Source organism: Arachis ipaensis, chromosome B9, assembly GCF_059453495.1.
Source record: "Arachis ipaensis isolate K30076 ecotype BB chromosome B9, ASM5945349v1, whole genome shotgun sequence".
Lineage (NCBI taxonomy): Eukaryota > Viridiplantae > Streptophyta > Magnoliopsida > Fabales > Fabaceae > Arachis > Arachis ipaensis.
This window is the reverse complement of record NC_142444.1, coordinates 60940577-61012665: the sequence shown is the minus strand read 5'-3', so window position 1 is coordinate 61012665 and position 72089 is coordinate 60940577. Positions and strand designations below refer to the sequence as shown.

The window sequence follows — 72089 nt, the reverse complement described above, 5'->3', positions numbered from 1 at the left end:
TAGTATCTTTGTATTGTAAGTGTTGATATTTAATCATGGGTTGTTTATGATTGAATTTGAGCATTAATTGTTATAAGCTTGCACATTGCATACCACATGTTTGATTAAATGCCTCTATGAATATTTTGTTTGATTCATATGACATGGCCATCATATGTGTTCAATTTATCTCTTGTTAGGCATATTGTATGAATTGTGCAACTTCAATTATGACTTTTAATAGTAGTTAAGTGAATTCACCAATGCATTTCCTTGTTTGTTGATGTGCAATTTTGGTTACAAATGTATTGTGTTGTGTTAAACTCAATTGTCATTGTTCATCTCGGAATTTTGATTCGGTAATCACTTTACAAATGTTCAACTTTAGATGATGTCTTGATCAAACATCTTTTGGCCTTAACCTAGAACATGGCACATGTGGTTACCACTTCTTGAGGATGAGCAATTGACACTTCACTTTGAGTGAATGGTTATTGTTGTTGTACACTCTTTTGCTAATGAAATTTCTTGCCAACAACCTCAATGATCATTAAATTCAAAGTGTGTTAATGAATCAATTGGTGCGAGCTTAAAGTTGCTTTAATGTCCATGCTTTAGCCTTGCAACTTAAGCACTTATTTGAGAAGCAGTGAGTTTTGACCGATAAATAGTGTGGTTGCCGTGGTATCCGGCCGGTGTGTGTGTTCCAACCGCGCGCATCATTGGAATATACACACTGTGTTTTTTTTGTAAATCACACTATTTTCAGAGCTTCTTTTAATCTTGTTAGTGCTTTCTCAGTAATTTTATTTTATTGTTGCCCTATGATCTCGAAAATATTTTATTTTATTTTCATTATGTGAAAGAAGGGGAAGGCACCGGTTACTTTGCCGGTTGAGCAAACTACCGCTTGCTCTCCTGATATTTGGTGGAATCACCAAGGTGATAAACCGAATACCTTGGTTAACCAAAGAGCTAACTCTCAATATGAGGCTATTGAGAAGCGCACAATCCATTGGGAGTGGCCGTTGAAGGTTCCAAGCCAGTACAAGGCGACTATTCATCAAAGGAATGCCTCGCTTCAGTGGGAATTTCTTGAGCGAGAACCCATTGAAGTCAATGAAACTATGGTGCGGGAATTCTATGCGAACTGCCAAGATTGGGAACCGAAGTCAGTATTCCTCCGGGGAAGGATGTTGGATACGTCAAATCAAGCTATAGAAGCTATTCTGAGCATCCCCCACATTCCGCTTGACAAGGATGATTATTTCAAGATAAAAGTGGATGTATTCAAAGGAAAAATATCTCTGACTCCCATTCTTGAGAGAACAGGCCGTCCTGGTGCATCTTGGAAGTATAGCAAAGGGAGAAATTCTGTTCCCACTAGTATTGCATACTCTGATTTGAATGACGAAGCTCGTATATGGCATCAGATTGTGGTGGACTACATCATCTCGAGCCCACACTACCCATGTCAAATTTAGAACTGCTTTGCTACTTTGGGCTATTATGGAAGGGAAGCATATAGCCATTGTACCTTTGTTGCGCAAATCGATTTGGAAATTGGTTGAGAAGAAAAATATCAACATTCCATTTTCGTCGATGGTGATGCGCTTAGCAAACGCAACAAGGGTAGAGAGGCTACCAATGGATATCATGTTCGAATTTCTAAGAGGCAACAAGTTCATTCCGAGGGGAGAATTGGATGGATCATTAGAGAAGACACCCTCGAAGAGGAAGGCACCCGTAGCACCACCGTCAAGTCTACCAACCTCATCGACTCCTTTACCGGCTCTCCGATCTCTTTCGGATTTATTCCGAGACATCTTGCACGATATCCACCACATGGAGTAATTAGAGCAGAAGCGTTTCGAGTGGATAGCAGCAAAGCTAGAAGGAAGAGCTCTCGGCCCAACTCCTGAGGCTTCATCCGAGCTAGTTGGAGAGGAGCATGATAAAAGTGACCAACCCATTCCTGATACCACCAGCTGAAGTGGCCTTGAAGTTCTCATTATCCCGGATCCTAAGCAGGCATGGAGGACCGTGCAAGAACTAAGTGTGGGGGAGGATCGACTTCGTGGGACTAAAAAAATTTCTTTTCTCAAAATTCTTTGCAATACTCTTTTAGTTCTTTTTTACTGAATTTTAGTAGCTTTATTTTTATTGCATCTTAGTTGGTTTGTTTGTATATATCCCTTTAGTGTTCATAGTTATATGGTAGTTAATGTTTGCATGTTGCATGATAGAATGAATAAGTTTGGTGAAACACCAAGGAATTGCCATGAAATCTTTCTTAGGGCATACCATCGGTTGAATTGAAAAAAAAATTGTGTTTTCCAACTTGCTTGAAGTTTTCTATTTGTGAAACATAGAAAAGAGCTAGAACAACTTACCTTGTAAGATTTGAGCCTTGATAGATGGTTGCATTTCTCAACCATAATGTTTGTTCTGGTGTGATTTTACTCCTTTTTGATTGTGATAATTGATTTGTATGATTCTTTATATCCTATATTTGTTGTTTGGATGCATTTAGCATGATTGAAGCCATTTTTGATGTTAAACTCTCCAACCTATATGGCCAACCCATGTACTAACCATTGTGAACCCCTGTTGATCTTGTAATTCCCTTTTGTTATGATTTTAGCACATTATTTCCCCTTAAGCGAAAAACCATTGATGTCCTTGAATTACTCTTTGATTAGCTTGGGTGGATTAGTGTGTATATTCTAAGTGTGGGGGGAATTGTTGGAAAGCATTGGTGATAAAGGCATGGAACTCATTGTGAAAAATTGGCAATTGAAAAATGCTAATGTGTTCATTGTTTTAGGTCATATGCATCTCTTGTGCTAACAAAGGCAAGAAATAATTTAAAAAAAAACTGTGCATAATAGAAAGTGAAATAAAAAGTTGAAATAAAGGATGCATATGTTCATGTTTTGAAAAGAAAATGCATGAGTAAGGTGAGATATGAGGAAAATTGGGTAGCTAGGTCGCATTGTTATGAGTATATAGGTGATATAAGATTAGGTGGACACTTAAGCTAATCAAAGAACTAATTCTTTAAGTCCTCTTAACCATATTTATCCTACCTAAATCTGGCCCCATTACAACCCTCCAAAGACCTCATGATATTTGTCGTTCATGCATCAAATACTAGTTGATTGTTAGATAAAGTGCAAATCTTTGAAAAGCATGATAAAAGAAGAATTGAGTGATTAAGCCCTAAACACTGAGCGAATTGAGTGAATACACATCTGGTGAGGGGTTTGATCGCTCAATTCTATGTTCTTGCATCTCATGTTGTATCTTCTTGCAAGTTGTTTGTTGATTAGTTTTGAAAAGTTCAATTCAATTCTTTGGATAATGATTTTAGTGCATAAACTCTTTGCATTTGCCCCAAAGCCTTATTGTGATGGATTGGAATTTCATGATTTGTTTTACTAACTCTTTGCGTAGTATATATTGGTAGTAATCTTTAGGATAGTTGCATACATTTAGGTAGTACCTAGAATAAATCGTTTTTCTTTCATCTATCTCCTTTGAGTGAGTTTAGCATGAGAACATGCTAGTGTTTAAGTGTGGAGGAATTGATAAATCCATATTTGATGATGATTTTTGGTTGAAATTAATGGATTTCATCATATAAACTTGTACTTATTCCACTAAATAGTATGCATTTGAACTTTCCTCCTATTTTGTGCTTGATTATGAAAACATGCTCTTTTGTGCCTAATTTGATTAATTTTATTCCATTTACCTTCCATTCGATGTCTTGATGTTATTTGTGAGTGATTTTAGAGGTATAAGGCAGGAATGGCTTGGAGAAAATGGAAGAAGAGCATTCAAAGTGGAGGAAGCATGAAGAATCAAAGGAGAAGAGCTCAGCCTAGTGTGCGTACGCACAACCATCTGATCAGAGCCACGCGCATGCGTGAGCTGCACCGTGCGCGTCGCGCATTCATTCAAGCATCACCTAGTGTGCGTGCGCACAACTTCCTGTGCGTACGCACGGGTAGAGATTTTCGACAGAGTGCGGACGCACACTTCTGTATGTCCGCACAGGTGGATGCACATGCCTTCATTAAAATCTCACATGACTCACGATTTTGGTGGTTTGGAGGCCCATTTCTGAAGCCATTTAGCTGATAAGTCTAGAAAAATGAAGACCATACCATAGCATAACATTAGTGTAGCTTAGGAGTAGTGGTAGATAGCTTTAGTATAGTTTTTCTTTATGTTTTTCACCATCTCTACTAAGGTTTATACTAGGGTTTTTACATTCAAGTGCCATTTCCATTTTATCTTGGATTTTTCTAATTTCCATTGTAAGTATCTCTTTGTTACTACTCTTTATAGTTACATTGTTCTTACTCTTTCTTATAATTCAAGTTATAGTTCAATTTTACTTCTCTCTTGCAATTTCTATTTCTTGTTGATGAATTTGATTATTGATGATTGTTACATGCTTTCTTGAGTCTTTATTATTGATTGAGATCATTTGTTGCTTTTGGTTTCAAGATTTTTCTCATTTTTCCCATGTTTAGAGTTCTTGCCCACCAAGTGTTTGACAAAATGTCAAGTATAATTTTGGGCTAGTTTTCTATCTCCTGGCTTGGGGAAAGTGAGCAATTGGGTTCCTAGAGTTGGAATGTCCAACATTTAGTGTTAATTTTGGATTGTTAATTGTTCTTGTTCCCACTAATGCTATGTTGTTACTAAGGCAATTAGCAAGCAATTTAGGATTTGTGGGTTAAGAACACTTATGCTCATTTAACTTACTCTTCAATGTGAGGGTTAATCAAGTGAGATTGATCCATTCTAGTTGTCATAGTTGTGGTTCCAACAAAGAAAAGACCCTTAGCTCACTCTAAGCCAAGATATCTTTTATGCTTCAATTTCTTCATACACGTTTACATTAATTCCTTTTTACACTTTACTTGTCTATATTTCACAGTGGCTTCATTAATTCCTTTATTAGTTTATTTATTACAATTTTCCATGTTCTTTTATTACTTTATATGTTTATCCCTTTATTGAAAACCCCATGATCCTCACAACCAAGATTGCACACTCATTGATCTCAAGTGTCCTTGGGAGACGACCCAGAAATTAAAACTCCTGGAATTGAATTGGTTTTAAATTGTGACATTATTTTGAATTGAAACTTTGACTGTGAGAATTATCCGTTGGCTTGGACTATACTTGTAACGGAACTCAATTTGTGAAAAATTCTAAGCCGACGGTTTGGAATACGTTAGCCGTATATGGGGTCTTTTTTTTCAATACCTTTGTAACAAAGATATTGACTTGCAGCTCCTTAAGGGCTGCTGGGAAATGAGCCAACTGCTCATCTGCCGGTTCTTTCTGCACGGCAAAGAAAGATAGCTCTTGAGGTTTTTTCACCTCTGCAAGGGCGTGCTCTATGGTAATCACAGGCTCCTCTTGCACGCCTACAGAAGAATCAACTTGACGTTCATTCTCTTCTGTAGGGGCATACTCAGGGGCAGTCTCAGGATCCTTCTGGTCTGTGATTGCCTTAAGTCCCTCAGTAGCATGCTCCTTAGGTTCGGCCTCCTTGGTAAAGACTACTGTCCCACCTTCTTTTACTGTCTCCATGTCTAGAACTTCTGTCCTAGCTGGAGTTTTCTCATAGGAGTATAAGTGCTGGTTACTGGCAGCTATCTTAATGAGCTCATTTGCCTCTTCATGTGTCTCTATAAAGTACAGAGGACCGTTTGCAAAGTGATCTACTGTCTTCCTAACTATCTCAGAGATTACTTCATAGAAGATCATTGTCTTGTCCCATCCTGAGAACATATAGGGAGGGCAATTCCTGAATATTAGCTTGTACCTCTCCCAAGCATCATGGAGAGACTCGCTCTCTTTCTGCCTGAAGGTATGAACATTTGTCACCAGCTTAGTTAATCTCTATGAGGGAGAGAACCTGTTCAGGAATTTGTTAACAACCTTATCCCAGGTGTTCACAATTCCTCTAAGTTCCATATGCCACCATTCATTTACTTGATCACTCAGAGCAAATGGGAAGAGTTTTAGCTTGGGGAATTCAGGGTTCACTCCATTAGCCTCTATAGTTTCACAAAACTGTAGGAAGTCAGAGATGAACTTACTAGGGTCTTTCTGTGAGTGTCCATTAAACTGAAATTTTTGCCATAATAGCAGGACCTGGTCTAGGTTGACCTTAAAGTCATCTAAGTCAATAGGGTGTCAAATGTATAGGAGCCCAGAGGTCTCCCAATTCGTATATTTCTCTTTGGATCCATAGTGACTCCAGTGTCTCTACATACATAAATAAGAGACAAAAAAATAGGAGTCTCTATGTCAGAGTATAGAGAACTCCCTGTAGATATGAAGAAGAAAGAAGAATGAGGGTAGAGAAGAAGAATTCGAATAGAAGAGAGAAAGAATTCGAAAATTAGAAGCAAAATTAGAAACTAGAATTGAAATATATTTGTTTTTATTTTATTTATTAATAAAATAAAGGTTAATGAACCAAAAAGATTTGAAAATTTATTGATGATTTTCGAAAAAGAAGTGGGAGAAATAAAGAAGATATTTTCGAAAATAGAAGAGAGAGGAGTTAGTTAGGAAGTTTTGAAAGAGAAGAAAGAGAAAACAACTAACTAATTAAGAAAGATTTAAAAACAAGATTAGATAGAAGATTTGATTTTGAAAATATTTGAAAATGTCAACAAGATAAGATAAGAATTGAAAAGATTTGAAAAATATTTTGAAATTAAAATTTAAAAGAAGATAAGATAGAAAAGGTTTTGAATTGAAAAGAAGATAAGTTACGTAAGCTAAGAAAGATAAGATAAGGAAGTTGAGAAAAGATAAGTTTAAATAAAAAAGATTTGAAATCAAAATCAAAAAGTTAGTTTCTAATTTAAAAAGATTTGAAATTTAATTGTAAAAGAAAGATAAGATAAGAAAGAATCAAATTTTAAAAGAAAAGATTTGAAAAGAAGTGGAAGAAGATAAGATTTGAAATTTGATTTTTGAAAAAGATTTGATTTTAAATTTTGAAATTTGAAATTTATATTTTAAATGTTGAAATTGTATTTTAATGAAAGATAACAAAAGATAAGATAAAGATTTGAATTTTAAAATTTAAAAGAAAGATAAGATAAGAAATTAAAGAATCAAATTGAAAGAAAGATATGATAAGATATGAAAAGATAAGATTTGAAATTGGATTTTTAAAATTAAGATAAGATAATAATTTTGAAATTAAAAATTGAAATTTTTGTTAATATTTTCGAAAATAATTTTGAAATAAAGATAGAAAAGATATTTTTTTATTTCTTTGAATTAATGAAGAAAGAGAAAAACAACCAAAAGACACCAAACTTAAAATTTTTAGATCTAAGACTCTAAAATTTCAAAAATTCAAAGAGAAAAACACCAAAAGACACCAAACTTAAAAATTTAAAGATCAAAACAAGAAGAAAAACAAGAACACTTTGAAGATCACGAAGAACACCAAGAACAAAACTCAAAGGATTCAAAGAAAACAAGAGCATGAAAAGGACACCAAACTTAAAAATTTTGAAAATTAAAGACGCAATTTTAGAAAATTTGCATGAAAAACACCAAAAGAACTGCTGATGGCGGTGGCAAGGGAGGATGACGTAGTGGAGGATAGAAGGGTAATTTCTAAACGTATTTTGAATGAGTGGATCAATGTGACTTTAATTGACAATCAACACAATCATGTAACATTCAAATCAAGCATTGAAGGTATTGGAGGGCATGCGGATTTGGTGGGGAACGCTGATATGGGGAGTAATGAGGATTCTGATAGAACCATTTCTTAGGAGGTGGAGGATTTGGATCGTGGGCTGCTAAGGGGTGCTAGAAGGAGTATAAAAACAAAAAAAAAAAACACAAAGGATACTTTGCCCAATGAGAAGAGAAACCGGTTTGGGCCACCAAATGCTGTTGCGCCAGCACTCCTCGTAGGGGCAGCAAGAAAGAACGCGGAAGCAGCGGTTGACAAGGCTGGACCGGGTCAGGATGAGGCGGGTCGAAGGAAGCAGAGCTCGCCATGGGTCTGCACCCCTATTATTCATCACGAAACTACCACAGGAGCGATGCAGGGAGATCGTGGTGCTGCTTCCCCCCTGATCCCACGAAAACGAGGGGCTGGAGGCTTATGTGAATCCCATGCAAGCCAGGGACTTGAGGGATGGTGTGTGATTGGGATGGCTAACGGGGATGAGGGTGAGCCGACTATCAACGGCAGAGGCGGCTGCGCTGAGGTGGTTGGGTGTGAGAAGTTGATGGCGAATCCGGAGGAATTGGACGATGGTAGGGTTCCGGGGATGAACAGGAGTGTAATCCCAGGCCTTCGGTCAGTTGCTGGCTTAGGAGTTGCTGGGGATATGGTAGGCATACATGGCGAAAATGGGGATGTTAGTGACGATGGCAACCTTGGGGACATCGACGGGGGCAATAATTCAGACGAGGAGAACAAAACCACTGGGAAAACTGAAGGCACAAGCTCGGCTAACAGGATAGATGCGGTTAACGATGCTGTAAATGTCTATAATGGTTCGAAGATTGGGCCGGGGAGGTTGATGCCGAGTGGAGATGGAGCTGAGATTACTACTAGGAAGGGTGACGGAGATGAATATGAAGATACTGGTGACAACCAGAGTTCAACGCTGGACGAACAGATGTTGGAAAATAGGAGGACATGGAAAATAGCTGTGGAGTCTGGAGCCATGCTGTACAACAAAGAAGACGATATCATGGCCACCCTCCAAGCTCAAAATGAAGAAAATGCTCAGAAAAGAAGATTGGCAAAACAAAAGGCGAAAGCAAGACGATGCAGACCTAAGAACAAAAGCAAGGTGTGTAATAATATTTTAAAATGATTTTTAGTTCATGAAATGTGAGGGGATTGAGGGGGGATGGCAAAGTGAGAATGATAAAGGATATGAAGAAAAAATATAAACTAGGCATGTTAGGTCTGATTGAAACTAAAAAGCTTGCAGTAACTAGATTTGATGTATCAAGGTTCTGGGGACAAGGTAGTATTGGGTGGGAATTTGTTGAGTCTCATGGTGCGTCAGGAGGCTTGTTGTTAATGTGGAATGAAATGAGGTTTAAAATGAATAATTGTTATAAAGGGGAGAGGTGGTTATGTGTAGAAGGGGTAATTTTGAAGAACAGCTTTAATTGTGCATTTTTCTTGATCTATGGTGCCCATACTAGAGACGAAAAACTTATTGTTTGGGAAGAGTTGAGCTATACAGCTGGATTATGTCAGGTACCTTGTTGCTTCATGGGTGACTTTAACGAGATTGTCCATATAGAAGAAAGGAAAGGTAATGTCAACTTATCAATTTCTGTCGAAGAGTTTAAGAACTGGATACAAGATATGCATCTGGTGGACCTACCGCTTAATGACAGGAAGTTTACCTGGTTCAGAGGATGATCCTGTAGCCGGATTGATAGAGTCTTGGTGAATTTAGAATGGGTGGAGGAGTTCCCAGAGATTCGCTTGAGAGGAGGACCACGGGCTTGTCAGATCACTGCCCTATGATAGTAGAAGATACTAGTTTGAGATATGGGCCTAGGCCTTTTCGGAGTCTTGACTCGTGGTTTACACATGAAGGCTTCCTAAGAATGGTCAAGGAGGAATGGAGGGGATTAGGGAATATAAAGTTCACAGAAAAATTGAAGGCCTTGACAAATCTGCTGGGAAGGTGGCACAGAGATAATTTTGGAGACATGGATAAGAAAATTATAAAGTTTGAGGAAGAGATAAAGAAGATAGACGACATGGTAAGCAATGATGTATTTGATGGAACAGTGGAGGCGAGAAGGAAGGCATTGGTGACGTGCTGTAAGAAGTGGTATGTAAGGAAGGAACTGCACTGGAAACAGATGTCGCGATCCCGCCTCGCGAAGGACATGGACAAAAATACCAGGTACTTTCTCAACGTAGCTTCAGCTAGAAGGAGGAATAACAAGATTGATGCACTGGTTATTAATGGAAGGCTAGTCAGGAATCAAGCAAGGATAAAAATTGCTATCAGAGAGTTCTATAAGAAATTATATTACCAGGAGGAGGCTCCTATGGTGGGCTTCAGAGATGAACTGCTAAATATGATAGATGTGGAACATGCTGAAGCATTGGAGGTTTTGCCATCGCCTGAGGAGATAAAAGACGCCGTGTGGGACTGTGAATCATCTAGGGCACCAGGAAGTGATGGTTACAACATGAACTTTATTAAAAAGTATTGGGAGGAAATTGGTACTGAGTTCACGGCAGCGGTGCTAGGATTCTTTCAAACCTCTAGGCTACCAAAAGACTCTAATCTCACATGGGTGGCATTGGCGCCGAAGTTTACTGGTGCTAAGGAGATTAAGGACCTTCACCCAATTAGCATCGTTGGTTGTGTGTACAAGGTGATTTCCAAGGTATTGGTTAGCAGGATGAGATCAGTGATGCCAGGTCTGCTTGGAGAGACTCAGAGTGCGTTTGTAAAGGGATGAAAAATACATGATGGGGCTCTGATTGCTTGTGAAATTGTACATTAGCTCAAATCAAGGAAGAAGGAAGCGGCGATAATCAAACTGGATTTTCAAAAGGCATATGATAGGGTCAGGTGGAGATTTGTGGCCATTGTCCTACAAAAGATGGGATTTGGCCTTAGGTGGAGAGAGTGGGTTATGGAGTGTATCAGCACAGCCACTATGTCAGTATTGGTAAATGGTTTGCCAACTAAACCATTCAAGATGGATAGAGGTCTGAGACAAGGTGATCCTCTTTCTCCGTTCCTATTTGTACTTGTTGTTGACGTTCTACATAGGATGATTGGGGAGGCAGTTAGAAATGGTCAGATATCCCCTCTGTTCGTGGGAAGAGACAATATAGAATTGTCACATGTCCAGTTCGCTGATGATACTGTGTTGTTCTGTCCGCCAGAGGAGGAGTCCGTTAAGAATTATAAAAGGCTTCTATGATGCTTCGAATTGATGTCGGACTTAAGCATCAATTTTGAGAAATCGAGTTTAATACCTATAAATTGTGATCAACAGTGGATTCAGAGCATGTGTAGCTTGTTGGGGTGTAAGGAAGCTGCTCTTCCGGTTAAATACTTGGGGATTCCTTTAGGTGCAAATCCGAGGTTGGTGAAGACTTGGAAGCCAATAATTGATAAAGTAGAGGACAAGCTCAGTTTATGGAAATTCAAGGTCCTTAATAAAGCGGGAAAATTAGTTCTCATTAAAGCTGTCTTAAATAGCTTACCGGTATATTATTTAAGCTTATACAAGATGCCGAAAGCGGTTGCGGAGAAACTTATTTCATTGTAGAGAAGATTCTTGTGGGGAAAGGAGGACGGGAGGTATGGCATGGCCTTGGTTAAATGGGAAGTGGTCTAAGCTCCAAAAAGGTTAGGTGGACTAGGAGTTGGTGATGCGATGCTTCGCAACACAGCTCTGTTATTTAAGTGGTGGTGGAGATTCTCTAAGGAGGAGTGTCCGTTGTGGAAGAAAGTGGTCTATTCATGTAATAATCTCTCCCCTAACCAGCTCTTATCCATCCAGGATTTACCTACTAGAGGGGGGCCTTGGAAAGATATTTGCCACCTACAGATAAAGGAGCAACCTATACGAGAAAAGATGATAAGTGGCTTGTCAATGGAGATAGGTGACGGAAGGAGAACTCACTTCTGGGAAGATGTCTGGTTGAGTTGTGGTTCCCTGAAGGATAGGTTTCTTAGGTTGTTCTTAGTTTCAACCCAAAAAGGCTTTGTCATAGGGGTTTGTGGGTTTTGAGATGGGCTTGAGTGGATTTGGAACTTCCAATGGAGGCGCAAGCTATTCCAATGGGAGTTGGAACTTGTGAATCAACTGCATGAAACCTTGAGGCCGGTAAAACTAGCTCCTGACAGAGAGGAAAGAGTTGTCTGGAAGTTTGACAGGCAAGGTGTGTTTTCTACTAACTCCTTTGTGCAGGTACTACAGGCGGAGACGATTCCGGAGGAAGTAACAAGCTATAGTTTCACCAAGACTATCTGGAAAGGCTTAGTCCCTCCAAGAGTTGAGCTATTTATATGGTTTGCTTTAATAGGCAGAGTGAACACTAAAAAGAGGCTGTGTAGATTTGGAATTGTCAACCAGGGTGATACTGTGTGTCTTCTATGTAATAAGGAGGTTGAAAACGTCTACCACTTGTTTCTTGGTTGTGATTTTACATGTCAGGTGTGGTGCGCTTAGTTTTCTGATTTTGGCAAAAAATGGACTACTCCGGGTACTTTAAAGGAGCACTTTGTAAGCTGGACAGGTGTCACAACTAGGAAGGAGGAATGTAAGAAGTGGTTCATAAGCTTCTTCGCGATTATTTGGAACGTCTGGTTGGAAAGGAATCGGAGATTATTTCAGAATACAGGAAAAAGTGCTGACGACGTTATCAACATGACTATGCAAAATTACAAAGAGTGGAGGTGCCAGGATCCCTTTTGTTGTTGATGGCAATGCTGGAGATGACATGGGATATGTATTTGTGGAGCGATCTAGGTGGTAACAATAGGTGTTTTTTATTGTTGTTTTTGTTTGGTTTTCTGCTGTTTATGTTTCAAATGCTCCACGTTTGTGTTGAGCTCTTCTTGTTTCAAAAAAAAAATTACCAAGAATAGTTCGAATATCAAGAAAGAAAACCAAGAACAGGTTAAAAGAGATGAAAACTAAAGTGACCAATGGACACCAAACTTAAAAATTTTTGAAATCAAAGCATATAATTTTCAAAATTTTGAAAAGGAAAATCATAAAGAGACACCAAACTTAAGGATTGACACAAGACCCAAACAAAAGACACTATTTTTGAAAATTTTTCAAAAAAAGACTCAAGATAAGAAAATCAAAAGGAAATACAGAGCCAAAAACAGAGAAAGGTTTTTGAATTTTTTTTTTATTTTTTCGAAAAAAGAAGAAGAAAATAAAGACTCAAAAATTAAAGACAATACCTAATCTAAGCAACAAGATAATCTGTCAGTTGTCCAAACTCGAACAATCCCCGGCAACATCACCAAAAACTTGTGGCACGAACTCCCACACTTCGCACAATTGAACCAGCAAGTGCACTGGGTTGTCCAAGTAATACCTGAGCGAGTCAGGGTCGATCCCCCGAGGATTGTGATTTGAAGCAAGCTATGGTTATCTTGTAGATCTTAGTTAGGCGAATAGAAGAGGTAGGTTTGTTGTTTTAAACGCATAAAAGAAAATAAAGAGAATTTAACTAGGTTGATATGCTTGCAATGATAAGAAGATTGTTAAGGCTTGGAGATGCTTTGATCTTCTGGATAACTTTGGTTTTTCTGTCACTTTCAACTATGAATTATTTCTTCTATGGCAGGCTGTATGTGATCGACGCTGGTTGAGAGGTCGCCAATGCTCCTCCAGATCTGAACCCCAGGGTTAGTGTGGATCCATTCTGATTGAGGGTGAAGCTCCTGTACTCCATTCTCCTTAATGATCCTACTTAGAATGCCACAGACAAGGTCGAATCTTCCGGATTAGAGAATGCTACTCCTTTGGGCTCTAGCCTCTACTACAAAGACTCTAATCTTTCCATACCTCGGCTGAACTAATGTTTCGAGAAGTCCCCAACGAAATCGTGGATTAGCCGTCTAAGAGATGTATAATCAAGCTAGTGGTTCTTCATGGTTTGATGAAAGACTCACTCTGAACCCATGTTGAATGAGATAACCTTGTTCCAGTTCAACGCATTCATAATGATGAAGAACAAAGATACATCTTAGAATAGAGTATCAAACACGGATTGAAATAGAACAATAATACTTTTATTAATCCATAAAACTCAGCAGAGCTCCTTCCCTCAACCTAGGAGGTTTAAAAACTCATACTGATAGAAAATACAATATAAAATTCGAAACATGCTGGAAGAGATCTCTAGCTATATGATCTTCTCTCTTAAATACTAAACTAATGACTAAGGATTACATAAAAGGGGTAAAACAATCTTTTAGTGCTAAAATCCACTTCTGGAGTCCACTTGGTGAGTGTTTGGGCTGAGCTTGATTGAGATCCACATGCTAGGAGGCCTCTAGGGTGTTGAACGCTGGCTAGGGGGTCCTTTACGGGCGTTGGACGCTGGCCTCTTCTCCTTTGGGCGCAGGACGCCAGAATAGGGCAGGAGACTGGTGTTGAACGCCAATTTTGGGTCTTCAATTCTGAAGTAAAGTATGAACTATTATACATTTCTGGAAAGCCCTAGATGTTAGCCTTCCATAGCCGTTAAGAACGCTCCATTTGGACTTCTGTAGCTCCAGAAAAGCTCTTTCAAATGCAAGGAGGTCAGATCCGAACAGCATCTGCAGTGCTTTCTCTATCTCTGAATCAGACTTTTGTTTCAGCTCCTCAATTTTCGCTAGAAAATACCTGAAATTGCATAAAAATACACAAACTCAAAGTAGAATCCAAAAATGTGAATTTTGCACTAGAACCTATGAAAACTTAATAAAACTTAAACAAAACATACTAAAAACTATATGAAAATTATGTCAAAAAGCGTATAAAATATCCGCTCATCATGACGCCTTGTGTGCTTATAAAACGGCGTATAAGAATTTGTTGGGGATGAGTGATGAGCGGATAATTTATACGCTTTTTGGCATTGTTTTTACAAAGTTTTTAGTATAATTTAGTTTGTTTTTTCTATATTTTTATTAGTTTTTAAACAAAATTCACATTTCTGGAATTTACTATGAGTTTGTGTATTTTTCTGTGATTTCAGGTAATTTCTGGCTGAAATTGAGGGACTTGAGCAAAAATCTGATTCAGAGGCTGAAGAAGGACTGCAGATGCTATTGGATTCTGACCTCCCTGCACTCAAAGTAGATTTTCTCGCGCTACAAGAACCCAATTGGGGTGCTCTCAATTGCGTTGGAAAGTAGATATCTAGGGCTTTCCAGAAATATTTAATAGTTCATGCTTTACCCGAGTTAGATGACGCAAACTGGCATTTAACGCCAGCTTTCTGCCTTATTCTGGCGTTAAACGCCAGAAACAAGTTGCAAAGCAGAGTTAAACGCCAGAAACAAGTTACAAACTGGTGTTTAACTCCAAGGAAGACCTCAACATGTGAAAGCTCAATGCTCAGCCCAAGCACACACCAAGTGGGCCCGAAAGTGGATTTCTGCATCATTTACTTAATTCTGTAACCCTAGTAACTAGTTTAGTATAAATATAACTTTTTACTATTGTACTAGGGGTCTTTTTTCCTATTTTTTAATTCATATGCCATTTGGGGAGGCTGGCCATTTGGCCATGCCTAGACCTTGTTCTTATGTATTTCAACGGTAGAGTTTCTACACACCATAGATTAAGGTGTGGAGCTCTGCTGTTCCTCATGAATTAATGCAAAGTACTATTGTTTTTCTATTCAACTCAAGCCTATTTCTTCTCTAAGATATTCATTCGCACACAAGAACATGATGAATGTGATGATTATGTGACGCTCATCACTATTCTCACTTATGAACGCGTGCCTGACAAACACGTCCCTTCTACATGAAAGCAAGCTTGAATGCATATCTCTTAGCCTCCTGATTTATGATCAGAGTATTTGTGGTATAGGCTAGAATTATTGGCGGCCATTCTTGAGATCCGGAAAGTCTAAACCTTGTCTGTGGTATTCCAAGTAGGATCTGGGAAGGGATGGCTGTGACGAGCTTTAAACTCGCGAGTGTTGGGCGTAGTGACAGACGCAAAAGGATCACTGGATCCCATTCCAACATGATCGAGAACCGACAGATGATTAGCCATGCGGTGACAGCGCATTTGGACCATTCTCACTAAGAGGACGGGATGTAGCCATTGACAACGATGATGCCCAACATACAGCTTGCCATGGAAAGGAGTATGAATGATTGGATGAAGACAGTAGGAAAGTAGAGGTTCAGAAGGAACAAAAGCATCTCCATACGTTTATCTGAATTCTCACCAATGAATTGCATAAGTATCTCTATCCCATTTTATATTTTAACTATATTTTAACTATCATTTCACCATAACCATTTGTATCTGCCTGACTGATATTTGCAAGATGACCATAGCTTGCTTCAAGCCGACAATCTCCGTGGGATCGACCCTTACTCACGTAAGGTTTATTACTTGGACGACTCAGTGCACTTGCTGGTTAATTGTATCAGAATTGTGAAAAAGAATTAAGATTCAGAACGTGCATACTGAGTTTTTGGTGCCGTTACCAAGGAATGAACAATCACGATTTCGTGCAACAAGTTTTAGGCGCTGTTGCCGGGGATCGTTCGCGTTTGGACAACTGACGGTTCATCTTGTTGCTCAGATTAGGTAATTTTATTTTAATTTTATGTTTTTGTTTTATTCTTTTTATTTTTGAAAAATTTTCAAAAAAATATAAATTATTCTATGGCTTCAGAATTTTTAAGAATGAATTCTAGAGTTTCATGATGATCTGTTGAAGTCTGGCTGGCTGTGAAGCCATGTCTAATCTTTTGGACCGAGGTTTCAACTCATCATCACAAGAGCTTTTTTTTATTCTCATCAATTCAGCTGTTGTATGCATGATTTGTATCTTAAAGCTTGGCTGGCCATTGGCCATGTCTAGCGTTTTGGACCGGAGCTTTCACTGAAAGCTTGGCTGGCTAGTAAGCCATGTCTAATTCCTGGACCGGAGTTTTAGACTAACATTGCATGATTCTTGGAATTCTTATTAAAAAATTTGAAATTCTTATTTTTCTTTTTCCAAATAATTTTGAAAAATACAAAAAAATTTATAATAAAATCATAAAAAAACCAAAAATTTGATGTTTCTTGTTTGAGTCTAGTGTCAATTTTTAAGTTTGGTGTCAATTGCATTCTTTTATTTTTCTAAAAAAAATTTCGAAAAAATTCATGCATGGTGTTCTTCATGATCTTTAAGTTGTTCTTGATGAACTTCTTTGTTTGATCTTTGCCTTTTCATGTTTTGTGTCTTTTCTTATTTTTCATATGCATTTTCAATTTGTTAGTGTCTAAACATTAAAAATTTTTAAGTTTGGTGTCTTGCATGTGTGCCTTTTCTAAAAATTTTCAAAAATAAGTTCTTGGTGTTCATCTTGACATTCAAAGTGTTCTTGGTGTTCATCTTGACATTCAAAGTGTTCTTGCATGCATCATGTGTTTTGATCTTGAATTTTTATGTTTTGCATCATTTTTATATTTTTCTCTCTCCTCATTAAAAAATCCAAAAGTAAAAAAAATATCTTTCCTTTATTCTTCTCATAAATTTCAAAAATTTGAATTGATTTAGTTATAAAGTTTTAAAATTTAATTGTTTCTTATGAATCAAGTCAAATTTTCAATTTAAAAATTCTATCTTTTTCAAATCTTTTTCAAAAATCAAGTCTTTTTCATTTTTACTTTATTTTTGAAAACTTTTAAAAAAAATTGATTTTCAAAATCTTTTTCAAATTTTTATTTCATAATTTCAAAATCTTTACTAACAATTAATGTGATTGATTCCAAAATTTTAAAGTTTGTTACTTGCCTATTAAGAAAGGTTCAATCTTTAAATTTTAGAATCATATCTTTTTGTTTCTTGTTAGTCAAGTAATTAACTTTAATTTTGAAAATCAAATCCTTTTAATTTTCTTTTCAAATCTTTTTCAAAAAAAAAAATTTTTTTTCAAAACTTAATTTCAAAATCTTTTCTAACTTCTTATCTTTTCAAATTCGATTTTCAAATATTTTTCAATTAACCACTTGACTTTTTGTTTGTTTTGCTATTTCTTATCTTTTTCAAAACTGCCTAACTAATTTTCTCTCTCTAATTTTTGAAAACTTTTCCCCACTTTTTCAAAATTCCTTTTTAATTAACTATTTGTTTTAAATTCTAATTTAATTTATTTTTCTTTTTAAATTTCAAATTATAACTAATAGTCAAAATAAAAACAATTTTTTTATTTATTTTATTTAATTTTCGAATTCTTCCCCCTCTCATCTCTTTCTATTTATTTAATTATCTACTAACACCCCTCTTCCATTCAAAAATTCGAACCCATTCTTCTCCTCTGTGTTCGAATTCTTATCTTCTCCTTCTTTTATTCTTCTCTTCTTCTACTCACATAAAAGAATCTCTATACTGTGACATAGAGAATTTCTCTTCTTTTCTGTTCTCTTCTTTTTCATATGAGCAGGAACAGGGATAAAGACATTCTTTTTGAAGCTGATCCTGAACCTGAAAGGACCCTTAAGAGGAAACTAAGAGAAGCTAAAGCACAACCCTCTGGAGAGGACCTGATAGAAACTTTCGAAAAAGAAGGAGACATGGCCGAACCTAATAACAATGGTGGAGATGCAAGGAAGATGCTTGGTGACTTTATTGCACCCTCTTCCAACTTCTATGGAAGAAACATCTCACTCCCTCCAATTGGAGCAAACAATTTTGAGCTTAAACCTCAATTAGTTTCTCTGATGCAGCAGAACTACAAGTTTCATGGACTTCCAATGGAAGATCCTCATCAGTTTTTAGTTGAATTCTTGCAAATCTGTGACACTGTCAAGACCAATGGAGTTGATCTTGAGGTCTACAGGCTTATGCTTTTCCCTTTTGCTGTAAGAGATAGAGCTTGAACGTGGTTGGATTCACAACCTAAGGATAGCCTGAACTCTTGGGATAAGCAGGTCAGTGCTTTCTTGGCCAAATTCTTTCCACCTAAAAAGATAAGCAAGCATAGAGTGGAAATCCAAACCTTCAGATAGAAGGAAGGAGAGTCCCTCTATGAAGCTTGGGAAAGATATAAGCAACTGATCAAAAGGTGTCCTACTGACATGCTTCCAGAATGGAGCATCATAAGTATATTCTATGATGGTTTGTCTGAGTTGTCAAAAATGTCATTGGACTATTCTGCAGGAGGATCTCTTCACGTAAAAATCCCTGCAGAAGCTCAGGAACTCATTGAAATGGTTGCAAATAACCAGTTCATGTACACCTCTGAGAGGAATCCTGTGAACAATGGGACGCCTCAGAAGAAGGCAGTTCTTGAAATTGATACTCTGAATGCCATATTGGCTCAGAATAAAATATTGACTCAGCAAGTCAATATGATTTCTCAGAGTCTGAATGGATTCCAAGCTGCATCCAACAGTACTAAAGAGGCATCTTCTGAAGAAGAAGCTTATGATCCTGAGAACCCTGCAATAGCAGAGGTGAATTACATGGGAGAACCCTATGGAAACACCTATAATCCTTCATAGAGAAATCATCCTAATCTCTCATGGAAGGATCAACAGAAGCCTCAACAAGGCTTCAATAATAATGGTGGAAGAAATAGGTTTAGCAATAGGAAGCCTTTTCCATTATCTTCTCAGCAACAGACAGAGAATTCTGAATAGAGCCATTCTGGCCTGGCAACCATAGTCTCTGGTCTATCCAAAACTACACTAAGTTTCATGAATGAAACAAGGTCTCCCATTAGAAATTTGGAGGCACAGGTGGGCCAGCTGAGTAAGAAGATTACTGAAACTCCTCTCAGTACTCTCCCAAGCAATACAGAAGAAAATCCCAAGAGAGAGTGCAAGGCCATAACCTTACTAGGTGTGGCCGAATGCCCAGAGGAGGAGGAGGACGTGAATCCCAGTGAGGAAGACCTCTTGGGACGTCCTCTGGACAGAAAGGAGTTCTCTTTTGAGGAACTAAAGGAATCTGAGGCTCATACAGAGACCCTAGAGATTCCATTGGACCTCCTTCTACCATTAATGAGCTCTGATGAATACTCTTCCTCTGAAGAGGATGAAGACACCATTGCAGAGCAAGTTGCTAAGTATCTAGGAGCAATCATGAAGTTGAATGCAAGTTTATTTGTTAATGAAACTTGGGAGGATGAACCCCCTTGCTCACCAATGAACTGAGTGCACTAATGAGGCAGACATTACCTTTGAAAAAACCGGATCCCGGAAAGTTCTTCATACCTTGTACCATAGGCACCATGACCTTTGAGAAAGCTCTATGTGACCTTGGGTCAGGGATAAACCTCATGCCACTCTCTGTAATGGAGGAATTGGGAATGTTTGAGGTACAAGCTGCAAGAATCTCATTAGAGATGGAAGACAAATCAATGAAACAGGCTTATGGACTAGTAGAGGACGTGTTAGTAAAGGTTGAAGGCCTTTACATCCCTGCTGATTTCATAATCCTAGACACTGGGAAGGATGAGGAAGAATCCATCATCCTTGGCAGACCCTTCCTAACCACAGCAAAAGCTGTGATTGATGTGGACAGAGGAGAGTTGGTCCTTCAGTTGAATGAGGACTACCTTGTATTTAAGACTCAAGGTTCTCCTTCTGTAACCATGGGGAGGAAACATGAGAAGCTCCTCTCAATACAGAGTCAAACAAAACCCCCACATTCAAACTCTAAGTTTGGTGTTGGGAGGCCACAACCAAACTCTAAGTTTGGTATTGAGAGGCCACAACCAAACTCTAAGTTTGGTGTTAAGAGGCCCCAACCTTGCTCTGATTATTTGTGAAGCTCCATGAGAGCTCACTATCAAGCTATTGACATTAAATAAGCGCTTGTTGGGAGGCAACCCAATGTTATTTAATTATATCTATTTATTTTCCATTGCTATTTTATGTTTTCTTTAGGTTGATAATCATGTGAAGTCACAAAAACTACTGAAAAATAAAAAACAGAATAAAAAATAGCATTAAAAATAGCTCACCTTGGAAGAAGAGCTTATTGGCGTTTAAACGCCAGTAAGAAGCATCAAACTGGCGTTTAACGCCAGAAAGAAGCATCAAGCTGGCGTTAAACGCCAGAAACAACCACCAGACTGGCATTTAACGCCAGAACAGAGCGTGGAATTGGCGTTTAATGCCAAGAATGGGAGAAAAGCTGGCGTTAAACGCCAGAAACAAGCAGCAAGCTGGCGTTTAACGCCAGACATGCATTCTAAGGGCGTTTTGCACGCCTACTTGAAGCAGGGATGCTAAGTCCTTGACCCCTCAGGATCTGTGGACCCCATAGGATTCCCACCTACCCCACCTCTTCTTCTCTCCTCTTCACATCTTCTCATAACACTCTTCCCCAAATACCCTTCACCAATCACCTTATTACCTCTTCCCCATAAACCCCACCTACCTCCAAATTTAAATTCCTTTCCCTCCCAAACCCAACCCTAATGGCCGAAACCTAACCTCCCCCCACCCCTATATAAACCCCTTAACACTACTCCATTTTCACACATCACAACCACTACTTCTCCCCCTTGGCCGAATACACTCTCTTACTCCATCTGCTCCATTTTCTTCTTCTTCTTCTACTACTTTCTTTCTTCTTTTGCTCGAGGACGAGCAAAACTTTTAAGTTTGGTGTGGTAAAAGCATTGTTTTTTGTTTTTCCATAACCATCAATGGCACCTAAGGCCAGAGAAACCTCAAGAAAGAGGAAAGGGAAGGCAATTGCTTTCACCTCTGAGTCATGAGAGATGGAGAGATTCATCTCAAAGGTCCATAAAGACCACTTCTATGAAGTTGTGGCAAAGAAGAAGGTGATCCCTGAGGTCCCTTTTAAGCTCAAAAAGAGCGAGTATCCGGAGATCCGACATGAGATTAGAAGAAGAGGATGGGAAGTTCTCTCTAATCCTATTCAACAAAGTCGGAATCTTAATGGTTCAAGAGTTCTATGCAAACGCATGGATCACTAAGAACCATGATCAAAGTATGAACCTAAACCCAAATAACTGGCTTATAATGGTTCGGGGGAAATACTTAGATTTCAGTCCGGAAAATGTAAGGTTGGCGTTCAACTTGCCAATGATGCAAGAAAACGCACACCCCTACACTACAAGGGTCAAGTTTGATCAAAGGTTGGACCAAGTCCTCATGGACATATGTGTGAAAGGAGCTCAATGGAAAGTTGACTCAAGAGGCAAGCCGGTTCAATTAAGAAGGCCGGACCTTAAGCCTGTAGCTAGAGGATGGTTGGAGTTCATCCAACGCTCAATTATTCCTACTAGCAACCGGTCTGAAGTTACTCTAGACTGGGCCATCATGATCCATAGTATCATGATTGGGGAGGAAGTTGAAGTTCATGAGATTATACCTCAAGAACTCTACAAGGTGGCTAACAAGTCCTCCACTTTGGCAAGGTTAGCCTTTCCTCACCTCATTTGCCACCTCTGCAATTTGGCTAGGATTGACATAGAGGGAGACATCCTCATTAATGAGGACAAGCCCATCACCAAGAAAAGGATGGAACACCAAGAGCACTCCATCATTCTCCATGAGATTAGAGAAGATCAAAGAGCTACGAGGGAAGAGCAACAAAGACAAGGAAGAGACATAGAGGAGCTCAAGAACACCATTGGTTCTTCAAGAGGAAGAAGACGCCACCCTCACTAAGGTGGACCCGTTCCTTAATTTTCTTGTTCTTATTTTTCTGTTTTTCAGTTTTGGAGCCTTATGTTTTATTTATGTTTGTGTCTTTACTACATGATCACTAGTATCTAAGTGTCTATGTCTTAAAGCTATGAATGTCCTATGAATCCATCACCTTTCTTAAATGAAAAATGTTTTAATTACAAAAGAACAAGAAGTACATGAATTTTGAATTCATCCTTGAAACTAGTTTAATTATTTTGATTTGGTGGCAATACTTTTTGTTTTCTGAATGAATGCTTGAACAATGCATATGCCTTTTGAATTTGTTGTTTATGAATGTTAAAATTGTTGGCTCTTGAAGAATAATGAAAAAGGAGAAATGTTATTTGATAATCTGAAAAATCATATAATTGATTCTTGAAGCAAGAAAAAGCAGTAAATAACAAGGCTTGCGAAAAAAAATGGCGAAAATAAAAGGAAAAAAAGAAAGAGAAAGAAAAAAAAGAAAAGCAAGCAGAAAAAGCCAATAGCCCTTAAAACCAAAAGGCAAGGGTAATAAAAAGGATCCAAGGATTTGAGCATCAGTGGATAGGAGGGCCCAAAGGAATAAAATCCTGGCCTAAGTGGCTAAACCAAGCTGTCCCTAACCATGTGCTTGTGGGGTAAAGGTGTCAAGTGAAAAGCTTGAGACTGTGCGGTTAAAGTTGAGGTCCAAAGCAAAAATAGAGTGTGCTTAAGAACCCTAGACACCTCTAATTGGGGACTTTAGCAAAGCTGAGTCACAATCTGAAAAGGTTCACCCAATTATGTGTCTGTGGCATTTATGTATCCGGTGGTAATACTGGAAAACAAAGTGCTTAGGGCCACGGCCAAGACTCATAAAGTAGCTGTATTCAAGAATCAACACACTGAACTAGGAGAATCAATAACACTATCTAAATTCTGAGTTCCTATAGATGCCAATCATTCTAAACTTCAAAGGATAAAGTGAGATGCCAAAACTGTTCAGAGGCAAAAAGCTACTAGTCCCGCTCATCTGATTGGAGCTACGTTTCATTGATATTTTGGAATTTATAGTATATTCTCTTCCTTTTATCCTATTTGATTTTCAGTTGCTTGGGGACAAGCAACAATTTAAGTTTGGTGTTGTGATGAGCGGATAATTTATACGCTTTTTGCCATTGTTTTTACATAGTTTTTAGTATAATTTAGTTAGTTTTTACTATATTTTTATTAGTTTTTAAACAAAATTTACATTTATGGACTTTACTATGAGTTTGCGTGTTTTTCTATGATTTCAGGTAATTTCTGGCTGAAATTGAGGGACTTGAACAAAAATCTGATTCAGACGCTGAAGAAGGACTGCAGATGCTGTTGGATTCTGACCTCCCTGCACTCAAAGTGGATTTTATGGAGCTACAGGAACCCAATTGGTGCGCTCTTAATTGCGTTGAAAAGTAGACATCCAGGGCTTTCCAGCAATTTATAATAGTCGATACTTTGCCTGAGTTTAGACGACGCAAACTGGCGTTTAACGACAGCTTTCTGCCCTATTCTGGCGTTAAACGCCAGAAACAAGTTGCAAAGCAGAGTTAAACGCCAGAAACAAGTTACAAACTAGCGTTGAACTCCAAGGAAGGCCTCTACATGTGAAAGCTCAATGCTCAGCCCAAACACACACTAAGTGGGCCCAGAAGTGGATTTCTGCATCATTTACTTAATTCTGTAACCCTAGTAACTAGTTTAGTATAAATAGAACTTTTTACTATTGTACTAGGGGTCTTTTTCCCTATTTTCGAATTCATATGCCATTTGGAGAGGCTGGCCATTCGGCCATGCCTAGACCTTGTTCTTATGTATTTACAACGGTAGAGTTTCTACACACCATAGATTAAGGTGTGGAGCTCTGTTGTTCCTCATGAATTAATGCAAAGTACTATTATTTTTCAATTCAACTCAAGCCTATTTCTTCTCTAAGATATTCATTCGCACACAAGAACATGATGAATTTGATGATTATGTGACACTCATCACTATTCTCACTTATGAAAGCAAGCTTGACTGCATATCTCTTAGCCTCCTGATTTACGATCAGAGTCGTCGTGGTATAGGCTAGAATTATTGGCGGCCATTCTTGAGATCCGGAAAGTCTAAACCTTGTCTGTGGTATTCCAAGTAGGATCTGGGATGGGATGGCTATGACGAGCTTCAAACTCGCGAGTGTTGGGTGTAGTGACAGACACAAAAGGATCACTGGATCCTATTCCAACATGATCGAGAACCGATAGATGATTAGCCATGCGGTGACAGTGCATTTGGACCATTTTCACTGAGAGGATGGGATGTAGCCATTGACAACAGTGATGCCCAACATACAGCTTGCCATGGAAAGGAGTATGATTGATTGGATGATCATTCTCCATGAGATTAGAGAAGATCAAAGAGCTACGAGGGAAGAGCAACAAAGACAAGGAAGAGACATAGAGGAGCTCAAGAACACCATTGGTTCTTCAATAGGAAGAAGACGCCACCCTCACTAAGGTGGACCCGTTCCTTAATCTCCTTGTTCTTATTTTTCTGTTTTTCAGTTTTTGAGCCTTATGTTTTATTTATGTTTGTGTCTTTACTACATGATCACTAGTATCTAAGTGTCTATGTCTTAAAGCTATGAATGTCCTATGAATCCATCACCTTTCTTAAATGAAAAATGTTTTAATTACAAAAGAACAAGAAGTACATGAATTTTGAATTCATCCTTGAAACTAGTTTAATTATTTTGATTTGGTAGCAATACTTTTTGTTTTCTGAATGAATGCTTGAACAGTGCATATGTCTTTTGAATTTGTTGTTTATGAATGTTAAAATTGTTGGCTCTTGAAGAATAATGAAAAAGGAAAAATGTTATTTGATAATCTGAAAAATCATATAATTGATTCTTGAAGCAAGAAAAAGCAGTGAATAACAAGGCTTGCGAAAAAAATTGGCGAAAATAAAAGGAAAAAAAAGAGAGAGAAAGAAAAAAAAGAAAAGCAAGCAGAAAAAGCCAATAGCCCTTAAAACCAAAAGGCAAGGGTAATAAAAAGGATCCAAGGATTTGAGCATCAGTGGATAGGAGGGCCCAAAGGAATAAAATCCTGGCCTAAGCGGCTAAACCAAGCTGTCCCTAACCATGTGCTTGTGGGGTAAAGGTGTCAAGTGAAAAGCTTGAGACTGTGCGGTTAAAGTTGAGGTCCAAAGCAAAAACAGAGTGTGCTTAAGAACCCTGGACACCTCTAATTGGGGACTTTAGCAAAGCTGAGTCACAATCTGAAAAGGTTCACCCAATTATGTGTTTGTGGCATTTATGTATCCGGTGGTAATACTGGAAAATAAAGTGCTTAGGGCCACGGCCAAGACTCATAAAGTAGCTGTATTCAAGAATCAGCACACTGAACTAGGAGAATCAATAACACTATCTAAATTCTGAGTTCCTATAGATGCCAATCATTCTAAACTTCAAAGGATAAAGTGAGATGCCAAAACTGTTTAGAGGCAAAAAGCTACTAGTCCGCTCATCTGATTGGAGCTACGTTTCATTGATATTTTGGAATTTATAGTATATTCTCTTCCTTTTATCCTATTTGATTTTCAGTTGCTTGGGGACAAGCAACAAATTAAGTTTGGTGTTGTGATGAGCGGATAATTTATACGCTTTTTGGCATTGTTTTTACATAGTTTTTAGTATAATTTAGTTAGTTTTTACTATATTTTTATTAGTTTTTAAACAAAATTTACATTTATGGACTTTACTATGAGTTTGCATGTTTTTCTATGATTTCAGGTAATTTTTGGCTGAAATTGAGAGACTTGAGCAAAAATCTGATTCAGAGGCTGAAGAAGGACTGCAGATGCTGTTGGATTCTGACCTCCCTGCACTCAAAGTGGATTTTTTGGAGCTACAGAAACCCAATTGGCACACTCTTAATTGCGTTGGAAAGTAGACATCCAGGGCTTTCTAGCAATATATAATAGTCGATACTTTGCCCGAGTTTAAATGACGCAAACTGGCATTTAACGACATCTTTCTGCCCTATTCTGGCGTTAAACGCCAGAAACAAGTTGCAAAGCAGAGTTAAACGCCAGAAACAAGTTACAAACTGGCGTTTAACTCCAAGGAAGACCTCTACACGTGAAAGCTCAATGCTCAGCCCAAGAACACACTAAGTGGGCCTGGAAGTGGATTTCTGCATCATTTACTTAATTCTGTAACCCTAGTAACTAATTTAGTATAAATAAAACTTTTTACTATTGTACTAGGGGTCTTTTTCCCTATTTTTGAATTCATATGCCATTTGGGGAGGCTGGCCATTCGGCCATGCCTAGACCTTGTTCTTATGTATTTTCAACGGTAGAGTTTCTACACACCATAGATTAAGGTGTGGAGCTCTGCTGTTCCTCATGAATTAATGCAAAGTACTATTATTTTTTAATTCAACTCAAGCCTATTTCTTCTCTAAGATATTTATTCGCACACAAGAACATGATGAATTTGATGATTATGTGACACTCATCACTATTCTCACTTATGAAAGCAAGCTTGAATGCATATCTCTTAGCCTCCTGATTTACGATCAGAGTCGTCGTGGTATAGGCTAGAATTATTGGCGGCCATTCTTGAGATCCAGAAAGTCTAAACCTTGTCTGTGGTATTCCAAGTAGGATCTGGGAAGGGATGGCTATGACGAGCTTCAAACTCGCGAGTGTTGGGTGTAGTGACAGACGCAAAAGGATCACTGGATCCTATTCTAACATGATCGAGAACCGACAGATGATTAGCCATGCGGTGATAGCACATTTGGACCATTTTCACTGAGAGGATGGGATGTAGCCGTTGACAACGGTGATGCCCAACATACAGCTTGCCATGGAAAGGAGTATGAATGATTGGATGATCATTCTCCATGAGATTAGAGAAGATCAAAGAGCTACGAGGGAAGAGCAACAAAGACAAGGAAGAGACATAGAGGAGCTCAAGAACACCATTGGTTCTTCAAGAGGAAGAAGACGCCACCCTCACTAAGGTGGACCCGTTCCTTAATTTCCTTGTTCTTATTTTTCTGTTTTTCAGTTTTTGAGCCTTATGTTTTATTTATGTTTGTGTCTTTACTACATGATCACTAGTATCTAAGTGTCTATGTCTTAAAGCTATGAATGTCCTATGAATCCATCACCTTTCTTAAATGAAAAATGTTTTAATTACAAAAGAACAAGAAGTACATGAATTTTGAATTCATCCTTGAAACTAGTTTAATTATTTTGATTTGGTGGCAATACTTTTTGTTTTCTGAATGAATGCTTGAACAGTGTATATGTCTTTTGAATTTGTTGTTTATGAATGTTAAAATTGTTGGCTCTTGAAGAATAATGAAAAAGGAAAAATGTTATTTGATAATCTGAAAAATCATATAATTGATTCTTGAAGCAAGAAAAAGCAGTGAATAACAAGGCTTGCGAAAAAAATTGGCAAAAATAAAAGGAAAAAAAAGAGAGAGAAAGAAAAAAAAGAAAAGCAAGCAGAAAAAGCCAATAGCCCTTAAAACCAAAAGGCAAGGGTAATAAAAATGATCCAAGGATTTGAGCATTAGTGGATAGGAGGGCCCAAAGGAATAAAATCCTGGCCTAAGCGGCTAAACCAAGCTGTTCCTAACCATGTGCTTGTGGGGTAAAGGTGTCAAGTGAAAAGCTTGAGACTGTGCGGTTAAAGTTGAGGTCCAAAGCAAAAACAGAGTGTGCTTAAGAACCCTGGACACCTCTAATTGGAGACTTTAGCAAAGCTGAGTCACAATCGGAAAAGGTTCACTCAATTATGTGTCTGTGGCATTTATGTATCCGGTGGTAATACTGGAAAACAAAGTGCTTAGGGCCACGGCAAAGACTCATAAAGTAGCTGTATTCAAGAATCAACACACTGAACTAGGAGAATCAGTAACACTATCTAAATTCTGAGTTCCTATAGATGCCAATCATTCTAAACTTCAAAGGATAAAGTGAGATGCCAAAACTGTTCAGAGGCAAAAAGCTACTAGTCCCGCTCATCTGATTGGAGCTAGGTTTCATTGATATTTTGGAATTTATAGTATATTCTCTTCCTTTTATCCTATTTGATTTTCAGTTGCTTGGGGACAAGCAACAATTTAAGTTTGGTGTTGTGATGAGCGGATAATTTATACACTTTTTGGCATTGTTTTTACATAGTTTTTAGTATAATTTAGTTAGTTTTTACTATATTTTTATTAGTTTTTAAACAAAATTTACATTTATGGACTTTACTATGAGTTTGCGTATTTTTCTATGATTTCAGGTAATTTCTGGCTGAAATTGAGGGACTTGAGCAAAAATCTGATTCAGAGGTTGAAGAAGGACTGCAGATGCTGTTGGATTCTGACCTCCCTGCACTCAAAGTAAATTTTCTGGAGCTACAGGAACCCAATTGGCGCGCTCTTAATTGCGTTGGAAAGTAGACATCCAGGGCTTTCCAACAATATATAATAGTCCATACTTTGCCCGAGTTTAGACGACGCAAACTGGCGTTTAACGACAGCTTTCTGCCCTATTCTGGCGTTAAACGCCAGAAACAAGTTGCAAAGCAGAGTTAAATGCCAGAAACAAGTTACAAACTGGTGTTTAACTCCAAGGAAGACCTCTACACGTGAAAGCTAAATGCTCAGCCCAAACACACACTAAGTGGGCCCGGAAGTGGATTTCTGCATCATTTACTTAATTCTGTAACCCTAGTAACTAGTTTAGTATAAATAGAACTTTTTACTATTGTACTAGGGGTCTTTTTCCCTATTTTCGAATTCATATGCCATTTGGGGAGGCTGGCCATTCGGCCATGCCTAGACCTTGTTCTTATGTATTTACAACGGTAGAGTTTCTACACACCATAGATTAAGGTGTGGAGCTCTGCTGTTCCTCATGAATTAATGCAAAGTACTATTATTTTTCAATTCAACTCAAGCCTATTTCTTCTCTAAGATATTCATTCGCACACAAGAACATGATGAATTTGATGATTATGTGACACTCATCACTATTCTCACTTATGAAAGCAAGCTTGAATGCATATCTCTTAGCCTCCTGATTTACGATCAGAGTCGTCGTGGTATAGGCTAGAATTATTGGCGGCCATTCTTGAGATCCGGAAAGTCTAAACCTTGTCTGTGGTATTCCAAGTAGGATCTGGGAAGGGATGGCTACGACGAGCTTCAAACCCGCGAGTGTTGGGTGTAGTGACAGACGCAAAAGGATCACTGGATCCCATTCCAACATGATCGAGAACCGACAGATGATTAGCCATGCGGTGACAGCGCATTTGGACCATTTTCACTGAGAAGATGGGATGTAGCCATTGACAACGGTGATGCCCAACATACAGCTTGCCATGGAAAGGAGTATGAATGATTGGATGAAGGCAGTAGGAAAGCAGAGGTTCAGAAGGAACAAAAACATCTCCATACGCTTATCTGAAATTCTCACCAATAAATTGCATAAGTATCTCTATCCCATTTTATATTTTAACTATATTTTAACTATCAATTCACCATAACCATTTGAATCCGCCTGACTGAGATTTGCCAGATGACCATAGCTTGCTTCAAGCCGACAATCTCCGTGGGATCGACCCTTACTCACGTAAGGTTTGTTACTTGGACGACCCAGTGCACTTGCTGGTTAGTTGTATCGGAATTATGAAAAAGAATTAAGATTCAGAATGTGCATACTGAGTTTTTGGAGCCGTTAACAAGGAATGAACAATCACGATTTCGTGCACCAATGAGCCCCTTTTGGATTATTTATGGAAAGGCGTGCCACATCGTGGTTGAAATAGAACAAGGCATACTAGGCGGTTAAGCAATGTAACATAGATTTTACAAAAGTGGCATTGCAAGGAAGCTACAATTAGAGGAACTAGAATGCCTTAGGATGGAAGCATATGAAAATGCAAGAATCTACAAGGAGAGAACTAAGGAATTCCATGATCACCCCATTTGTGAGAAAGACATACAAGAAGGCAATGAAGTTCTCCTTTACAATTCAAGACTTCATTTTATGCCGGGCAAGCTTCGTTCAAGATGGGATGGCCTTTTCAAGGTAATAGAAGTGAAGCCCTATGGCATAGTGGAGCTTCTTCATCCTTATAGTGGAGCAACCTTCAAAGTAAATGGGCACCGACCTAAGAAATATCATGGATACAAGTCACCAAAAGAATTGGAAGTATACCTCCTTAAGGATGCACCCAAGGACAACAAGAAGGATGAGATGGATGTCCTTGAGGATGTGCCAAGGAAATGAACATGAGCTAATGACCATCCAACTTAAGAACGTTAAAAAAAGTTCTAGGTGGGAGACACCCCATTGATAAACCACAATTTTATGGTTTATTTTGTATTGAATTTGATGGATTTTATAAACTTTTCCTACATTTATTCAATAAAATAGCATAGTTTTATGAATTATTCCTAAATTGTACTTAAATGTAAAAACATGCTTTTTAGACCCAAAAATTGATAAATTTAATTCACTTTAATTTAATTTGATGCCTTGATATATTTGTTGAGTGATTTCAGGTTTAGAAGGAAAAGATTGGATTGAAGGAGTGAAGAAAAAGCATGCAAAATGGAGAATTCATGAAGAAATGAGGAATTGGAGGAATTCGTTGCGAAGCGTACGCGTGAGAGGGAAACTGACCAGGCCACGCGTAAGCATGACTCACGCGTATACGTGACTCACGTGTACGTATGACAAGCAGCACATGACCAACTTAATAAAACACGTTGGGGGCAATTTTTGCAGCTGCCAAAGTCCAATCTAACTCATTTTTGAAGCTATTAAAGGCCAAATTCAAGAAGGATGAAGGGGAGAGCAATTAGGTGTAGAATATAAAAGCTCTCTCTTCTCTCTAGAATTAGGATAGATTTAGTTAATCCCTTCTTAGATTTAGGTTTAGTTCTTGTTTTATGTTAGTTTTCCTTGCAATTTATTATTCTTACATCTTTGCTTTCCTAGTTTTACTTGTTATTTCCTTAATTTTTTCCTTTATGTTCATGACTCTTGTTGATTTCAATTTCTATTAATGCAATTTATGTTTTTATGTTTCTTATTGTTTAATTGAGATGTTATTGTCATTTACTTGCATTGGGTAGTTGTAGATTTAATATTTCTTGCTATTTTACCATGCTTTCCTTTTATGCCTTCCAAGTGTTTGATAAAATGCTTGGTTGGATTTTAGAGTAGATTTTTGTGTTCTTGGCTTGGGTTGGTAACTTGGGTAAGCTTGAGTTACTAATGTCCAAGTGATTGATAATTTATTTTCATTGACTCTAGTCTCTCACTAAATTAATTAGTGAGTTAGCTAGGACTTATGGATTAGGATTAATTAAGCCCATTTGACTTTCCTCTAACATTGGGGATGACAAAGTGGGATTGATCCTTGTAATTATCATATTGTGGTTGTAACAAGGATAGTGATCCTTAACCATCAACCCTTGCCAAGACCTTTTTACTATTTGAATTTCCTTTCTTTTATTAGTTAATTGTAATTTACTTTCTTGCTATTTACATTTCTTGTCAATTGCTATCTCACCCCCGATTTCCCTCATAGCCAATAATTAAGCACTTGATTGTAATTCCTAGGGAGAACGACCCGGGATTAATACTCTTGGTTATTGTGTTTTGTATTGTGAAATCCTTTTAAACTTTGATTGAGGATTAATTGTCGGTCTGGATCTATACTTGCAACGAAATTCCTTTGAGAAATTCTTAACCGACATTTATCCTCCGTCAAGTTTTTGGCGTTGTTGCCGGGCAATTGCAATGGTGTTATATTATTGGCTATTGTTCATATGTGAATATTGTAATTAGTTTTCTTGCTAGTTTTTACTAGATTTAGGAGTTTTTTTTTCGTTGTTTCTTATTGGTTTTTGTTTTTATTTTCTCATGCTATTATGAATTCTCATCACTTTAGCTATGAGTGTGGTTCTAAATATGTTGTAGGAAATGGGAATTATAATGAGGATATGCATCAAGGATGGAACAATCAAAGGTGGGAGGAGCCTCAAGTTTATGATCAACCCTTTTGGTAACAACCTCCTCCAGTGTATCATGAACAAGAACCATACCATGATGCAATCACCACCACCATATGCCTATGAGCCTTATTCTCAATATATCCCTCAACCACCATACCCACAAGTCCCATTTTATTAAACACTGATGAGCGGATAATTTATACGCTTTTTGGCATTGTTTTACATAATTTTTAGTATGATTTAGTTAGTTTTTAGAATATTTTTATTAATTTTTAAATAAAAATCACATTTCTGGATTTCACTATGAGTTTGTGTTTTTCTGTGATTTCAGGTAATTTCTGGCTGAAATTGAGGAACTTGAGCAAAAATCTGATTCAGAGGCTGAAGAAGGACTGCAGATGCTGTTGGATTCTGACCTTCCTGCACTCGAAATGGATTTTCTGGAGCTACAGAAACCCTAATTGGTGCGATCTCAATTGCGTTGGAAAGTAGACATCCAGGGCTTTCCAGCAATATATAATAGTCCATACTTTTCCCGAGTTTTGACGACGCAAATTGGCGTTCAAACGCCAACTTTCTGTCCTATTCTGGAGTTAAATGCCAGAAACAGGTTGCAAATCAGAGTTAAACGCCAGAAATAGGCTACAACCTGGCGTTTAACTCCAAAAAGAGTATCTACACATAAAAGCTCAATGCTCAGCCCAAGCACACACCAAGTGGGCCCGGAAGTGGATTTATGCATCATTTACTCATCCTATGTAACCCTAGCTACTAGTTTAGTATAAAAACTACTTTTAGTGATTTATTTCACATCTTTTGAATAATTTTATGTTCAGAGATCACGTTTAAGGGGCTGGCCATTCGGCCATCCCTTGACCACTTTCACTTATGTATTTTTCAACGGTGGAGTTTCTACACCCCATAGATTAAGGTGTGGAGCTCTACTGTTCCTTATGAATTAATGCAAAGTACTATTGTTTTTCTATTCAATTCAAGCTTATTCTTATTCCAAGATATTCACTCGTACTTCAACCAGATGAATGTGATGATCCATGACACTCATCATCATTCTCGGCTATGAACGCGTGCTTGACAACCACTTCCGTTCTATCTGCAATAGCTTGAGCGTTTATCTCTTGGGCTCCTGGTTCAGATCAGAGTCTTCGTGGTATAAGATAGAATTATTGGCGGTCATTCTTGAGATCCAGAAAGTCTAAACCCTGTCTGTGGTATTCTGAGTAGGATCCGGGGATGGGATGACTATGACGAGCTTCAAACTCACGAGTGCTGGGCGTAATGACAGACGCAAAAGGATCAACGGATCCTACTCCAACATGAGTGAGAACCGATAGATGATTAGTCGTGCGGTGACAGTGCTATTTGGACCATTTTCACTGAGAGGACGGGAGGTAGCCATTGACGATGGTGATGCCCAACATACAACTTGCCATGGAAAGGAGTATGAATGATTGGATGAAGGCAGTAGAAAAGCAGAGATTCAGAAGGAACAAAGCATCTCCATACACTTATCTGAAATTCTTACCAATGAATTGCATAAGTATTTCTATCTTATTTTATATTTTATTTATATTTTAATTATCAAAATCCCATAACCATTTGAATCCGCCTGACTGAGATTTACAAGATGACCATAGCTTGCTTCAAGCCGACAATCTCTGTGGGATTGACTCTTACTCACGTAAGGTTTATTACTTAGACGACTCAGTGCACTTGCTGGTTAGTTGTGCGAAGTTGTGAAGAAGAATTGAGATTATGATAGTGCATACGAAGTTTTTGGCGCCATTGAGATCAGAATTTCGTGCACCAAGTTTTTGGCACCGTTGCCGGGGATTGTTCGAGTTTGAACAACTGACGGTTCATCTTGTTGCTCAGATTAGGTAATTTTATTTTAATTTTAAGCTTTTGTTTTTATTATTTTTAATTTTGAAAAAAAAATATAAAAAATTTCAAAAAAAAAATTATTCTATGGCTTCAGAATTTTTAAGAATGAATTCTAGAGTTTCATGATTATCTGTTGAAGTCTGGCTGGCTGTGAAGCCATGTCTAATCTTTTGGACCGAGGTTTCAACTCATCATCACAAGAGCTTTTTGATTCTCATCAATTCAGCTGTTGTATGCCTGATTTGTATGCTAAAGCTTGGCTGGCCATTGGCCATGTCTAGTGTTTTGGACCGAAGCTTTCACTGAAAGCTTGGCTGGCTAGTAAGCCATGTCTAATTCCTGGACCGGAGTTTTAGACTAACATTGCATCATTCCTAGAATTCTTATTAGAAATTTTGAATTTCTTTATTTTTCTTTTCCTAATTAATTTTTGAAAATCCAAAAAAATTTAATAAAATCATAAAACAAAAAAAAATTGTGTTTTTGTTTGAGTCAAGTGTCAAATTTTAAGTTTGGTGTCAATTGCATGTTTTAATTTTTCAAAAATTTTTTTTTCAAAAATTCATGCATGGTGGTATTCATGATCTTCAAGTTGTTCTTGATGATCTTCTTTGTTTGATCTTTGCAATTTTATGTTTTGTGTCTTTCCTTATTTTTCATATGCATTTTCAATTTATTAATGTCTCAACATTAAAAATTTCTAAGTTTGGTGTCTTGCATGTCTTTCTTTTCATAAAAATTTTTAAAAATAAGTTCTTGGTGTTCGTCTTGACACTCAAAATGTTCTTGGTATTTATCTTGACATTCAAAGTGTTCTTGCATGCATATTTTTTACTTTGATCTTAAATTTTCATATTTTGTGTCATTTTGATGTTTTTCTCTCTCCTCATAAAAAATTCAAAAATAAAAAAATATCTTTCCCTTATTTACAAATAAATTTCGAAAATTTGGTTTGACTTAGTCAAAAATTTTTAAAATTTAGTTGTTTCTTATAAGTCAAGTCAAATTTTCAATTTAAAAATTCTATCTTTTCAAAACATTTTCAAAAATCAAATCTTTCTCATCTTTTTTTATTAATATTTTCGAAAACTTTCTAAAAAAATATGATTTTCAAAATCTTTACTAACAATTAATGTGATTGATTCAAAGCTTTTAAAGTTTGTTACTTGCCTATTAAGAAAGGTTCAATCTTTAAATTTTAGAATCATATCTTTTAGTTTCTTGTTAGTTAAGTAATCAACTTTAATTTTTCAAAAATCAAATCTTTTTAATTTCCTTTTCAAAACTTAATTTCAAAATCTTTTCTAACTTCTTATCTTTTCAAAATTAATTTTCAAATCTTTTTCAATTAATCTCATCTTTTTGTTTGATTTTTATCTTTTTCAAAACTACCTAACTAATTTTCTCTCTCTAATTTTCGAAAACTCCTCACCTTTTTTTTCAAAATTCTTTTTAATTAATTATTTCAAATTTTAATTTTAATTTTATTTTTCTTTTTAATTTTGGAATTCTAACTAATATTTGAAATAAAAAAAATGTTTTCCTTTTATTTTAAATTAAATTCGAATTCTCTCCCCCTCTCACATCTCCTTCTATTTATTTATCTACTAACACTTCTCTCCCACCCAAAATTTGAACCCCATCTTCTTCTCTGTGTTCGAATTTTTCTCTTCTCCTTCTTATATTCTTCTTTTCTTATACTCACATAAGGAATCTCTATACTGTGACATAGAGGATTCCATATTTTCTTTTCTGTTCTCTTCTTTTTCATATGAGCAGGAACAAGGATAAGAATATTCTTGTTGAAGCTGATCCTGAACCTGAAAGGACTCTGAAGAGGAAGCTAAGGGAAGCTAAAGCACAACTCTGTGGAGAGAACCTAACAGAAATTTTCGAAAAAGAGGAAGACATGGCCGAACCTAATAACAATTGTTGAGATGTAAGGAAGATGCTTGGTGACTTTATTGCACCCTCTTCTAACTTCTATGGAAGAAGCATCTCACTTCCTGCAATTGGAGCAAACAATTTTGAGCTTAAGCCTCAATTGGTTTCTCTAATGCATCAGAATTGTAAGTTTCATGGACTTCCAATGGAAGATCCTGATCAGTTTTTAGCTGAATTCTTGCAAATCTGTGACACTGTCAAGACCAATGGAGTTGATCCCGAGGTCTACAGGCTTATGCTTTTCCCTTTTGCTGTAAGAGACAGAGCTAGAACATGGTTGGATTCACAACCTAAGGATAGCCTAAACTCTTGGGATAAGCTGGTCAGTGCTTTTCTGGCCAAATTCTTTCCACCTCAAAAGATTGGCAAGCTTAGAGTGGAAATCCAAACCTTCAGACAGAAGGAAGGAGAATCCCTCTATGAAGCTTGGGAAAGATATAAGCAACTGATCAAAAGGTGTCCTACTGACATGCTTCCAGAATAGAGCATCATATGTATATTCTATGATGGTCTGTCTGAGTTGTCAAAAATGTCATTGGACCATTCTGCAGGAGGATCTCTTCATCTGAAAACCCCTGAAGAAGCTCAGGAACTCATTGAAATGTTTGCAAATAACCAGTTCATGTGCACCTCTGAGAGGAATCCTGTGAACAATGGGACACCTCAGAAGAAGGGAGTTCTTGAAATTGATACTCTGAATGCCATATTGGCTCAGAACAAAATATTGACTGATGCACGGAAAACTTGTCTCATAACAAATTTCCTTCGGTAAGTGTACCGAATTTGTCGTCAAGTAAAAACTCACAATAGAGTGAGGTCGAATCCCACAGGGATTGATTGGTCAAGCAACTTTAATTAGAGGAATGTTCTAGTTGAGCGAATCAGAATTTGGGTTGAGAATTGCAGAAAATTAAATGGCGGGAAAGTAAATAACAGAAAAGTAAATGCTAGAAATAAAGAGCTGAATGTAGATGACGGAAAGTAAATTGCAGAATCTTAAATGGGAATGGGGTAATTGCTCATAAAAGTAAATGATAGAAATTAAAGAAAATAGGTAAGATCAGAAATGGGGAGTTCATTGGGCTCAGGACATGTTGCATTCTCCGGATCGATTTCATTTTCATCTCTTCCTCAATCAATCCACTCATTGATCTCCTTGGCCATCTTAAGTGATCGAATTACAATTCCTTGTAATTCAATCTCTCAAATCTTGATCAATAGCCAAATCCTTGGTTAATTGCTCATGAGAAGAGATGAAGTATGGTCACTGATTATACCACATGCATTTCCCAAATCAAGTGTTGAGAGGATTATAGTCACATATCCATCCAAACCCAATTTGGTCCAGCATGAGAAAGCATTTCTAGCATGATCTCTTCATTCCTCTTTCAAGGTTCAGAAGAGATCCAAGTTTGAATAGCTTCTTTTCCAAGATAACTACCCAATTGGATGAAGATCGAAAGCTTTCATGTAAAATCAAGAGAAAAGATAGAAGAAGAATAATGAAAACTAGTATTGATCCATCAAATTACAACAGAGTTCCCTAACCCAAAGAAAGGGGTTTAGTTGTTCATAGCTTTGGAAAATGAAAACAAAGATGGAGAATACATGATGAAACTAGAAGTGCAGAGAAAGTAAAATACAGAGAGTAGTTCTATGCCAAGAGGCTCCCTATATTTTCCAACTCCTTTTTTAATTCAAAGCTATTCCTATATATACTACTCTTCTGATCTTCTAGATGGCTCTTCAATTCTTGGGTATGGGCCTTTGGATCTTGAGTTTGAAGCAGTTATCTTCTTCATTGGGCTTGGCTTTACTTGCAGAGAGAAAGTGTGAAGTGGGCAGAGACTTTAGCTCAGGACGTTAGTGGTGTTAACGTTCAGTGAAAATATGGGTTCGAGAACGTTAGTGACAATCACCTTTTTCACTAACGTTCCTCACCCAAGTATGAGCCACGTTAACCTCAACGTTAGTGGCACAAACGTTGCCACTAACGTTGCCTCTTTGTCCTTCGCACACGTTATTGGGACTTACCTTTCCCAATAACGTTGAGAAGCCTCCTCCTTCCCTACGTTAGAGTCTACGTTAACTTAGTTAACGTGGCTCCTTAACGTAGGCTTGCCAACCTTCGAGAACGTTAGTGACACTTACCTTTGTCACTAACATTCCAATGTGCCCCTAGCTCCCACGTTAGAGTCCACATTAACTAGGTCAACGTGGCTTTTAACGTGGCTATGCTAACCATCTCCAACGTTAGTGACAAAGGTGAATGTCACTAACGTTGCCTCATCATCTCTCCTCCTCACGTTAGCTTCCACGTTAACTAAGTTAACGTGGGATTTAACGTGGCTCATTGTGGCTTGTGTTGGCTCCTTCCAACGTTAGTGACAATGTTAGGTGTCACTAACGTTGGCGATCACCTTCCTTCTTCACGTTAGCTTCCACGTTAACTAGGTTAATGTGGGAGTTAACGTGGCTTATTGGGGCTTGTGTGGGTTAATACCAACGTTAGTGACAATGTTTGGTGTCACTAACATTGTCGATCACCTACTTTCTTCACGTTAGTTTCCACGTTAACTAGGTTAACGTGGAAGTTAACGTGGCTTATTGTGACTTGGCCAATGTTAGTGACAAAGTTGAATGTCACTAACGTTGGCTTCCCCTTTACTTCTTAACGTTAGAGGCCACGTTAACTAAGTTAATGTGGCTCTTAACGTGGCCACTTATGAGCTTGGTCTAACGTTAGTGACAAAGGTAAGTGTCACTAACGTTGGCTCCATTTCCTTTCCTCCACGTTAGAGTTCACGTTAACTTAGTTAACGTGACTCTTAACGTGGGCAATGATGGCTTCGAGAGCGTTATTGGCGATTATTTTTCTCATTAACTTTACAAGTTACTCCTATTCCACGTTAGGAGTTACGTTAATTAGATTAACGTGGCTGCTAATGTGGTTCTTCCTTGCTTCCTTTGTCCTGAAATTAAGCAATAGAGTGCATCAAAGTTCTAGTCCAAGTCATGGGAAATACAATATCCAATTTGTCATTAAATTCATGCAAAATCCTCATGAAATCATGTAAAGCGCACAATGTATGCTTGAATCAAGATATAAGTGAATATCTACCCAAAACTAGCTTATTTTCTAAGGAAATGCATGAAACTACCCTAAAAACAGTAAAGAAAAGGTCAGTGAAACTGGCCAAAATGCCCTGGCATCACAACACCAAACTTAAAGCTTGCTTGTCCCTAAGCAAGTACTGGAACAAGAGAATGATGAATGGAATGCCAAGAGAAATGAGTCATTCTTGTGGGGGTCATGTCCCTGGTTTTATGGTGGTTTCATGCATAGCAACTTAGATTCATTCCTTTACTGGCTTTCAGACCTTTATCATGTCCTAGAATACTCACTGTGATTGCATCCCATGAGACTTTTATTCATTGATCCTTTTATTGTTATTTCAGGGCTTATTTGTGTTCTTAGGCTAAGTGCTCTGTAAGGGGGCGACTCTTTAAGATAAGCTTTCAGCCAACACTCCGAACCAGTTGGTTCAAGGTGCTAGGTGTTAAGACACCCCTACGGACTTACTCCCTCAAGTCTCTTTCCCCCATACATACACACCACAGGCATATAGTTTATTTATTTTCTTTTCTTGAGACCTTGGTGTCCAGCACCTCTTTGGGTTACTAAATGCTCTGTAGTGAAGGTTACTCTTGATAGTGGACTTTCAACTGATAATCCCGAGTTAGTTAACCCAAGTTACCAAGTGATAAGGCACCCCTAAGAGTTTATTCATCCAAGTAGATCCCTCACACAGGAGCACCACAGACACATGCCTCAAGATTAAAACCATTGGTGCCTAGCCTTATTGCTTACTCTTTTTTCTTTTATTTTTCAACCTTTATTTGTTCTTTCCCTTTTTCTTATTAGGATCTTCTTATTTAGCTAGTCTCATGGGGTGTATTCAAAGCATAGTATTAATGACAGATAGTTGTCTTCCCACCTTGTGGTTGAATCAACTTAGCTAACTTATGATCACACCATAAACTCATGAACTTACTCCATAGTATGAGCTCCACTCTGGTCTTTTGTAAACACTCATTCTCTTTTTATTTGATTTAAAGGAACAAGCATACAAGTAAGCCTAGTGATGATGCAGTGACATAAAGACTAGCAAGCATGGACCTTTTCAACACAAAACTTAAAAGACAGAATTGAAAAAGGTTCCAATTAATGAGTCACTATTGATCAAAAGTGCATTCGGACTTCAAATTTTCAACATTCTAAGTACAATGGAATTAAGTAACAATACAACCTTCGGGTGATGACTTCTAGTTGCCCTCTTTTTTTGTCATCATCCTAGTCCTTGCTACCTCACTTCCTTGGGTGAAGGTGCACCATTTCCTCATAAGATTCCTGCAAAGTTATTGGAAGTTGCTTGTTCCCAAAGCACTTGAGAAATAGTTAGCTTGCATGTATGCTTGTGACTTCTGACTTTAATTTGGTGTGTGAACACCAAACTTAGCTCCTTGTCCAATGCAAAATATTGCATATATGCAGAGAACCTCATATCTTGTTATTAACAAAACAATGATTACCTAAAGTCTAACTATATCTAAGTGGTTTCCCTTGATTGGTTGGAGCTGGCAATGTTCTTTGGGAGTGGGGTGTGATTCTAACTGATATCCTTTGGTGGAATACCAAATTTAGAATTATACTTTCACTCTTGGATTGTGTTAGTGTGGAACACCAAACTTAGCTCCTCACAATACAGGGGAAACAGCTTGTGACCTTTATTGAAATAAAGCTGAAAAGAAAACTACCTGAGGTTGGGTTGTCTCCCAACAGAGCGCTCTTTTACCGTCGCTAGCTCGACGATTCCTCCTTTACCTGAGATGATATTGTACTCTGAGGTTTTCCCCCATGTTGCCCTGATAATGCTTGAGTCTTTGTCCGTTCACTGTAAAAGTCCTCTCTGAACATTCATCCATGATTTCGATGTGTCCATATGGCGAAAATTTTGTGACAAGAAAAGGGCCGGACCACCTTGATTTGAGTTTTCCTGGGAACAGTCTCAATTTGGAATTGTAAAGAAGTACTCGCTGCCCCTTTTCGAAACTCCTGGGTGCAAGATGCAGGTCATGTCTTCTCTTTGCATTCTCTTTATACATCTTGGTATTTTCATAGGCTTGTGACCTGAATTCCTCCATCTCTTGTAGCTGCAAGATCCTCTTTGCACCAGCAGCAATGCTGTCAAAATTTAGTATCTTGATAGCCCAGAGAGCTTTGTGTTCCAGCTCCAGTGGTAAATGACAAACTTTCCCATACACTAGTTGATATGGGGACATTCCAAGTGGTGTTTTAAATGCTATTCTGTATGCCCAAAGAGCATCATCCAGCTTCTTTGACCAATCCTTTCTTGATGCACCCACAGTCTTTTCCAGAATCCTCTTTAGCTCTCTGTTGGATATCTCAGTTTGTCCACTTGTTTGGGGATGGTAAGGCGTGGCTACCTTGTGTTTTACCCCATATCGTAGGAGAAGAGCTTCTAGTGGTCTGTTACAAAAATGGCTCCCTCCATCACTGATGAGTGTTCGTGGGACTCCAAACCGGCTAAAGATATTCTTCCTGAGAAAGTTCATGACCACCCTGTTATCATTCGTTTGGGTTGCAATAGCCTCTACCCACTTGGAAACGTAATCCACTGCTACCAAGATGTACTTGTTTGCATATGAGGTTGGGAATGGTCCCATGAAATCGATTCCCCACATATCAAACAATTCCAGTTCCAAGATGAAATTTTGTGGCTTCTCATTTCTTTTGGGCAAGTTTCCAGATCTTTGGCATTCATTGCAGCTCTTTACTAGTTCTTTGGCATCCTTGAAAAGGGTGGGCCAAAAGAATCCGCTTTGTAACACCTTTGCTACAGTTCTGTCCCCTCCAAAGTGGCCTCCATAGCATGAGCCGTGGCAATTCCATAGGACCTCTCGTCCTTCTTCTTCCGAAACACATCTCCTAAGGATTCCATCTGAACACTTCTTGAAGAGATATGGCTCATCCCAGACAAAGCATTTTGCATCATTCATGAGCTTCCTTTTTTGAGGTTTATTGATCTCTGGAGGTAAGGCCCCAGTTGCCTTGAAGTTGGCAATGTCTGCGAACCATGGTGCTTTGTGAACTGTCATCAACTGCTCATCAGGGAAGAGCTCGTTCACACTTGTATCATGTGCTCCACCTTTATCATGAGGAATCCTGGATAGGTGATCTGCTACCTTGTTCTCCACTCCTTTCTTGTCTCTGATTTCAATATTGAATTCCTGCAGCAATAAGATCCATCTTATTAGTCTTGGTTTTGATTCTTGCTTGGCAAACAAATATTTAAGTGCTGTGTGATCTGTAAAAACAATCACTTTAGCACCAATGAGGTATGATCTAAACTTGTCAAATGCAAAAACTATTGCTAGTAACTTCTTTAGTAGTGGTATAATTTCTTTGAGTATCATTAAGGACTTTGCTAGCATAGTATATCACATGGACTAAGTTGTCTTTCCTCTGTCCTAACACTGCCCTAACTGCAAAATCAGATGCATCACACATCAATTCAAATGGTAAATTCCAATCAGGTGGGGAAATGATAGGAGCAGAGGACAACCTCATTTTCAAATTTTCAAAGGCTAACATGCATGTTTCATCAAAGATAAATGGTGTATTAGATACAAGGAGATTGCTTAAGGGCTTGGCTATCTTTGAAAAATCTTTAATAAACCTTCTGTAAAAACTAGCATGCCCCAAAACGCTCCTAATTGCTCTGACATCACTGGGTGGAGGCAGTTTTTCAATAAGTTCTACTTTAGCTCTGTCAACCTCAATGCCTTGGTTAGAAACTTTGTGACCAAGGACTATTCCTCCTGTCACCATAAAGTGACATTTCTCCCAGTTCAAGACCAGATTGGTCTCTTGGCATCTTTTCAATACCAAGGCGAGGTGATGTAGGCAACTAGGGAAGGAATCTCCAAATACCGAGAAATCATCCATAAAAACTTCAATGAATTTTTCTATCATATCTGAAAAGATAGAAAGCATGCAGCGTTGGAAAGTCGCAGGTGCATTACATAGCCCAAATGGCATGCCCCTGTAGGCAAACACTCCATATGGGCAAGTGAATGAGGTTTTCTCTTGATCCCTGGGATCAACCACTATTTGGTTATATCCTGACTAACCGTCGAGAAAACAATAATATGCGTGCCCTGCAAGTCATTCCAACATCTGATCCATGAATGGAAGGGGGAAATGATCTTTTTGTGTAGCCTCATTGAGCTTTCTCTAGTCTATGCACATCCGCCATCCTGTGACTGTCCTTGTAGGAATTAGTTCGTTCTTCTCATTGGGAACCACAGTAATTCCTCCCTTTTTTGGGACGACATGCACGGGGCTAACCCAGGGGCTGTCTGAGATTGGGTAGATTACCCCCCTTGCCATAACTTCATAACTTCCTTTTGTACCACTTCCTTCATGATTGGGTTCAACCTCCTTTGGGATTGAATAGATGGTTTGGCATCATCTTCCAGTAGTATCTTGTGCATGCATATGGCCGAACTTATCCCTTTTAGATCAGCAAGTGTCCAACCAATGGCATCCTTGTGCTGTCGCAGTACTTTGATCAGTTCATCCTCTTGATCTTTGCTGAGGCATGAGCTTATGATCACTGGGTAATTTTCATTTTCTCCTAGGTATGCATATTTGAGAGTGGGTGGCAGTGCTTTGAGTTCAAGTTTAGGTGCTTCTGACTTTTCGTTCTCTTCCCTTGGTGCACCTGGTATGCCAATTTCTGTTGTTGCATCCTCTTCACTTGATGTACACTCTTCCTCTATTATTCTTTTGGGCTCTTCAGACTCTTCTTCTTCAAAACTTTCCTGCACTTCCTTTTCAAGTGAGTCCAACCTCATACATTCCCCCAGTTGTTCTTATGGGTAACTCATGGCCTTGAACACATTGATTGTCATCTTTTCATTGTGTAATCTCAGGGTAAGATCACCTTTTTGGACATCAATGACAGCTCCAGCAGTGGCCAAGAACGGCCTTCCCAGGATAATAGAGGTCTTGGCTTCCTCCTGCATGTCCAGCACTGCGAAGTCTGCCGGGAATATGAAGTCTCCCACTTTCACCAGCAAATCCTCTACTACGCCATGAGGGAACTTGAACGATCTGTCTGCCAACTGTAAGGCTATTTTTGTTGGTTTAGCCTCCTCTATCTTCATCTTCCTCATCATAGCTACTGACATCAAATTGATGCTGGCTCCTAAGTCACAAAGAGCTTTCTCCATTGTGATTTCTCCTATAATACAAGGGATCTGAAAACTCCCAGGATCCTTCAATTTTTGGGGCAGTTTGTGCTGAATGATAGCACTACATTCTTCGGTTAGTATCACAGTCTCGTTGTTCTTCCAGCTTCTCTTCTTAGTCATGAGCTCCTTCAAGAACTTGGCATAGAGTGGCATTTGTTCTATTGCTTCAGCAAAGGGTATGTTGATTTGCAGTTTCTTGAAGATTTCCAAAAATCTCAAAAACTGATTGTCATCTCCCTTCTTCTTTAATTGCTGAGGGTATGGGACTCTTGGGACGTCTGGCTTCAGCACTTCTTCCCCTTTTTGTGAACTCAAAGTTGGAACTCGAGCTTCATCCTGCTCTTCTTCCTCTTTATTTGAGTCCTCTTCTTGTGGTTTTTGGGGGATTTCCTTCAGTTCCTTCCCACTCCGAAGGGTGATAGCCTGACACTCCTCCCTTTTGGTTGAGTTAGTATTACTACGAAGGTTGTGGCTGAGGATTTGCTTGAATAAGTAGACAATTTGTGTCTCAAGTTTCTTGATGGCAGCATCCTGGTTCTGCATATTGGACATCACTTCTTCTCGGAACGCTTTACTGTCTTGAATCTCTTTGCCTATGCCTTCAAGTAGATTCTCAATCCTTGAGAGTCTATCATCAAATGATGGTAAATTGGGATTAGAGGTGGAAGGATGAGGTGGGTTATTTTGGCCTTGGTAAAGGTTTTGAGAGGGTTGGTTATGTAGGTGCTGATATGGTCTAGACGTGAAATATTGGTGGGCTGCATTGTTGTTGGGATTTGAACGTCTTTGATCTAGGCCTTGGTCTTGTTGATTTCCCCACCCAAAGTTTGGGTGATTCCTCCATCCAGGGTTATAGGTCTTAGAGTATGGATCATGGTTTTGCCTAGGTGAATTCCCAATGTAGTTGGCTTGCTCCTGACTACCCTCTGCTTCTTCATTCACTCCTTCTTGGGTTGTTGATGAAGTAGTGATTGCTGCTACTTGGTTCTTCTCCATCTTCTTGGTGAGGTTAGCCAGCTGCTGGGTAATGAGCTTGTTTTGGGCCAGCAGAGCATCTACATTGTTTAGCTCCATTACTCTCCTAGTGTTGCCTCTTTCAGAAGCATAGAAATAATCATTCTCTGCTACTGTTTCAATGACATCTATGGCTTCCTCAATGGTCTTCTTCTTGTTCAAAGATCCTCCGGATGAATGGTCTACTGCCTTCTTTGATTCATATGACAGGCCTTCATAAAAAATATGCAGCTGCACCTATTCGTTGAACATATCTGGTGGGCACCTCCTTGTTAGGTCCTTAAACCTCTCCCATGCTTCATAAAGAGTCCCACCATCTTGTTGCATGAAAGTTTGGACCTCAGCTCTCAGCCTATTGATTCGTTGAGGAGGGTAAAATCTTGCTAAGAATTTGTTCACCACATCTTCCCAGGTTGTCAAGCTCTCCTTCGGGAAAGACTCTAGCCACTTGGCTGCCTTATCCTTGAGTGAGAATGGAAATAAGAGCAGTCTATAGGCGTCAGGATGAACACCATTAGACTTCACTGTGTCACATATTCTCAGGAAGGTGGTTAGATGTTGATTGGGGTCTTCTTGGACACTTCCTCCGAACGAACAGTTGTTCTGAACAAGGGTGATGAGCTGTGGTTTTAGTTCAAAATTGTTGGCATGGATGGTTGGCTTTTGAATGCTACTTCCACAGTTTCCTGGGTTTGGATTGATGTAAGAGCCTAAAACTCTTCTATCCTCCTCGGCATGATTTGCTCGACCTCCTCCGCCATGGTTGTGAGCCTCTTCTTCATGAGGGTTTTCCATGTTGTCTTCCATGTTTGGTTCAAAGTATTCCTCCTCTTCCTCGGCACCAACTACTCTTTTTCCTCTTGCTTCCCTCCTTAATTTAAAGAAGGTCCTCACAGGTTCAGAATCAAAGGAAGTTGAAGCCCCGCTTCTTCTTCCTGTCATACAACCAACAAGTACAAGCAAGGAAAATAGATGCAGAAAGTATTTCTATCAGAATGACTGTTAGTGTGAGTGATGCAATATATCAAACAGTTAGTGGGTTAGTGAAATGAATGGTAAATAACTAAAAACAAAAAAGTAGGGGGAACGGAAGAAATTAACTAAAACTGAAAGTAAATTACTCAAACAGAAAATTAAATCAAACAAAACAAAAATGCTCAATCTAGTTATCTTCCAATTTAATCATTGTTGATGCACAATCAATCCCCGGCAACGGCGCCATAAACTTGATGCACGGAAAACTTGTCTCATAACAAATTTCCTTCGGCAAGTGTACCGAATTTGTCGTCAAGTAAAAACTCACAACAAAGTGAGGTCGAATCCCACAGGGATTGATTGATCAAGCAACTTTAATTAGAGGAATGTTCTAGTTGAGCGAATCAGAATTTGGTTTGAGAATTGCAGAAAATTAAATGACGGGAAAGTAAATAACAAAAAAGTAAATGCTAGAAATAAAGAGCTGAATGTAGATGACGAAAAGTAAATTGCAGAATCTTAAATGGGAATGGGGTAATTGCTCATAAAAGTAAATGACAGAAATTAAAGAGAATGGGTAAGATCAGAAATAGGGAGTTCATTGGGCTCAGGAGATGTTGCATTCTCCGGATCAATTTCATTTTCATCTCTTCCTCAATCAATGCACTCATTGATCTCCTTGGAAATCTTAAGTGATTGAATTACAATTCCTTGTAATTCAATCTCTCAAATCTTAATCAATAGCCAATTCCTTGGTCAATTGCTCATGAGAAGAGATGAAGTATGGTCACTGATTATACCACATGCATTTCCCAAATCAAGTGTTAAGAGGATTATAGTCACATATCTATCCAAACCCAATTTGGTCCAGCATGAGAAAGCATTTCTAGCATGATCTCTTCATTCCTCTTTCAAGGTTCAGAAGAGATCCAAGTTTGAATAGCTTCTTTTCCAAGATAACTACCCAATTGGATGAAGATCGAAAGCTTTCACGTAAAATCAAGAGAAAAGATAGAAGAAGAATAATGAAAACTAGTATTGATCCATCAAATTACAATATAGCTCCTTAACCCAATGAAAGGGGTTTAGTTGTTCAGAGCTTTGGAAAATAAAAACAAAGATGGAGAATACATGATGAAACTAGAAGTGTAGAGAAAGTAAAATACAGAGAGTAGTTCTATGCCAAGAGGCTCCCTATATTTTCCAACTCCCTTTTTAATTCAAAGCTACTCCTATATATACTACTCTTCTGATCTTCTAGTTGGCTCTTCAATTCTTGGGTATGGGCCTTTGGATCTTGAGTTTGAAGCAGTTATCTTCTTCATTGGGCTTGGCTTTACTTGCAGAGAGAAAGTGTGAAGTGGGCAGAGACTTTAGCTCAGGACGTTAGTGGTGTTAACGTTCAGTGAAAATATGGGTTCGAGAACGTTAGTGACAATCACCTTTTTCACTAACGTTCCTCACCCAAGTAAGAGCCACGTTAACCTCAACGTTAGTGGCACAAATATTGCCACTAACGTTGCCTCTTTGTCCTTCGCACACGTTATTGGGACTTACCTTTCCCAATAACGTTAAGAAGCCTCCTCCTTCCCTACGTTAGAGTCCACGTTAACTTAGTTAACGTGGCTCCTTAACGTAGGCTTGCCAACCTTCGAGAACGTTAGTGACACTTACCTTCGTCACTAACGTTCCAATGTGCCCCTAGCTCCCACGTTAGAGTCCACGTTAACTAGGTTAACGTGGCTGTGCTAACCATCTCCAACGTTAGTGACAAAGGTGAATGTCACTAACGTTGGCTCATCATCTCTCCTCCTCACGTTAGCTTCCACGTTAACTAAGTTAACATGGGAGTTAACGTGGCTCATTGTGGCTTGTGTGGGCTCCTTCCAACATTAGTGACAATGTTAGGTGTCACTAACATTGGCGATCACCTTCCTTCTTCACGTTAGCTTCCACGTTCGTGGGAGTTAACGTGGCTTATTGGGGCTTGTGTGGGTTAATCCCAACGTTAGTGACAATGTTTGGTGTCACTAACGTTGTCGATCACCTAATTTCTTCACGTTAGCTTCCACGTTAACTAGGTTAACGTGGAAGTTAACGTGGCTTATTGTGACTTGGCCAACGTTAGTGACAAAGTTGAATGTCACTAAAGTTGGCTTCCCCTTTACTTCTTAAGGTTAGAGGCCACGTTAACTAAGTTAACGTGGCTCTTAACGTGGCCACTTATGAGCTTGGTCCAACGTTAGTGACAAAGGTAAGTGTCACTAACGTTGGCTCCATTTCCTTTCCTCCACGTTAGAGTTCACGTTAACTTAGTTAACGTGACTCATAACGTGGGCAATGATGGCTTCGAGAGCGTTATTGGCGATTACTTTTCTCATTAACTTTGCAAGTTACTCCCATTCCACGTTAGGAGTTACGTTAATTAGATTAACGTGGTTGCTAACGTGGTTCTTCCTTGCTTCCTTTGTCCTGAAATCAAGCAATAGAGTGCATCAAAGTTCTAGTCCAAGTCATGGGAAATACAACATCCAATTTGTCATTAAATTCATGCAAAATCCTCATAAAATCATGTAAAGTGCACAATGTATGCTTGAATCAAGATGTAAGTGAATATCTACCCAAAACTAGCTTATTTTCTAAGGAAATGCATGAAACTACCCTAAAAACAGTAAAGAAAAGGTCAGTGAAACTGGCCAAAATGTCCTGGCATCACTCAGCAAGTCAATATGATTTCTCAGAGTCTGAATGGATTGCAAGCTGCATCCAACAGTACTAAAGAAGCATCTTCTAAAGAAGAAGCTTATGATCTTGAGAATCCTGCAATGGCAGAGGTGAATTACATGGGAGAACCCTATGGAAACACCTATAATCCTTCATGGAGAAATCATCCAAATTTCTCATGGAAAGACCAACAGAAGCCTCAACAAGGCTTCAATAATAATGGTGGAAGAAATAGGTTTAGCAATAGCAAGCCTTTTCCATCATCTTCTCAGCAACAGACAGAGAATTCTGAACAGAGCCATTCTAGCCTGGCAACCATAGTCTCTGATCTATCCAAAACCACACTAAGTTTCATGAATGAAACAAGGTCCTCCATTAGAAATTTGGAAGCACAGGTGGGTCAGCTGAGTAAGAAGATTACTGAAACTCCTCCCAGTACTCTCACAAGCAATACAGAAGAAAACCCCAAGAGAGAGTGCAAGGCCATAACCATGACCAATATGGGCAAACCTGGAGAGAGTGAGGGGGACGTAAGTCCCAGTGAGAAAAGCCTCATGGGACGTCCTTTGGACAGAAAGAAATTTCCCTTTGAGGAACCAAAGGAATCTGAGGCTCAAACAGAGACCATAGAGATTCCATTGAACTTTCTTCTGCTATTCATGAGCTCTGATGAATATTCTTCCTTTGAAGAAGATGAAGACATCACTGAAGAGCAAGTTGCTAAGTATCTAGGAGCAATCATGAAGCTGAATGCCAAGTTATTTGGTAATGAGACTTGGGAGGATGAACCCCCCTTGTTCACCAATGAACTGAGTGCATTAATGAGGCAGACATTACCTCAGAAGAAATCAGATCCCGAAAAATTCTTCATACCTTATACCATAGGCACCATGACCTTTGAGAAGGCTCTGTGTGACTTGGGGTCAGGGATAAACCTCATGCCACTCTCTGTAATGGAGAAACTGGGAATCTTTGAGGTACAAGCTGCAAGAATCTCACTAGAGATGGTAGACAAATCAATGAAACAGGTTTATGGACTAGTAGAGGACATGCTAGTAAAGGTTGAAGGCCTTTACGTCCCGGCTGATTTCATAATCCTAGAGAGTGGGAAGGATGAGGATGAATCCATCATCCTTGGCAGACCCTTCCTAGTCATAGCAAACGCTGTGATTGATATTGACAGAGGTGAGTTGGTCCTTCAGTTGAATGAGGACTACCTTGTATTTAAGACTCAAGGGTCTCCTTCTGTAACCATGGAGAGGAAGCATGACAAGCTTCTCTCAATACAGAGTCAAACAAAACTCCCACATTCAAACTCTAAGTTTGGTGTTGGGAGGCCACAACCAAATTCCAAGTTTGGTGTTGAGAGGCCCCAACCCTGCTTTGATTATCTGTGAGGCTCCATGAGAGCTCATTGTCAAGCTATTGACATTTAAGAAGCGCTTGTTGGGAGGCAACCCAATGCTATTTAATTATATCTATTTATTTTCCATTGCTATTTTATGTTTTCTTTAGGTTGATGATCATGTGAAGTCACAAAAACAACTGAAAAATCAAAAACAAAATGAAAAACATAATGAAAAATAGCTCACCTTGGAGGAAGAGCTTACTGGCGTTTAAACGCCAGTAAGAGTAGCAGAATGGGCGTTAAACGCCAGTCTGGCACCATTCTGGGCGTTTAACGCCAGAAACAGGCACCAGACTGCCGTTTAAAGCCAAGAATGGGAGAAAAGCTGGCGTTACACGCTAGAAACAAGCAGCAACCTGGCGTTTAACGCCAGAAGTGCACTCTAAGGGCGTTTTGCTCGCCTAAATGGAGCAGGGATGTTAAGTCCTTAACCCCTCAGGATCTGTGGATCCCACAGGATCCCCACCTACCCCACCTCTTCTTCTCTCCTCTTCACACCCTTTCATAACACTGTTCACCACTCACATCCATCCACCCTTCCCCAAAAACCCCACCTACCTCCAAATTCAAAATCCTTTCCCTCCTAAACCCAACCCTAATACATGAAACCTAACCCTTCTCCCACCCCTATATAAACTCCTCAATACTACCTCATTTTCACACATTACAAATACTTCTTTCCCCCCTTGGCCAAATACACTCTTCCCCTCCATCTCCTCCATTTTCTTATTCTTCTACTATTTTCCTTCTTTTTTTGCTCGAGGATGACCAAGCATTTTAAGTTTGGTGTGGTAAAAGCGTTGCTTTTATTTTTCCATAACCATTAATGGCACCTAAGGCCAGAGAAACCTCAAGAAAGAAGAAAGAACAAGCAATTGCTTCCACCTCTGAGTCATGGGAGATGGAGAGATTCATCTCAAAGGTCCATCAAGATCACTTCTATGAAGTTATGGCCAAGAAAAAGGTGATCCCTGAGGTCCCTTTTAAGCTCAAAAAGGGCGAATATCCAGAGATTCGACAAGAGATTAGAAGAAGAGGATGGGAAGTACTCTCTAATCCTATTCAGCAAGTCAGAATCCTAATGGTTAAAGAGTTCTATGCAAACGCATGAATCACTAGGAACCATGATTAAAGTATGAACCCGAATCCAAAGAATTGGCTTTCAATGGTTCGGGGGAAATACTTAGATTTCAGTCCAGAGAATGTAAGGTTGGCGTTCAACTTGCCAATGATGCAAGAAAACGCATGCCCCTACACTAGAAGGGTCAACTTTGATCAAAGGTTGGACCAAGTCCTCATGGACATATGTGTGGAAGGAGCTCAATGGAAAGTTGACTCCAGAGGCAAGCCGGTTCAATTGAGAAGACCAGACCTTAAGCCTGTAGCTAGAGGATGGTTGGAGTTCATCCAACGCTCTATCATTCCTACTAGCAACCGATCCGAAGTAACTGTAGATCGGGCCATCATGATCCATAGTATCATGATTGGGGAGGAAGTGGAAGTTCATGAGATTATACCTCAAGAACTCTACAAGGTGGCTGACAAGTCCTCCACTTTGGCAAGGTTAGCCTTTCCTCACCTCATTTGTCATCTCTGCAATTCAACTGGAATTGACATAGAGGGAGACATCCTCATTGATGAGGACAAGCCCATCACTAAGAAAAGGATGGAGCAAACAAGAGAGCCCACTCACGGACTTCAACAAGAGCATGAGGAAATTCCTTATCATGAAATCCCTGAGATGCCTCAAGGGGTGCACTTTCCTCCACAAAACTATTGGGAGCAAATCAACACCTTCTTAGGAGAATTAAGTTCCAACATGGGACAACTAAGGATGGAGCACCAAGAGCACTCCATCATTCTCCATGAGATTAGAGAAGATCAAAGAGCTATGACGGAGGAGCAACAAAGGCAAGGAAGAGACAAAGAGGAGCTCAAGAACACCATTGGTTCTTCAAGAGGAAGAAGACGCCACCCTCACTAAGGTGGACCCGTTCCTTAATCTCCTTGTCTAGTTAATTTTTTCTGTTTTCGTTCTCTATGCTTTATTTTTATTTATGTTTGTGTCTTATTACATGATCATTAGTGTCTAGTGTCTATGCCTTAAAGCTATGAATGTCCTATGAATCCATCACCTTTCTTAAATGAAAAATGTTCTAAAAACAAAAGAACAAGAAGTACATGATTTCAAATTCATCCTTGAGCTTAGTTTAATTATTTTGATGTGGTGGCAACACTTTTTATTTTCTGAATGAATGCTTGAACAATGCATATTTTTTGAATTTGTTGTTTATGAATGTTAAATTTGTTGGCTCTTGAAAGAATGATGAAAAGAAGAAATGCTATTGATAATCTGAAAAATCATAAAATTGATTCTTGAAGCAAGAAAAAGCAGTGAATACAAAAGCTTGCAGAAAAAAAAAGAGAGAAAGAAAAAGAAAAAGCAAGCAGAAAAAGCCAATAGCTCTTTAAACCAAAAGGCAAGAGCAAAAAGCCAATAACCCTTTAAACCAAAAGGCAAGGGAAAAAAGGATCCAAGGCTTTGAGCATCAGTGGATAGGAGGGCCCAAAGGAATAAAATCATGGTCTAAGCGGCTAACCAAGCTGTCCCTAACCATGTGCTTGTGGCGTGAAGGTGTCAAGTGAAAAGCTTGAGACTGAGCGGTTAAAGTCGAGGTCCAAAGCAAAAAAAGAGTGTGCTTAAGAATCCTGGACACCTCTAATTGGGGACTTTAGCAAAGCTGAGTCATAATCTGAAAAGGTTCACCCAGTTATGTGTCTGTGGCATTTATGTATCCGGTGGTAATACTGGAAAACAAAGTGCTTAGAGCCACGACCAAGCCTAATAAAGTAGCTGTGTTCAAGAATCAATATATTGAACTAGGAGAATCAATAACACTATTTGAATTGTAAGTTCTTATAGATGCCAATCATTCTGAACTTCAAAGGATAAAGTGAGATGCCAAAACTGTTCAGAGGTAAAAAGCTATTAACCCTGCTCATCTAAATTGGAGCTAAGTTTCATTCATATTTTGGAGTTTATAGTATATTCTCTTCTTTTTATCCTATTTTATTTTCAGTTGCTTGGGGACAAGCAACAATTTAAGTTTGGTGTTGTGATGAGCAGATAATTTATACGCTTTTTGGCATTGTTTTTACATAGTTTTTAGTATATTTTTATTAGTTTTTAAATAAAAATCACATTTCTGGACTTTACTATGAGTTTGTGTGTTTTTCTGTGATTTCAGGTAATTTCTGGCTGAAATTGAGGGACTTGAGCAAAAATCTGATTCAAAGGCTGAAGAAGGACTGCAGATGCTGTTGGATTCTGACCTCCCTGCACTCGAAATGGATTTTCTAGAGCTACAGAAACTCAATTGGCACGCTCTGAATTGCCTTGGAAAGTAGATATCTAGGGCTTTCCAGCAATACATAATATTCCATACTTTGCTTGCGTTTTGACGACGCAAACTGGCGTTCAAACGCCAACTTCCTGCCCTATTCTGGAGTTAAACGCCAGAAACAGGCTACAACCTGGAGTTTAACTCCAAAAAGAGTCTCTACACATGAAAGCTCAATGCTCAGTCCAAGCACACACCAAGTGGGCCCAGAAGTGGATTTCTGCATCATTTACTCATCCTATGTAACCCTAGCTACTAGATTAGTACAAAAACTACTTTCAGTGATTTATTTCACATCTTTTGAATAATTTTATGTTCAGAGATCACGTTTAGGGGGCTGGTCATTTGGCCATCCCTTGACTACTTTCACTTATGTATTTTTCAATGGTGGAGTTTCTACACCCCATAGATTAAGGTGTGGAGCTCTGCTGTTCCTCATGAATTAATGCAAACTACTATTGTTTTTCTATTCAATTCAAGCTTATTCTTATTCCAAGATATTCACTCGTACTTCAACCTGATGAATGTGATGATCCGTGACACTCATCATCATTCTCACCTATGAATGCGTGCCTGACAACCACTTCCGTTCTATCTGCAATAGCTTGAGTGTTTATCTCTTGGGCTCCTGATTCAGATCAGAGTCTTCGTGGTATAAGCTAGAATTATTGGCGGTCATTCTTGAGATCCGGAAAGTCTAAACCTTGTCTGTGGTATTCTAGTAGAATCCGGGATGGGATGACTGTGACGAACTTCAAACTCACGAGTGCTGGGCATAGTGACAGACGCAAATTCCAACATGAGTGAGAACCGACAGATGATTAGCCGTGCGGTGACAGCGCATTTGGACCATTTTCACTGAGAGGACGGGAGGTAGCCATTGACGACGCTGATGCCCAACATACAACTTGCCATGGAAAGGAGTATAAATGATTGGATGAAGGCAGTAGGAAAGCAGAGATTCAGAAGGAACAAAGCATCTCCATACGCTTATCTGAAATTATTACCAATGAATTGCATAAGTATTTCTATCTTATTTTATATTTTATTTATATTTTAATTATCAAAATCCCATAACCATTTGAATCTGCCTGACTGAGATTTACAAGGATGACCATAGCTTGCTTCAAGCCAACAATCTCCGTGGGATCGACTCTTACTCATGTAAGGTTTATTACTTGGACGACCCAGTGCACTTGCTGGTTAGTTGTGCGAAGTTGTGAAGAAGAAGTGAGATTATGATAGTGCGTACCAAGTTTTTGGCACCATTGAGATCACAATTTCGTGCACCAAACACCATCCTATAACCCATATCCATCATACAACCAACCTTCTTTACCTCATCCTTGTGACCATTATGAAGGAAAATCCTTAGAGCCACCACAATTCCAACACGATTACTCCCAAAAACTACCATTCTCACACGCACCACCTCAATACTCCTACCAATATGAACCACCTTCCTATTGTGAACCCTTTTCTCCCACATGATTAACCCTCCTATCCACTTCAAACATCATTGAATGACATTCTCATTTCATGCCTCCAAGTGCAAAGGGAGATTTATACCACTATCCAAGGGGTAGTAACTACTTTAGTCGCCCTAAGCTTAGACACTCAAAGCCTTCCCATGGTTACATGTCAAGAATCTAATGAAGAACAAAGCATGTGAGAGAGTTTAGAGACTCCGGTGCAAAAACAAGTAGTGGGATTTTGTACTAGAGCAAGTGGAGAAAGCCAAAATTATTGAAGAAGACGAAGTGGTTGAGGATTTAGGAGATGTCGAACCTCCATGGGAATCTAGGATTAAAGAACATTCTTCCATGAAGCTTGAGTTTGATGTTGAGGAGGGTGCACAACCTCCAAAGCATGTCATGAGTGAAGAATTGGAGGAAGTAGAGCAAGCAACAAGTCCTCCTATTTATGATGATTCCACATCAACATATGATCCTCTTGAGTTTGAAGAGTCTTCTCCCATTGAATTTGAGGTTGATGTTGAGATAGATTTTACTCAACCTCCAACGTATTATTTGAGTGATAGAAAATAATTAGAAGAATTTGGTGAGGAAGAGGTTGAAGTTGAAGAAGTTTGTCAAGAGGTGGAAGTTATCAAGGAGGAGCAAAAAGGAGTTGCAATCACCTTGCCAAAGCTGGTTGGAGCCTCTCTCGCTAAGCAACCATCCATCTTATCATTTGAGTGGGTAAAACTCATATCCTTAAGCTTTATTATCTCACTTGAATATGGCTTACTTGAAACGGATGGTCAACTTAGAATTCTTTGTGGATTGAAGAGTATAGGGGAGTTGTATAGTGGTTGGCGTTAAAATTCCAGGTTCATTGTGGTTAAGAGGTCAAGGTTGAAATGCAAAGGTTGGTGTAGAGCTAGATTGCTTGGGTCTAGGAAGTTGTTTGAATGCTTGAGTGAGGATTCCAAGGCTATACCACCCGAGTGGAATAATGATGATCAACTTGAAGAAGGGTGTAGAAATAAGATTTGGGACCCCGGCATATATGAAGATCAATTTTGGAAGCCCTTAACTTTTGTGGAACTTCATAAAAGCTTGGAGCTATTAATTGTGAATTTTGGAGCCTATTGGAAGTCCAAGCATTGGTGCGAGTTCAAGGAAGAGTACAAGCACAAGTCACCATGACAAGGAGCTCATCAAATATCCAATTTAAAGACTTTAAATAAAAGTGTTACGTGGGAGACACCCCACCATGGCAAACTCTTTTCATCTTTTCTCTTTTGTATAGGTAAATAAGTTTAATTTCATGTCTAGTTTGGTTTGTTAAGTTTATTTGGTAGTCTAGGGTGTTAAATAACATTTGATGGTGTTTATATGACTGTTTGGGTATTTGGAATGCTTGCTTTGGTGCTAGAAGTTGAAAAATTTTGAAAAATAGAGCATCCTGTCATGCGTACGCATGACCCCAAGAATTTGAGCATGCCAGGATTGCGCAAGCAATGTGCCATTGCACGGTCCAAACAGTGAGTTGTGGGCATGGTATGCGGAAACTGTGCGTCTAGCACAAACTCTTTCCACGCGTACACGTGATCCACGCGTATGCGTTACCCCCTATTTTCCTGTATCACGCGTACGCCTGCCAAACGCGCACGCATCGCATTCCATTCTCCCAACCCACACCTACGCGTGGCCCACGCGTACACGTAGGCACCCCTGTTTACACACACTTCTTTTCTTTTCTTCTCTTCATTTCTTTTCCTCTTTTCTCTTCTTCTCTCTTCTTCCCCTCTCCAACCATCATCTACCATAACCATTTACCATCCACCATCATTTTCTTTAGTTAGTTAGTTAGTTTAATTTTTTTGTTTTAGGTAATAAGTGTTGGATTATTGATTTGATTTGTTATTTCTTGATGCTGAAATTATTCAATGTTGGCTTTCTTTATTGAGGTTACAACTTGTTACTTGGTTTTGAGTTCTTCATGCTTAATATTTTTGAATACCAAGTACATGTGACATTGCCTTCAAAGCTTTCTAAATCTTTTGAATTGCATGATTCGGCCAACATGTGATTTGAATTTTTTACGTTGACTAGGCATTTTCTTGATGGATTTTGTGTATTTATCTCAATGCATTGTGTTGCTTGATCATATGCATCCATATGTTATGCTTTTGCCTTAATGACATGTTGACCCTCAATTGTTTAACTACGTGCTCTACACATTTAAAACTAGTCATTTTGGCATAATGCTTCATTTGTGAAATTGGATTGTAAACTCACCTAGGGACATTTTTTTTAAATTCTCAAGCTATATGGACCATGCTTGCTATGTGATTTATTTTCAACTTATATCTCTCTTTTAATAAGTTGTATAGCACCCATGTGTCCGACTTTATGTCAATTAGGTGATGCAAGCAAAATTCAAAGAGTGTCATTGATTGATGTGTAAGTTTCGTATTTTATTTTGTTCATTAAGTTTTTTTGCACATCAATCAATGCCCATTTATCATCCATTTCACAATTGCTTGATTATTTGCTTGAGTACTTTCATGCATCTTTATTACTTGTTCGTTGTCTTAACCTACAAGTTTTCTTTGAAGTATTTCAAGCACGCTATAGAATTTTGACGGTATAGAATTTCACAAATGAAATCTCGTTGCAAGTATAGTTTCTAAACCAACAATAATCCTTTCATACAAAAATTTGGTTGTCACAAGTAACAAACCCCTATAAAAATAACCGAAGTATTCGAACCTTGGGTCGTTCTCCCTAGGAATTGCAATAAAGTGTTCTTGTTATTGGTTAGAGGTATGTTTTGGGGTTTTTAAATAAGAAACAAGAATTGTAAATTGCAAAAGAAAGAAACTAACAACTAGAAAAGCTCATGGCAAGGTATGAGAACTAGAAGTCCTATCCTAGCTATCCTTATCAATTGTGATGAGAATTGTCCATTGCTCCCACTTAGTTAACCTCTAACTATGAAGAAAAGTCAAGTGAATGAATTAACTTGATTCCACAAGTCCTAGCCAAATCATAATGAAAGACTAGCTTTAGTGGCATTCAAGTCAATTAGCAACTTCTAATCATCAATCAACAAAAGAATTAGATAACTCAAGAGTCACTAATTACTCTACCTAGGCCAAGAGGAACAAAATCTAACTCATAACTAAAAGAAGCATTTCATCAAACACATAAAAGGCAATAAAAGGTAAACACATGAATTGCAAGAAGTAAAGAGAGATCTAACTACAATGGCAAGAGATCAATAATAGAAAACCAAATCAAACATGAAAAAGCATAGAAATCATGAATTCCATTGAAAGGTAAATGGAGATCTACATAAGAATTCATAGAGCAAAAGAAAAATTGAAGCAAGAGAAGAAGTAGATCTAGATCTAGAAGAAGAAATAACCTAAACCCAATCCTAATTCTAGAGAGAAGAGAGAGATTCTCTCTCTAGAAACTAACTCTAAACTAAAACTAAACTAAACTAATATGGTGGAAAGTGTTGACTCCCTTGAATTCTGCCTTAAATAGCCTTAGAAATAAGTTAGATCTGGGCCTTGGAAGCCAGAATTCACCCCAGCGTTTTGCCTTTAAGTGAGTCACGTGCAAGCATCGACGCGTATGCGTGATGATCATGCGTACATGTTGCGTGACATTTTGCTATCCACGTGTACACGTGGGTCACGCGTACGCGTCGCCATGTGACCTCACATTCCACACGTGCGCGTCTGCTGCGCGTGTGCATCGATCTCAGCATCTCAAATCATTGTTTCTTCATGAGTTCTCCACTTACATGCTTTTTCTCTTCATCCCTTTGATCCATTCCTAGCCTTTCCATCCTGAATTCACTAACAAATGTATCAAGACATCTAGTAGAATCAAAGGTGAATCAAAATTAACACATAAAGGGCCCAAAAAGCATGTTTTCACACTTAAGCACAAATTAGGAGACAATCATGGAACCATGCTATTTCCTTGGATAAATGTGAGAAAAGGTGATAAAATCCCCTAAATTAAGTACAAGATGAACCCTAAAAATGGGGTTTATCAGTGAAGTGTATGCCTCTTTTCTGTAATGGTGACAATGCTTTTCATGCAAGTGTGTAAGTTCTAAACCGCGCGCAACTAAGAATTCACACACTTGTTTTTATCCATGTCACACATTGATTCACTCACTTCATTTTAGTGATTCTTACCTCATTCCAACAATCTACGCTCCCTTGCTTTTTCATTTATTCATATTTCTATCTTGTTTTCTAATTTCAGGATATGTCAACGTAAGCAAAAAAGGGGAAGCAAAAAATGAACATGCAGCAGCTAGTTGATCCATTAGTTGAAGGTGGCAACATGTGAAGTCGTCGTACCTCCTTGCTCATCTTTGAATGCACCGAGGACAGTGCAAACTTTTAAGTGTAGGGAGGTCATCCGACCAATCGGTTGATTTTTGGGTGGCAAATTTCTAACCCTGACACTTTCACATTTTATTTTATTATTATGTCTTTTAAAATTCTTAGTTTCATTTTCTTGGTTTGCATATATATAATAAGTTTAGTCAAAATAATGAAAATTTTTCAAGGAATTTATCCATAGGGCATTGACATCCCAATTGATTTGAGTAAAATATTCTTCATAAAAATTGCTTGAATTATATATTGTGGAACATATGTTTGAGCAAAGAATACATAACCTTGTGAGTTTTGAGCCTAATTGTGTGGTTGCATCATATAACTACTACTTTCGTTCTTGTGTGTATTATTCTCTTTCTATAATTGCAATCTTTGATTTGTTTGATTCTTTATGTCCATTATTTTGTGTATGAATGCATTTATATGATTGAGGCCTTCATTTCATTTAGCTCACTTACCCAAATAGCCTACCTTTTTATCTTCCCTTGTTAACTAATTTTGAGCCTATTTTAATCCCCTTTTGTTTTTAATTTTTGCACATTACTACCCTTAAGTAAAAAATAATAAATGTCCTTAATTTAGATCTTTGATTAGCTTAGGCTAGTGAGAGTGTGTATCATTCAAGTGTGGGGAAGTTTAGGAATATTGGTTGAGGTAAAAGTGTATTTTGAGTTTTCATTGAAAATCATGGAAATTGGGTACATACTCATGCATTAAATATTTAAACTATATGCATTGATACTCTTGTATATATTCTATTTTGAAAAGAAAAAAAAAGAAAAAATAAAAATAAAGGAAAAGAAAAAAAAGGAAAAAAGCAATAAAAAGGGGACAAAATGTTCCAAAGTAAAGTAATAATGAAAATGCATATGTGATATGGAATGAAAAGAGAATGCATGAGTGTGAAAAAATGAATAATGGATATTTAGTTTTTGCATTAGAATTGAATAGGTTGTTGTAGGTTAGGTGGGAGCTTAAGTTAGTCAAAAATTCAAATTTCAAGCTCGCTTGACCATATGCATCCTTACCATTATCCTAGTCCCATTACAACCTATGAAAAAGTCCTCATGATATTTGTATGCATGAATTGAATAATTATTGATTGTTAGATGAAAAACAAATATTGAAAAGCATGATTAGAGGAGAATTGAGTGAATCAACCCTATACACTTGAGCGTCTAGAGCGGATACACATCGAGTGAGGGGTTCGATTGCTCAATTATATGCTTCCACCTATTATTATCTCTTATCTTGAAAGTTTGTAAATTCTTCTCAATAACTCAATTCAATTGTGCATTTGATTTGATTGCTATTGCCTTAGCCCCTATGTTCATATATGTAGTCTTGGAATTTGATTTATTTTGACCAAGTAGTTGCATGCATTTAGATAGATATAGATAGTTTGCATTAAATAAAAGTCCATACCTCCTTCCTTGTCTTTCTTGGTTTAGCATGAGGAAATGCTATTGTTTAAGTGTGGGGAGGTTAATAAACCACAATTTTATGGTTTATTTTGTATTGAATTCGGTGAATTTTATCAACTTTTCCTATATTTATTCAATAAAATAGCATAGTTTTGTGAATTTCTCCTAACTTGTACTTAAAATTGAAAACATGCTTTTTATGCCAAAAAATTGATAAATTTAATTCACTTTAATTTCATTCGATGCCTTAATATATTTGTTGAGTGATTTCAGGTTTAGAAGACAAAGATTGGATTGAAGGAGTGAAGAAAAAGCATGAAAAATGGAGAATTCATGAAGAAATGAGGAATTGGAGGAATCCATGGCGACGCGTGCGCGTGAGAGGGAAACTTACCAGGCCACGCATATGCGTGACTCACGCGTACGCGTGACAAGCAGCACGTGACCAACTTAATGAAACACACTGGGGCGATTTCTGCAGCTGTCAAAGCCCAATCCAACTCATTTCTAAAGCTATTAGAGGCCAAATTCAAGAATGATGAAGGGGAGAGCAATTAGGTGTAGAATAGAAACATACTTTAGGTTATATTCTAGAGAGAGAAACTCTCTCTTCTCTCTCGAAAGAGGATAGATTTAGTTAATCCCTTCTTAGATTTAGGTTTAATTCTTGTTTTATGTTAGTTTTCCTTGCAATTTATTGTTCTTACATCTTTTCCTTCCTAGTTTTACTTGTTATTTCCTTTATTTTGTGTCCTTTATGTTCATGACTCTTGTTGATTTTAATTTCTATTAATGCAATTTATGTTTTTATATTTCTTATTGTTTAATTGAGATGTTATTGTTATTTACTTGCGTTGGGTAGTTGTAGATTTAATATTTCTTTCTATTTTACCATGCTTTTCTTTTATGCCTTCCAAGTGTTTGATAAAATGCTTGGTTGGATATTAGAGTAGATTTTTATGTTCTTGGCTTGGGTTGGTAACTTGGGTAACCTTGAGTTACTAATATCTAAGTGATTGATAATTTGTTTCCATTGACTCTAGTCTCTCACTAAATTAATTAGTGAGTTATCTAGGACTTATGGATTAGGATTAATTAAGCCTATTTGACTATCCTCTAACATTGGGGATGACAAAGTGGGATTGATCCTTGTAATGATCATATTGTGGTTAATAACAAGGATAGTGATCCTTAACCATTAACCCTTGCCAAGACCTTTTTACCATTTGAGTTTCCTTTACTTTCTTACAATTTACTTTCTTGTTCATCATTTCAAAACCCCAAAAATATTTTCTCATAACCAATAATATGCATACTTCCTTGCAATTCCTTGAGAGACGACCCGAGGTTTAAAAACTCTCAGTTTTTATTAGTTTCCTTAAGTGACAATCAAATTAAACTTTGATTGAAGGTTAAATTGTTGGTTTAGACTATTCTTACAACAAAATTCTATTCAGAAATTCTTAACCGACGATTTTCCTAACATCACCCACCATAGTATGATCTTCCTTATCTATAGCTTCTTTTACTTAGTTTTAGACTCTTTGATTGATTTTCTTGAGTTTGCTTAGTTGGATTTGAATTATAATTGTTTTATGAGACTTTATTTGTTGTTAGCTTGGTTAGTTTAGCTATTTTGGTTGATACCATTGTGTTCTAGGTGTTTCTATACTATATTGCTTGCATGGAGGCTAGAAATTGTGATATGATTGTTGATCTTGTCACGTGTACGCGTGACCCATGCGTACGCTTGACCCACGCGTATGCGTGACTGATGAGTCCATATTTGATGATAATTTTTGGCTTGAATTGGATGGATTTCATTACATAAACTCACACTTAATCCCTAAAATAACATACTTTTGTCATTTCTGTCTAATTTGAACCTAAATGTGAAAACATGCATTTTTATGCTTAAATTGATCATTTTAATTCCACTTTTATTTCATTCGATACCGTGATATGTTTTGTGAGTGATTTCTGGTCAATTAGGCAAGAATGAGTTGGTAGAAGTGGAAGGCAGCATGCAAAAAGAGAGAACACATGAAGAAAACGAAGGAGAAGCACACAGTCAAGTGTTCAAGTTACTTTTGCTATATTTTCCTTTTGTTCAAGTTACTTTGTTAATATATAAAATTTTGGTTTCTTAAAGTTTTGGTTGATGAATTTAGTGTTTTATGATTTCTATTTGCTTGATTGAATATTTATTGTTGATTTTGTGAAGAGTTTGGTTATAGTTTTCATTTTTCTTTGCAATTTCTTATGTTTTGCTTTTATGCCCACCAAGTGTTTGTGAAAATGCCACTTGATAATTTTGAGTATATTTTCACACGTTGGCTTTGAAAATGAGTTCCTAGGATACTAGAGTCATAATGTCTGAAATGTATTAGTAATTCTTGGAAAGTTAGTTGGCTCTTATTTCTATTGACGCTAGCTTTTTACTAAGAAATTAGTAAGTTAGCTAGGATTTATATATTAACGAATTATGCTTGCTTGATTGACCAGACCAGACCACCCTTGAATTCTACTTCTTGTAACAGCCCAGACCACCCTCTAGCACGATATTGTCCGCTTTGGCACACAAGGCCTCATGGTTTTGCCTTTGATGATAGGGATGATGGCCGAAGCCCCCACACTAACTCGTCAAAACGCGTCATGCTAGGGAGAGGTATCCACACCCTTATAAGGCATGCTTTGTTCCCCTCCCCAACTGATATGGGACCTTACACTTCTTGCCTTGGCTTCCATGGTGAGTCTTGAATTCCATTGGCAACCAACACCCATGTCTTCATTGTTGAACATCTCAAGAAGGACCTCAAGTTGGTGATCCGTTTCCAAGATAACAAATTGATGTGGACCTATGAAGTTCATTGATGATATTGTTACCCACTCAATTTTTCCTTGGATTGGAGTCATCCTATTGGACTCTTGCATGAACGTCTTCACTTCTTAGATGACCACCCCTTCTTCACCACCCTTTTCTAGTTCTTCCTCACCAATATCCTCTAAGCTTTCTGATGAGAGAACTTTTGCATGGTCTAGAAATTTGCGGATAAATCCTCGTTGCAAGTATAGTTTCTAAACCTTCAAAAGTCCTTTCATACAAATGTTTTGGTTGTCACGAGTAACAAACCCCTTTAAAATTGATAATCGAGTATTTAAACCTCGGGTCGTCTTCTCAAGGAATTGCAGGGAAGTATGTTCTTATTATTGGTTATGAGTTTTGTAAATTGGGAGGTTCTGGAGCTTGGGCAATGAGCACAGATATATTTAAATGACAAATAAAATAACTGTAAAATAAACTTTTGGCAAGGTATGAGAAATTGAAAGTCCAGTCTAGTTATCCTTATCAATGATGATGAAAACTGAATTTTAATTCCACTTAGTTAACCTTTGTATAACAAGGGAAGGTCAAGTGACTAATTAGTTAGATCTTTGAATCCTAGTTAATTCCTAAGAAAAGATTGGGATTATTGAAGATCAATTCAATTAGCAAGGATAACAATTATCAATTATGCTGTTGAGTTGGATAACTCCTGAGTTACTGATTTCTTAACCAAGACCAAAAGGGAAAATATCTAAATTAAATTAAAAGCATTCATATAAATAAAGCAAAGCAAAATTAAGTCTGAAAATACCTCGAATTGCATTCACAAAAGAACTTAAATCTGACATACAAATTAAATTGGAGAAATAAATAAAAAGAACATTGAACCTGGAATTGAGAGTCACTCCTAAAACTAAGAGAAGTCCTAAATCCTAATCCTAAGAGAGAGGAGAGAGCCTCTCTCTCTAAAAACTACATCTACTCCTAAAATCGTGAATTGTGAAAGCTTGATCATGAATGGATGCATTCTCTCACTTTATAGCCTCTAATCTGTGTTTTCTGGGCCACAAACTGGGTCAGAAACAGCCCAGAATTCGCTGGTTGCGAATTCAAACACGCTGATTTTCGTCACTGCGACGCGGTCGCATGGGTCACGCGGTCGCGTCACCTAGTGTCAGGGAAACTATGGCATATTATATATCAAATCGAAGCCCTAGACGTTAGCTTTCCAACACAACTAGAACCGCGTCGTTTAGACCTCTGTAGCTAAAGTTATAGCCGTTTGAGTGCGAAGAGGTCAGGCTGGACAGCTTAGCAGTTTCTCCAACTTCTTGTATTCCTTCCACTTTTGTATGCTTCCTTTCCATTCTCTGTGCCATTCCTGCCCTATAAACTCTGAAATCACTTAACACACATATCAAGGTATCTAATGGTAATAAGAGAAGATTAATATTAGCAAATTAAGACCATAGAAAGCATGTTTTCAATCATAGCACAAAATCAGGAAGGAAAATGTAAAACCATGCAAATAGTATGAATAAGTGGGTAAAGACTTGATAAAAACCACTCAAATGAGCATAAGATAAACCATAAAATAGTAGTTTATCAACCTCCCCACACTTAAACAAGAGCATGTCCTCATGCTAAGCTCAAGAGAAGCTATAAAGATGAAGAGGAATGTAAGAAAGTATGAAATGTAACCTATCTATATGAATGCAACTACATGCAAAATGATTCTACCTACTTAGTTAAAAGTAAACAAATCCTTGAAGAAAAAAATATGAACTGGATTTCACCAATTCAAATCATGAAAATGAAGTACAAATAGACTTGCAAGAAGAAAATAGCTCATGAAAGCAGGGAACAAGGAATTGAGTATCGAACCCTCACTGATAGTGTATACACTCTAATCAATCAAGTGTTTTAGATTCGATTCTCTCAATTCTCCACTAACCTTGCTTTCTAAGGCTTGCTCTTCATCTAACAATCAACATAAATTTAATGCACAGATACACATATCAAGAGGTCTTTTAAGGGTTGTAATGGGGTTAGGGTCAAGGTAGGATTGTATTTGGCCAAGTGGACTAAAATTTGAATCCTCAATTATCTTTAAACTTTCCACCTAACTTTAGATAATCCATGTAATCATAATACAATATCTAACCATCCATTAACCATGTTTTCCACATATCCATGCATTCTAATTTCAAGTACAGTACATATGCATTGTTTTCAACATTTACTTTGGGGCATTTTGTCCCCTTTTTCTTATTTGCTCTTTTTCCTTCTTTTCTTTTTTTTTCTCAATGCATATGATTAAATTATTGGATGCATGAATCATGTCCTAAAACATTTTTTTTATATTTTCAGAAAATTCTAACATACTCAATTCTCAAACCAAATGTTTCCAAATTCACTTTTCCCCACACTTAATTCATGAGCACTTTCACTAGTCTAAGCTAACCAAGGATTCAAATTAAGGACATTATTGTTTTTCACTTAGAGTTAATGATGTGCTAAAGTAAAGAACAAAGGGGTAAAATAGGCTCAAATTGGTTTGCAAAGGATAATGAAAATTAAGGCCATATGGGTATGTAAGCTTAGTGAAACAAAGGCCTCAATCATGTAAGTGTATGCATACATCAAATAATAGAAATATAGAATTAAGCAAGACAAAGATCACAATATTAGAGAGAAAAACACACACCAAAAATAAAATATTGGTTGGTAAAATGCAACCAATTCAAATAGGCTAAAAAATCTCACAGGTTTTGTGTGTTCGAGCTCTAAACCATGTTCCAGTATAATATCTCTTCAAACAAGTGTAACATTAAATTTTATTCAAATTAGTGAAATACTCTTAAAAGGTTTCTTGAAAAAGGAAATATTACTTCAACCAAGTGGTAGAGTATGCATAAAATCAAACAAACAAATATGCAATCAAACATGCAAATGTAACAACTAACAAGAAAAATAAAATATTGGTGTTTGAGAAGGAAATACTAACCCATGGAGATCGGTATCGACCTCCCCACACTTAAAGATTACACCGTCCTCGGTGCATGCTAAGACGTGCAAGTGGACGGGGGTTGTGGTTCCTCAGCTGGGGTTCTTTCTGTTCCTTTCCTTGCTGTTGATTTGGGAGTAGCTTTCTCTTTACCCTTCTTGGTGGCCATCCTGAAAAGGGAAAAAGAAAGTGACTTTTAAAGCTAAGGGTTAGAGCAAGGAAGAGAGCGGGAAAGGTGGTAATCAATGCACAATAAAGAAGAATGACGTTAACACACGCTCATGAGTACATGTGAAAAGTCATCAATGGAAAATAGCTAGTGCATATGATAACAAGTGAATGCAGGGTGTTTATTGGCATGCTGGCAAAGGCATGAGTAGCATAGATCAAGCATTCAATGTCCAAGTTAGATTACCAAGTCTTTCAAACTAACAACATATTCCAAATAAATTTCTAACACCAATGAAAATAATTCAAATGAATGAAAGTATGCAAATAAAATAAAATAAAAAAAAGAAAGATAAGAAGAATGAGAAGGGAAAGAAATAAAGTAAGAAAGAAAGAAGAAAAGATAGAAGAAATTAGGATTAGAAAAGAAAAATAAGATAATTGGCACTAATCTGGATAGGTTGTGCGACGCTGGCGACGCGGTCGCGTGGGTGACGCGGTCGCGTGGTGCGCGATAAGGTTGGGTGACGCGGACGCGTGGGGCACGCGATTGCGTGACTTGATTTGTGCTAGTGGCGCGAGTGCAGCCTTACGGTCGCACAACTCTCTGTTCAAAACTTAGTATTGCCAAAATCCAGGGTGACGCGGTCGCGTGGTCGACGCGATCACGCGGGTGGCCTTTTTCTTAAAATGACGCGGCCGCGTGGGGCACGCGGTCGCGTGGTAGGGCTTGGACTTCCAGCACGAGTCCAGCCCAATTCCAGCTCAACTTTCGGCCATACACCTTGTTACGTCGAAATCCAGGGCCACGCGGTCGCGTGGGTGACGCGGACGCGTGGGACAATTGGTGCCCTTGGCATACCTCCAGCCCTGCTCCTGCGTAACTCTCTGTTCAATTTCTTTTCCTCCTAATGCACTGGTGACGCGGACTCGTCAGCGATGCTGCCACGTCATGTACGTGCTTTTTTTTTTTCATAATCTGAAAAAATGCAGAATGCAGTGTTAATATGAATGTGATACAAAGCTCTAGGTTCAATATAATAAAATAAAATAAAACTCGAAAACAAATAAAACTAAATAAAAATGAAAAAGGAACGATCATACCATGGTGGGTTGTCTCCCACCTAGCACTTTTAGTTAGAGTCCTTAAGTTAAACATTTGATGAGCTTCCTGTTATGGTGGCTTATGCTTGTATTCATCCAGGAATCTCCACCAATGTTTGTATCTCGAGTAACCTCCGGGGTCCCAAACTAGGCGCAGAAAGCCTTCAAGTAAGTTAAAGCAAGTGACCAGGCCCCAAGAGTGGTTATTGATAGAATGGATTCCGGGGTCCCAGACCTTGCCCTTGCACCCCTCTTTTGGTTGAGCAATATTGTTCTATTTGGGTGGCAAGCAGTCTGAATTCTCACGTAAGCGGCCAAACAACTTCCTAGACCCATTCAGTTGAGCTTTACACCAACCTTTGCATTTAAACTTAAAGCTTCCAACCATGATGAACCTTGCAGGACAATTCTTACCACTGACCATCTTCCTCTTACTCTTAATGCCACAAAGAGCTCTAAGTTGACCATCCGTCTCCAGTAGCCCATATTCAAGTGGGATTAGAAAGCTAAGGGATATGAAATTTACCCACTTGAATGTTGTGAAGGATGATGGCAACTTAGGTGGAGGTATTTTCAATGAAATTGCAAGCTCCACTCCCTTGTGCTCTTCTCTGATAATTACCACCTCTTTGCAAGCTTCTTCAATTTCAACCTCTTTCTCTTGGTAGCTTTCTTCCAATTCAATCTCTTCTTCATTGCTTTCCAAGGGCATGGGAGGTTGTGCTTCTTCTTCTTGAATCTCCATCTCTTGATCAGCCTCTTTCAAGTCTTTAACTGTGATATGCTTTGGAGGTTGTACACCCTCCTCAGCATCAATTTCAAACGCCTTGGAAGGGGGTTCTATGACTGGACTTTCCCATGGAGGTTCAGCATCTCCTAAGTCTTCAACCACTTCTTCTTCTTCAATAATTCTGGCTTCCTCTACTTGTTCCAGTACAAAGTCATGCTCCGTACTGTACAATGGAGTTTCTAGTATCTCCTTCATGCTACGCTCTTTTATTGATTCTTCATATGTAGCCATGGGAGCACTTTGAGTGTCCGAGCGTCGGGAACCTAATTGACTTATCGCTTGATTTAATTGATAAAGGGTTGCATGAAATTGATCCTTGAGACGATCCGTTGATTCTTGTTGCGCTCGGCTATCATAGGTAGGATCATAGTGCTCTTGGATTGATGGATATGGAGATGGCAAATATTGAGGTGGTGGTGGGATGGGGAGATCATTCTGTGATTGAAAAGGAAGTACACTAGAGCTTGAGGGTTGATTGTTGAAGGTATTTGGTGGTCCGATTTGGGCGGTGAAAGCTTGTATAGTAGAGTTTAGATCGGCAAGTGCTTTCTCCATGGAGGTTTGGGGTGGATAGGAGGGTTCATTTGGCTTATAAGGTGGTTGGTATGGTGGATATGAGTTAGGATCATATGGAGGTGAATGGTGAAAAGGGGCTTGTGAGTATGGTGGTCCAAAGTCATGTTGAGGAGAGGGTTTATAGGCATATGGTGGTGGTTGTTGATAGTCCATTGGAGATGGTTGTTGCCATGAGAGTTGATCAAATCCTTGTGGCTCCTCCCATCTTTGATTGTTCCAACCTTGATGCCTGTTCTCATTGTAATTTCTTCTTCCTGCAACATAATTGTAACCAGACTCATAGCCAAAGGGGTGTGAGTTCATAGTAGCAAATGAAAATTAAAAACAAAAATAAAAACAAATTTAAATTAAAAGGTTATTTAAATTTTGAATTTGAAAATTTGAATTTTGAAAATTTTTTAAATTTTTTGAAATTTGATTTTTTTTAAATAAGATAAGATAAAAAAATTTAAGATAAAAACCAATAACCTCTTAATTTTACGAAAAAGCAAAAAAAAATAAAAATAAAAAGAAATCAAAAAGCAAATATTTACAATAACCAGTAATAAGGCACACGTTTGCAATTCCCCGGCAACGGCGCCATTTTGATGAGAGAACTTTTGCGTGGTCTAGAAATTTGCGGATAAATCCTCGTTGCAAGTATAGTTTCTAAACCTTCAAAAGTCCTTTCATACAAATGTTTTGGTTGTCACGAGTAACAAACCCCTTTAAAATTGATAACCGAGTATTTAAACCTCGGGTCGTCTTCTCAAGGAATTGCAGGGAAGTATGTTCTTATTATTGGTTATGAGTTTTGTAAATTGGGGGTTTTGGAGCTTGGGCAATGAGCACAGATATATTTAAATGACAAATAAAATAACTGTAAAATAAACTTTTGGCAAGGTATGAGAAATTAGAAGTCCAGTCTAGTTATCCTTATCAATGATGATGAAAACTGAATCTTAATTCCACTTAGTTAACCTTTGCTATAACAAGGGAAGGTCAAGTGACTAATTAGTTAGATCTTTGAATCCTAGTTAATTCCTAAGAAAAGATTGGGATTATTGAAGATCAATTCAATTAGCAAGGATAACAATTATCAATTATGCTGTTGAGTTGGATAACTCCTGAGTTACTGATTTCTTAACCAAGACCAAAAGGGAAAATATCTAAATTAAATTAAAAGCATTCATATAAATAAAGCAAAGCAAAATTAAGTCTGAAAATACCTCGAATTGCATTCACAAAAGAACTTAAATCTGACATACAAATTAAATTGGAGAAATAAATAAAAAGAACATTGAACCTGGGATTGAGAGTCACTCCTAAAACTAAGAGAAGTCCTAAATCCTAATCCTAAGAGAGAGGAGAGAGCCTCTCTCTCTAAAAACTACATCTACTCCTAAAATTGTGAATTGTGAAAGCTTGATCATGAATGGATGCATTCTCCCACTTTATAGCCTCTAATCTGTGTTTTCTGGGCCGCAAACTGGGTCAGAAACAGCCCAGAATTCGCTGGTTGTGAATTCAAACACGCTGATTTTCGTCACTGCGACGCGGTCGCATGGGTCACACGGTCGCGTTGCTTAGCTTCAGGGAAACTATGGCATATTACATATCAAATCGAAGCCCCGGACGTTAACTTTCCAACGCAACTGGAACCGCGTCGTTTGGACCTCTGTAGCTAAAGTTATAGCCGTTTGAGTGTGAAGAGGTCAGGCTGGACAGCTTAGCAGTTTCTCCAACTTCTTGTATTCCTTCCACTTTTGCATGCTTCCTTTCCATCCTCTGAGCCATTCCTGCCCTATAAACTCTGAAATCACTTAACACACATATCAAGGCATCTAATGGTAATAAAAGAGGATTAATATTAGCAAATTAAGACCATAGAAAGCATGTTTTCAATCATAGCACAAAATCAGGAAGGAAAATGTAAAACCATGCAAATATTATGAATAAGTGGGTAAGGACTTGATAAAAACCACTCAAATGAGCACAAGATAAACCATAAAATAGTAGTTTATCACTTTCCTCACTATCATTCAATCCATACTTAGGAAGTTGTGTAAAGTCTACATCCATATCTTTCTCAAGCTCTGGAAGAAAAGGTTCATCAAGATCATTGAGGGGATTGGCCAAGGTGGACAAAAATTCATTGATGATGGAATCCACTTCTTGATC

The 72089-nt window shown here is 38.2% G+C and overlaps 1 protein-coding gene and 1 non-coding gene across 2 annotated transcripts; one reads left to right on the top strand and one right to left on the bottom strand.

The window, feature by feature from the left end:
- The first annotated feature begins 30342 nt into the window (after window positions 1-30342).
- LOC107615635 (uncharacterized) lies at window positions 30343-30711 on the top strand. Its single transcript, XM_016317683.1, has one exon. It carries the CDS (start codon window positions 30343-30345, stop codon window positions 30709-30711), a length of 369 nt encoding a protein of 122 aa, XP_016173169.1.
- A 5949-nt stretch (window positions 30712-36660) lies between these two features.
- On the bottom strand, window positions 36661-36768 carry LOC148544844 (small nucleolar RNA R71). The gene has a single exon (XR_015901676.1). It is a non-coding gene; the product is annotated as a small nucleolar RNA R71 (small nucleolar RNA).
- Between the last annotated feature and the right edge of the window lie 35321 nt (window positions 36769-72089).

Coding starts and splice junctions, on each gene's coding strand:
- LOC107615635 (XM_016317683.1), top strand. CDS start 30,343: ATGGAAGCATATGAAAATGCAAGAATCTACAAGGAGAGAACTAAGGAA.